This window comes from Chenopodium quinoa, unplaced genomic scaffold (genome assembly GCF_001683475.1).
Source record: "Chenopodium quinoa cultivar QQ74 unplaced genomic scaffold, ASM168347v1, whole genome shotgun sequence".
NCBI lineage: Eukaryota > Viridiplantae > Streptophyta > Magnoliopsida > Caryophyllales > Amaranthaceae > Chenopodium > Chenopodium quinoa.
Genome location: NW_018744367.1, coordinates 2435921 through 2507017, shown reverse-complemented (window position 1 = coordinate 2507017; position 71097 = coordinate 2435921). Strand labels below are relative to the sequence as shown.

At 40.8% G+C, this 71097-nt stretch overlaps 4 protein-coding genes and 1 long non-coding RNA gene across 10 annotated transcripts; 3 read left to right on the top strand and 2 right to left on the bottom strand.

Moving 5' to 3' along the window:
- The first annotated feature begins 7194 nt into the window (after positions 1 to 7194).
- LOC110696534 (SH3 domain-containing protein 2-like) lies at positions 7195 to 12103 on the top strand. 3 transcript variants are annotated; one of them, XM_021873855.1, is made up of 10 exons: positions 7195 to 7475; positions 8245 to 8358; positions 8534 to 8603; positions 8697 to 8827; positions 9039 to 9140; positions 9275 to 9475; positions 10605 to 10667; positions 10845 to 10964; positions 11480 to 11554; positions 11667 to 12103. In XM_021873855.1, exons 1-10 carry the CDS (start codon positions 7416 to 7418, stop codon positions 11784 to 11786), a joined length of 1056 nt encoding a protein of 351 aa, XP_021729547.1. In that variant the 5' UTR covers positions 7195 to 7415; the 3' UTR covers positions 11787 to 12103. The 3 variants fall into 3 exon arrangements, with proteins under 3 accessions (XP_021729547.1, XP_021729546.1, XP_021729548.1); XM_021873854.1 differs by having other exon boundaries at positions 7196 to 7475; positions 8679 to 8827; XM_021873856.1 differs by lacking the exon at positions 8534 to 8603 and having other exon boundaries at positions 7200 to 7475; positions 8707 to 8827.
- Positions 12104 to 26819: 14716 nt separating this feature from the next.
- On the top strand, positions 26820 to 27302 carry LOC110696766. Its single transcript, XR_002506385.1, has 3 exons — positions 26820 to 26848; positions 26969 to 27102; positions 27243 to 27302. It is a non-coding gene; the product is annotated as an uncharacterized LOC110696766 (long non-coding RNA).
- A 19698-nt stretch (positions 27303 to 47000) lies between these two features.
- LOC110696533 (phytochrome-interacting ankyrin-repeat protein 2-like) lies at positions 47001 to 51608 on the top strand. The gene is made up of 3 exons (XM_021873853.1): positions 47001 to 47926; positions 50787 to 50958; positions 51095 to 51608. The coding sequence occupies exons 1-3, from the start codon at positions 47783 to 47785 to the stop codon at positions 51304 to 51306; spliced, it is 528 nt and encodes a 175-aa protein (XP_021729545.1). The 5' UTR covers positions 47001 to 47782; the 3' UTR covers positions 51307 to 51608.
- Positions 51609 to 53740: 2132 nt separating this feature from the next.
- Positions 53741 to 54456, bottom strand: LOC110696445 (F-box/kelch-repeat protein SKIP25-like; the record flags this gene model as incomplete). Its single annotated transcript, XM_021873731.1, has 1 exon — positions 53741 to 54456. A coding segment is annotated over one exon (507 nt), but the record flags the coding sequence as incomplete, so codon positions are not given.
- Positions 54457 to 55333: 877 nt separating this feature from the next.
- LOC110696531 (UMP-CMP kinase 3-like) lies at positions 55334 to 62695 on the bottom strand. 4 transcript variants are annotated; one of them, XM_021873851.1, is made up of 10 exons: positions 62540 to 62695; positions 61730 to 61766; positions 61590 to 61626; positions 57903 to 58020; positions 56884 to 57040; positions 56708 to 56788; positions 56466 to 56573; positions 56293 to 56364; positions 56126 to 56189; positions 55334 to 55641 (listed from the first exon to the last, which is right to left on the bottom strand). In XM_021873851.1, the coding sequence occupies exons 2-9, from the start codon at positions 61757 to 61759 to the stop codon at positions 56139 to 56141; spliced, it is 654 nt and encodes a 217-aa protein (XP_021729543.1). In that variant the 5' UTR covers positions 61760 to 61766; positions 62540 to 62695; the 3' UTR covers positions 55334 to 55641; positions 56126 to 56138. The 4 variants fall into 4 exon arrangements, with proteins under 4 accessions (XP_021729543.1, XP_021729542.1, XP_021729541.1 ...); XM_021873850.1 differs by having other exon boundaries at positions 55586 to 55979; XM_021873849.1 differs by having other exon boundaries at positions 55586 to 56189.
- Between the last annotated feature and the right edge of the window lie 8402 nt (positions 62696 to 71097).

The following is a 71097-nucleotide window of genomic DNA, read 5'->3' as shown; positions in this document are numbered from 1 at the left end:
AATGGCATGGCTATTCAAAGAAGATGTGAAGGAATTTCTAAGTGGTGCAATGCTTAACATTTCCCTCATTCAAATATGCATCAGGTAATTCAACTAGTACTCAATTTATGTTATTCAGTTTAGTCGTGATTGTCGGTTGGTTTTCGATTAACATTCTATTATCATGCATGCAGAGCACTCCAGGAGCACTTATGGGAGCTTGGTTCTCCATGTCAAATTGGGTGGTTATGCCCTGAGAAGATCTCCACTGCTAGAATCTTAGGCAACCACGCTGACGTGTTGTACTATGTTGAACGGGGTATCAAGGAATCAGTGCGTGCGGGAGACATGTTTATATTTGCCCCATATTATGAGGATCGGAGTACGTCAGATTATGCTTGTCAAATTCATTTGTTTTCCCAGTTTATATGTTGTACTTGCCTAATTATTGATTTGTTTGTCTCGTGTGAATGTATGTACGTAGTTATCATTGGACCCTACTGGTGATTTGTGTTTCCAGTAACACAATCTTCTTCTTTGATTCCGCTCGGTTACCTCAACCAAGAAAGTGCCTCGTGAAGTCCATACTGCAAAAGTAAATATACATAGCTTCAATTCTTATTATTGATTATCATAACCTAACTCATATATATTAATTATACTAATCGAATTTGAACTTACTTTTCTATGTAGTGTTATGAAGAAGATAAATTCTCGAGCTCCTCGAGGTCCTACATGGAAATCACAGATAGTAATGCCACATGATATTGTGATTTTCGTAATATACAATGCGTAAGATGTTGCTAATTTGCTATGTATGTTTGATTCATGTACTTTGTTCCTCATGCTAGTGCGCACAACAAGATAACGGAGTTGATTGTGGCCTATACGTGATGAGATTCATGTTTGACATAGTGAGTCATTGTACAGACACACAACAGCTTGAAGAGGTATGCCAGTTTGGTTGAAATTGCGTTCCAAAACGCCTTAATTGCTCTTTTCTTGTAATTTCAAGCCTTAGTCACCAATAACTAAGTGATAAAGACATGTTATAACTAATTATGAGTTCACTAGACAAGAAATGTAGGAAATAGGCATGCTAGTAGTCAAAATGGCCTTACTCGGGCCATTTTGGTTGAAATTGCGTTCCAAAACCCCTTAATTGCACTTTCTTGTAATTTCAAGCCTTAGTCACCAATAACTAAGAGATAAAGACATGCTATGACTAATTATGAGTTCACTTGACAAGAAATGTAGGAAATAGGCATCCTAGTAGTCAAAATGGCCTTACTCGGACCATTTTGGTTGAAAAAGCGTTCTAAAACCCCTTAATTGCTATTTTCTTGTAATTTCAAGCCTTGGCAACCTATAAATAAGTGATAATGACATGTTATGACTATTTATGAGTTCACTTGACAAGAAATGTAGGAAATAGGCATCCTAGTAGTCAAAATGGCCTTACTCGGGCCATTTTGGTTGAAATTGCGTTCCAAAACGCCTTAATTGCTCTTTTCTTGTAATTTCAAGCTTTAGTCACCAATAAATAAGTGATAAAGACATGTTATGACTAATTATGAGTTCACTTGACAAGAAATGTAGGAAATAGGCATCCTAGTAGTCAAAATGGCCTTACTCGGGCCATTTTGGTTGAAATTGCGTTCCAAAACGCCTTAATTGCTCTTTTCTTGTAATTTCAAGCTTTAGTCACCAATAAATAAGTGATAAAGACATGTTATGACTAATTATGAGTTCACTTGACAAGAAATGTAGGAAATAGGCATCCTAGTAGTCAAAATGGCCTTACTCGGGCCATTTTGGTTGAAAAAGCGTTCTAAAATCCCTTAATTGCTATTTTCTTGTAATTTCAAGCCTTAGTCACCAATAACTAAGTGATAAAGACATTTTATGACTAATTATGAGTTCACTAGACAAGAAATGTAGGAAATAGGCATCCTAGTAGTCAAAATGGCCTTACTCGGACCATTTTGGTTGAAAAAGCGTTCTAAAACCCCTTAATTGCTATTTTCTTGTAATTTCAAGCCTTGGCCACCTATAAATAAGTGATAAAGACATGTTATGACTATTTATGAGTTCACTTGACAAGAAATGTAGGAAATAGGCATCCTAGTAGTCAAAATGGCCTTACTCGGGCCATTTTGGTTGAAAAAGCGTTCTAAAACCCCTTAATTGCTATTTTCTTGTAATTTCAAGCTTGGCCACCTATAAATAAGTGATAAAGACATGTTATGACTATTTATGAGTTCACTTGACAAGAAATGTAGGAAATAGGCATCCTAGTAGTCAAAATGGCCTTACTCGGGCCAATTTGGTTGAAAAAGCGTTCTAAAACCCCTTAATTGCTATTTTCTTGTAATTTCAAGCCTTGGCCACCTATAAATAAGTGATAATGACATGTTATGACTATTTATGAGTTCACTTGACAAGAAATGTAGGAAATAGACATCCTAGTAGTCAAAATGGCCTTACTCGGGCCAATTTGGTTGAAAAAGCGTTCTAAAACCCCTTAATTGCTATTTTCTTGTAATTTCAAGCCTTGGCCACCTATAAATAAGTGATAATGACATGTTATGACTATTTATGAGTTCACTTGACAAGAAATGTAGGAAATAGACATCTTAGTAGTCAAAATGGCCTTACTCGGGCCATTTTGGTTGAAAAAGCGTTCTAAAACCCCTTAATTGCTATTTTCTTGTAATTTCAAGCCTTGGCCACCTATAAATAAGTGATAAAGACATGTTATGACTATTTATGAGTTCACTCCTACTAACTTAAGTTTTGTGTATGTATTCTAAGTTTTGCAAGGGACAAACGGGAAATCCGTTCACGAGCGAGGAACTCAATGTAATTCGAGACATGTTGGCGGCCTACATCACATTTAATTTTTAAATATCTTTTGTTTATGTTTTAACTAGCTTAGTGTACTACATTATTACTAATTAATTATGTTTATTTGTAGTTATGACACATTTTTTCTAATTAATATCATATTTTGGAATTGTTATCAATATCTATGTCCTTGTTATTATTTTCAATTATTATTATTATTAATATATTAATAATAATAATTATTATTAATATTATAATAATAATAATTATTATGAATATTATAATAATAATAATTATTAGTAATATTAATACTATAATAATAATAATAATAATTATTATTAAAATTAATAATAATAATAATTATTATTATTAACATTAATAATAATAATAATAATAATTATTATTATTATTAATTATCGGTATTATGTACATGATCTCATTATTATTATATTTATTAGTATTAATATTAATATATATTATTGCCGAAAAAAAAAGTCAAAGGCACTGGTTCATGCTTAAAACCGGTGCCTATTACATTGAATTTAATAAAAATAAACTGGCGCCATTAAAGTTGGCACCGGTCATTTGGCACCGGTGCCAACTAAGGCAATTTGTATTATTAATATATTAGTTGGCACCGGTTAACCGGTGCCAAATTTATGAGGATTTGACATTCCTCAAATCCCCAACGGTTCAAAACTGGTGCCTTAGGGGGGGGTTTGAACCAGTGCCAAATTAGGATTTTCGTCTAGTGATACAAAGTGCCCATTAATGAAAGGAGGTGGGAATTAATTAATTCAGGGGTAGGTTAGTCTTTTTATGTAATGTGGTAAAAACTTGAACCATTTTGTTTTTGGTTAGCCCATTTAATGACAATTAGGCCACTGAAATCAATTATGTTAAACCACAATGTCACTACAGAGAGTCCAAAAAAAGTTCGTCTTCCATGTAGAATTTGATAGTGTTATACGACATATCAGTTTTGGGATTTAGGTGTATATATATAGATTAGAAAACTTAGGTTGAGTTGCTCTAGAATATTCAAAAGATAAGACCCAATTCAAATTGAGTTTGATGTAACTTCCTATCAAAAGGATCAGCTTCAATATATATATATTTTTTTTTTCAGTTTTCAAAATCAGTTTTTGTAAATTATCCAAATTCAGTTTTTTTTTAATAAATCCGAAAATAAAAATAATAATTATTAAAATTTTTACTATAACATATAAATTTGAAGATAATTATAAATTTAAAAGTTTATCCTAGAAAAATCATTGATTAAATATACTCAAAAATTTAGGGTACAGTATCACCCTTGGAAGTAGCTCGTACCTGTCTAAAACGGTTCTTTTGTCTATGGAAAAGAACGTTCGATTTCAGGGTCATATGGAATGTAACCTGATCTAAAACTCCTGGGCATAAACACAGAACTAAACAAACAAGTATGAGAAACTGTCCCAAAGAACTTGCGTTCTTTGAGACGAAAGAAAATAATCTAGACTACAGAAATAATCAGGAATAAAAATAAAATCATTTCCCTGGCAACGGCGCCAAAGTTTGATAGGCTAAAGTCGTATCACCTAATCAAAAGTAATTCTTAAAACCACTATTTAAATTAGATAGGGAAGTAGGGTCGAATCCATAGGGAAACAAGTCTTCCTATTCCTAAATAATTAATATAATCTAGATTATCAAGTATCAAGTAAGAATTGTGAGAATTATACTACAGACTATAATTAAACTAATGGAATAATCAATAACAAAAAGCCTAGGGTATAGGTTCACCAATAAATAGTATTCCAGGGTAAAACACAACAATTAATCATCAATGCATTAATTAATCAGATCATAAAGGGCTTTCGCTACGTATTACGATCACAGAATTAATCTACCGGTATTAAATCGCATATCTCGAATCTTGACTTAACCATTTATAAATTAACCTGCCTATTGAAACTAAGCCTAAACATCAATTCTCATCTCTCGAATCTCGAATCAATATTGCGTAACTCATACAATTAAACCAGCGCTAATCTAATTGCATAGCATTAAATCAATCAATAGGAAATCAACCAAAGCATTAACAATCAACAATAATAAATTACCCCTTCATATTATTTATAAATCCCCACAACCCTAGAAATAAACTACTCATGCATAATTAAAACTAAACTAACCAAAGCAATTAAACAAAGCATAATAGATCAAAGCAATTAAATTATCGAAAATAAAAGGGGAAGAAATCATTACCAAAGTAAACGGAAATAATGAATTGTGTAAAAAACCTCAAGGTGTAGAGAGAAAATAAGAGTATTAACTAGAGCCTAAAACTAAAAACTAAGAATAACTAACTGAGAAGAGGTATTCAATCCCGCTTAACAAAGCGTATTTATACTTAAGCTAGGAAACCTAAGCTAAAACAAAGATTAAAAATCGCTAAACAATCTCAGAAACACGCGCCCGATCAGGCAGAACTTCGCCCGGCCGGGCCCGCCTTCGGGCGAAGAAGTTCTCCTCTTCTATATGCCTCGCCCGGCCGGGCGCGCCTCAGGGCGAGGGCCAACCCGGTCGGGCGAGCTCTCGGGCATCATGGACCTCTCAATTGGGCTCTTAACTAGCCCAATCCTAATTTCCTCTTTGGGTCTTTAAGACTCGGTCCAATGTCTCGAACTCTTCTTCTTCTTCACCGAGCCCTTAATCACCGGTTTGATTGCTCCAACACGTTCTTGGGCTATGGAATATGGTCATAATAATACGATCCTACTCCAATGCTCGTAGTGGCTCAAATAAGTCCGGGAAAGTGTTTCAAATCTGCAATTTCCTATAAAACAATACCAAATCTACGAAAACACTAGAAAACACATATTAGTGATAAAAATAGCCCCACAGAGCTCAAATAATCACAAATATGACCAAGGGACGGGGGATAAAAATATATATAAAATAGACTCATCAATGAGCACCATCCGGAAGTCCTACGAGGCATGGAGATATAGAGTGCACATCCATCAAGCAAGAGTCGTCACCGGTAACATGATGAGAGGCGTCGGTGTCGACTATCCAAGACAAGGAAAAATACTCACCAGTACCATGTTAGGAATTAATTTTTCCGTAATTGTATTAGAATATGAATAGGTATATATCAACCTAAAAGAGATTAGGGCTCTATAACATTGGCCCACAAGTTATACATTATATGCGGACCTAACAGAGGAGAATTTTAGTTAATTAGGCTATTGTCTAATCGTGCTCTTGATAATTCTGACTCTCAAATTTTTGACATTTGGAGTCGAAAACTTTTGGGATATGGATTGCATCTCAGGGTCATTTAATGTAGTTTTGGAACCATATGTGATCGTTGGTCGGTTACATAAAGGCTTATGGTGGTCTTGAATTATTTAAGGGTGCATAAACGTCTAAATCGATAGTGTAAGGGCAAAAGAGATAGTTTCAACCACCCAAATGGACTTATGGGGTGTTGTGGGATCCATAGGAAGCACCTCGACATTTTTCCTTTACCAATCCAAAAAAAGTTGATAATTGTTGAAAATTATCTAAAATTGAAGGCTAATTCATGCTTTTAGACCAATTTCGAAGGTTTCCATATCTAGCATTGAAAACTTTTGTGATTGGGGGGATACATCTTGGGGTTACATGATATTGTTTTGAAATGAAACAATACATGACCAATAGTCAGTCACATAAACACTTTTGTGGCCTTGAGCTAATTAAGGGTGGCGTGTATTTAAACAACTAAATTGACGATTCAAAGGCTAGGAGATGATTCCAACTACCCAATATGGACTCTGGAAGTGTCGTGGGGTCCATGGAAAACACCTCAACATGTTTCATTTTCAAGTTCGAAAAAGTCAAAAATTGTCCTAAACTAAAGGCCTAATTCAAATTTTTGGACCAATTTAGAAAATATTGGGACCTATGTCAAAAACTTTTGGGATGATAAGAAATACATTTGAGGTTTGCAACTATATGTGACAACTAATTGATGCATAAAGGCTCGTGGAGGCTTTTATTTAATTACTAATTATGAAGACATGTATGTAAATGATTAAATTAAAAATTAAAAGATAAAATGAATTATTTTAACTACTCAAATGGCTCAAGATTAATAGAAAGCATTCAACTCGACGACCCTTTTATAATCGAATTGACACAATTAAAATTGTCACCCCTACCTATTGTGAGTCTTTTTAACTTCTCAGAAGAATAAACTCCTTTACAGTTGATTCAATAATAGTTCCAACATTCGAGAATTTAATTCCTTTTTTCCTTTTCTTTTATTCCTTTTTATTTTTAAAAAATTATTATTCCTGACCAATAATATTCTCAATAATAAATTCCAATACCACTCCACTCCCAATAATAATTCTTCACTTTTTTCAACCTTTTTCCACCGCAATCCCAATTCCCAACTTCTATAAAAAAATGTCTTATTCAAGTTCAAACCTTTTTCTAATTTTTAAGGAGAGAAGTCTTATGCTATGAATTTATCTCCACTTTAAATGATTTACACTTGAAATTAAAAGAGTATAAATCAAAAGGGTGTTTTTTTTTCTTTTTGGGAGAGATTGATGGAAGCCATTAAAAGGCAAGCTAACAAGCTCAAAGATCAAGTTTCTCAGCAACAACAGGTAATTTTTCTCAAAGATTTGATCTTTATTTCAACAATTTTTTACTATTCAACTGTTTTAACTTTATATAATTGTTTATGTATTTGCAATCATGATTTCTAACTACTTATGATGTGGGTAGCAAAATCTTGAATGATGTATTTAAATTGTACCGTACGGTTTACTTTATATGGGTGTCTAGCTTTTAGTTTTTGCACTTATTTTGGTGTATATCTAGCTACTGAGGACATGTTATGTAGACGGGATTCGATCGCGGGTTTTAGGTATTATGGAATTAACAACTAAACTTGGTGACACACACTTTAGTTTTCGGAATTTAAGGAAGTATTACAGTTGAAGGAATCATCTTACAATTGATTAGTTTCTTAAAATTTATAGGGTTTGTCTGGTAGAATGTGGTTTAAGAAGGGGAAAGAATTTACAAAGAGGGTACCAAAAAAAGGCTGGCAAAATGGTGTTTTCATTGTCCCTTTGATGACACAAGTTGAAAAGGTGATGCTAATATTGTGGCAGAGAAAATTTGTTAGCAAGAGAGTTAATACTCATAATTAGTCAAGTAATAGAGCACATTCGACTTTTTTTTTTTTTAACGAATTTAGACCATGAATCCATATATTATTGTATGAAGAACTAAATAAAATGATAATTTTATGAATTTATATTCACAGAAATGGAATTATAAGATTAATTTTAAGTTGAAAACTATTAAAAATATGACTTATACTGTGAACTCAATTTTAAGATTGAGGACTAATGGCATCTTCTACAGGCTCTTCTTAGACAGTTCGGGCACTTTGGTAACGAAGCTTTTGTAGTAGATGAAGCAGAGATTGCATGCCGTGACCAACTGCACAAGTTATATGCATCTACGCGAGAAGCCAAGGTATGTTATATTGGCCTCTTGCCCTTTTGGTGAATGGTGAAATGATCTGCCTTCTAATTATGAACCCTTTGGAATCTGTGCTAGAAAATTTTCCTACAAATTCATTTCCATTTCCATCAACAAAAGTAATTCTACATTTTTTATGATGTTGCTTATAATTTTGTTTTGTGGTTAGCATTTTGAAAAGAGCTTAGTGCATGGCATAGAAGGGATTACATCAGTTACTTCAAAGCAAATTGCAATAGGTGGGCTTAGTTATACCTCCGCAATTGTTGTTGTGTCTATGTGCAAGGTTTAAGATGGTATTATTTCTAATGCAGAAAGAAAATTTGCTCAAGACTGTTGCAGATATGGAGCAGAAAGCCATTGTAGCACATCTCCTTTGACAGAAGCTGCAGCGCGTGTTGGTACCTCTCACAGTTCAATGGTAGAAGAGAAGGAGACCATGCTAGCAATATTTGATGAAAAGGTATATAGGCATAGCTGTGTATATTTCCATTGTACAAAACATGTTATGTAATCCATCCTTCCGTTCTTATATGTTTATCTAGTGTGTGGTGTAGAAAATTAACATATTTGAGTTGGTTTTCTGATGGAATTAAGTGCAATGGAGTTATTTTTTCTGATTGATCTTTTCTGGACTTGAAATTTGAAGATTCTGTTTCATTTTGATTATCTAGGTCTGTAAGTCATTGCAAGCACTGGTAAGAAGTGCTGAGCTTGAGGATGCTCGGCTTCTTGTACGTCGATATGACAAGTTATGGCAGGAAGTGGAAGCTCAGGTTGTTATTTTTATCTTAGTTAATAACTTTTCATTAGTTGATTGGAAGTTAATTAAGTATCCGCTATCTCTCCTCTAATGATATAATTGCCAGTAGTCAACGTACATTCTGAATCTTATATGGCTTCTCAGTAGGCAGCTGATGTACTAAGACTGAGGTCAAAGTCCACTGAGGGAGCAAAATCTGAGGAAAACTCCATCAAACTTGAGAATGCAGAGGAAAAGTTGGATTATCTTAAATCTAGATTGATGGCACTTGGAAAGGAAGCAACATCTGCAATGCTGTCAGTCGAGGCACATCAGCAAAAGATGACTTTCCATCAGCTTGTTGTTACGGTATACTCTTTCTATTCCCCATCAACTGTTTCTAGCTGCATATTTTAACTCTGAATTCTATCTTTGTCAACTTCAAAAATTGTCAAAATTATTGAGTATAGTTTTATGCACAAGTAATCACATTAATTAGATATACCTTACATGACACTCCTTCCATTCCTCAATGCTTTACACATTTCCAAGATATTCCTTCCATCCTTGAATGTTTTACACATTGGGATTGAGCATGGAGTTTAAAAAATATAGCTAAATGTAAAATTATTTATTGGAAGTGCCGAAGTGGATAGAGAGAGACAAATGGTTAAGAGAAAATAATGGGATGGAAAGAGAAGAAATTGTCTGTACCTCAAAATAAAAGTGTGAAGAACTTTTTTGGACAACCTTTATGGGGAAGTGTAATAACATTGAAAAATAGAATGACTCGGGATCATGTTTTAAGAGAGAGTGTCAGAAAGAAGCCACAATTGCACGTGCAGGCGTGCTTGGTTTTTTGTATTTTAGTAGCTACTGGGAGTGTGACATTATATAATGCCTCTGCATCCTACTGATAAATAAAACATATGATCAGAATGCTTTTGAGGCAATGAGTGTATATTAGGTTAAATTCTAAGAATTAAGACTGAGGTCAATTGGTAATCTGTGACAGATGTGACCCCCCTAATTATGATCATGCACCTATCATCAGCTAAAGATTCTGATTTACTTCCGTCAGATAGCATGAAAGGACTCTAGTAAGACTTGTACATTTAGTCTGTCAGAAATTTATCAAGAATTTAAATTGGAACAGATTAATGCTTCACCCTTTTTGTTTATTCTTTCTTGTTCATCATGGGATATATCAATTGAAGAAGGTAGAGGCACTCAAAAACTGGATTCCCAGGCCTACATTTAGCCTTTGAGGCACTCTAAAAGATAATTATTTATTTATTTTTTTTGGTTTAATCTTTAATGTATTAGAAGATTCAGAGGATTCTCCAGCTTCTTTGGGTGGATTGAAATGGTTATTAGCCCCACCAGTCATGGGGAAGATTCATTTATTGAATTTACTGTTCCTTTCCTGATCTTTGTATCTTTCTAAGTTTCTTCATAAATGATTGCGGTAATGTATTATGGGTGTTGTAACTTGCAGCTGAATGCTGAAAGATCTTACCATCGCAATGTTCTTGCTATGTTGGAAAAGGTTCTTCCTGAGGTATGTAATATATCTCTTTTCTTATGCATTCAGTTGCTTAGTACTGTTGAGGGTAAAATGATATTGGAAACTTCTCTTGCTTAGTACGGTTGCTTGTTACCTTGCATTGATGCATGATGCTACATGCTTGTTAAAAATGTGTCTTGATCTTTGTTGTAAATTATTCTGGTATTTTAGATTATTCAACTGGAACAATTGTGCGAGTCATCACTGCCAGAAGATGCTACAGAGAGCCATTCAAATGGAAGCAAGGAGCATTACATAGAACAAGAAGATGATGCATGCTATGTTGCAAAAGTGAGATTTCTAAACTTGTCAGTATAGCTCTTCCCAACACCCTCCCCCTCCCCCCCACCCCTCCCCCCCCCCCCCCCCACCCCCTTCTCTTAATTCCCACTGAGAATGTTAATCTGCAATATAGATGTAGTTATGCAGAAGAAAGAGAAACTAACAGCGGTAACACTTAAGATTCTCTACAACTATAATTAATGGTTCTAACACATCCTCTGCAGGACAATACAGTACAGCTTCCTAAGCTACTTTTCATTTGGGGTTTAATTTCAAAATTTCAGCCAAGAATATCACAACTATCCTCACTATTTATTTGAATTTGACATCTCCACCAAAATTAGTTTTTATTTGGAATTCTTAATTGGTTTCAGTAAAGATAATGTGAGAAAGTTCAAAGTTTAACTTACCAGATTTATATATTCTGCTGTCAAAAACTATATATGTTCATTTTAAGCCATGTCTTCCCTAAGCTTTATTTTTTTTGTTAATGTCTTCTTTGTTTAATCTTATCTATTTCACAGGTTGTACACCCATTCGATGCTCAAGCTGAAGGGGAGTTAAGTCTACTAGCTGGTGATATTGTCGTGGTGCAGCAGGTATGTAGTTCAATTGGTGGAGGTTTAATTTCAGTGACTTCGTACATGCAGTCATGCATATTACTGTCATGATTATTAATTTGATTACAAGTGGTGCTTTGTTTGTATTAAGGTGATTCCCGGTGGCTGGTCCAAAGGTGAATGCAATGGTAAGACAGGATGGTTTCCTACCCCTTACGTACAAAGGTTGGATGAAGTTTCAGAAGGCAACGTATCCTGGGCAAACCTTTAGCAGCCATAGTTCCTAGTTACCACTTAATTTTTGCTGTAAAATAAGTTATATAGCTTATTGTTTTTTATACAATATTCACCATCTTTTATAGAAGGGATCACAATATTCAGAGAAGAAACTGTACAAATTCATGGGTTTTAAGTTTTGATGTTGTCTAAACATTGTGTAGCACACTCTATGTACCAAGAAACAAGTAATTGGAATGATGTATAGTACACACCGATGGTATATAATTATAAATTTAGGGGCCAACATTTGAAAGATGTACCAAAAATTAGATGTATTTAATCATACATATGAGTTTTTCGCTTGGTTGAGCTTACGGCGTGGTTTAAGTTCATTAATGTGTGTAAAGATAATTAATCAAATAGACTAGTACAAGTATATTGCTAATCACTAAGGGGCCGTTTGGTTTGCACAGGAGAATCGGAATTGCAGAAAGGGAATGAAGGAGAAAGGAAAGGAATTCCCCTAATTTGGCCTGCTTGTTTGGTCGTGTCTAGGAAACATAATGAACTGCTCATTGATTCACTTTGTTTTTGTTTGGTTCAGAAATCAGAAATTAGAATATCAAATCCCTCAAAAAAAAAAAATTAAAAAGATAAATTTTTGGTCAAATCTCATCTTCATCGGCCTCAAATCTCATCAAAGACCACTGCCTCAATGTCGCCGAAAACGGTCTTGTGCCGCCGCTTCCGACTCAATGCGCCGCCACCAATGTGCCGCTTCCAGAACCTCCGATGGTAACAATCTCGGTTGTTATGGAACCTTAGTCAGCGAATTGAAGTTGAAGAAGTTACGAATAAAGTATGGACGGCGAGGTTCATCTTCCTCGTGTTTTAGAACCTTGGTCGGCGAGGTTCATCATCTTCCTCGGCGAGGCTTCCAGAACACGAGATTCCAGAACCAGGGTTCTCTTTCTCACTCTTCGTTTCTGGTCGGCGAGTTTATGCCGTTCCGGTGAGTCGACTCGGCTTACCGGCCTGGTCGGAGAAGAGACGTTTATTGTCGGTGGTCAGAGGTCGACGCCGGCCTAGTTCTTCGAATCTTCACGTAAGGGTTTGAGAGGAGAGAGAATGGTGGGTAATGAAGAGGGGAAAGAGAATGGAAAAGGCTTGGGGGGGGGGGAATGAGAGTAGAACTAATTTGGGTAAACCCAAAAATAAAAAAAGGGGAAAGGGAATGAAAAAAATTAGCTAACAAACAACAACAAAGGGAATGATTCCCGTTGATTTCCTTTCCCTTTGATTAATCCCCCCAACCAAACAGCCCCTAAATCATTGCGTTTGACAAGTTGACATGAAGTCACTTTAGGGCCATGTTCTTCGAGCTTGCTCCCCCTACAAACCTTTACCAAAAATTGGTATTAAGGCCTGGTTTAGCTTGGGTTCATATGAATTACAAAGTACCCTGTATTATAGGAGGACTATGATATAGCAAAATTAGCAATGAATCCATGATTAGATGTTAGCTCATCTAACTTTGTAACTTCTAAAAAGTAAGTAAAAATAAGTCTCGTTTGGTTTAAAGTAGGAATTGCAAATTACTTGGAATTTTAATTTTCCATTATTTGAAATTCAAGGAAATGGTGAATAGTGTCTGGTTCATCGAGAAATTTTCTAAGAATTTTTACTTTCCATGAATTTGTAAACCCAACACCACAAAAAAAATTTGATTTCTAAAAATTTCAATTTTCTGTGTATTATTTTGTCAACCAAACAATACCTAAAACTCTATTCATTTATGAAAAATCTTCTTGATTGTAAGAAAATTTGTATTTTAAGTTGCCGAAATTGTTTATGTGCATTTTAAAAATAAATGAGAATTAGTTGGAAACTTAAAATCATATCATTAATATTTTTGGTGTTCCATCCCGTTGAACTGGTTCACCCTTTGAGTTAATTCGGATTCAATTTTGCATAATTAAGATTTAGCCCCCTCCCAATTATTGTCGGGATGGAACACGCAATCCTTTCTAAAGTTAACACCTAGTACCCTATCAGTGAGTGGTTTGTACTCCCTCCGTCCCTTTATTTTTGCGCTATTGTCGTTTTTAGGGTCAAACTTTGAAATTTTTGACCATAAATTACCGTCAATGTATTAAGATAATATAGTTTTGAGTGGTCTTGTTAGATTCGTCTCATGGTATATTTTAGTAATATCACGTTTTTATAATTTTTACATGTATGTAAATAAAGATATAAACATTTTAATACGTGTCTTTGAGACCGTGTATAGTCAAATGGGGAAAAAAATTAGGGATAGAGGGATTACGGTATATTCTTTTACCTCCATTCACTGTCCTTCAACTCGATAATTTGATTTCATTTCTCTTGCCCTTCAAAATTTAACCCCATGTTCAAGGATTTCAGTAGCAAACTATTAGTGGAAACTCCATTGTTAACTCTCTCTCATTTTAGAAGAGTTGAAGGTAATGCGTCGTTTTTTCCTCCTTTTCTTTTGTTGGATAGTTGATTTTATATGGAATAATTTTGAATTTAGATAAGCATTTCAGTTATTTAATTTATGTAATTTTAATTTCGGACAAAAAAAAAATATGTGATGTTTCGGGTGAAAACAATGGGACCTTGTCGAAGGTCCGATGAAGTGGAGAAGACTGGATTCGGTCCAAGTGATGTTGGGCCGAAGGTTTCCTGCACAGTAAACACACGTAAACTAGCCTCGGGGGTGTTGCCGAGGAAGGCCCCTCCGATGCTAAAGTCAGTACAGTGTGTAGAAAGAGAACACTACAAGAGAATTAATTGCTTGAGGCTTTTTTTTTTTGAATGAATGTACAAATGTAATATTGATGGCTTTTATACCTTTGCATATATAGAGAAGTTGGGCCTTAGCCCAATTGACTTGCCTTAAGGACTGATCTTTGACTTTAGCACAATTGGAGAGATGAACCTTGACCTTGGGCTTTTAATTGGATCATTTAATGCCTAGGCCCAATTGGACTAAATTGGACCCAAACAGCTTGCCCCCCAGACCCGATTTGGAAGGATGACGGGTCGGGTTTGATTTAATCAGAAAAGGAGGGAAGTGAATGATTTAATTAATCCAAAAATTTGAATTTAAACCGTAATTAAACCGTAATTAATGAGATAACAACAGTTAAGGCGGATAATTGTGGAAGTTGGACGGATAATGGGCAGTTTAATCGCAAGGTCGTGTGTTTAACGGTTACTTAGTGGGTATTTAAGAGAAATTGAAACGCGGACTCCCCGTATTCCCATTTCTGGAGATATAATTAGAGGCGCGTCATCTCTCCTCACTTATTTACCAACACAAACCCAGAATTCTCGAGAGAACCCAAGAACCCGCATCAAAACTTCGCAAATTCCCCGAGCATTAAGCTTAGAAACTGAGACTCGCCACTACCAATTCGTAAATCGGCAACTTTCGCTTCAGATTAAGGTAAATTCCTTTGATTTTAGTTTATTTTTCTTCGAATTTGAACTCCTTCCCTTTTTTCGACTTTTTTCTTCGAAATTATCAATGGCGAGAGGAGTTAGGGGTAGAGCCCGTGCTCCAAGAAGAGCAAGGCCAATTCCCGATCCCAGGAACAGGATTGGGACCTGGAATGGACAAAGAGCAGAGTCTGACCCTGCTGAAGGGATTAGGGCGACTCCAATTTCCTCGGCTCCTCCTCAGAGAACGGAGGGGTCGAGCGCTTCTGGGCGGGACGATGAAGTTCCCGCTGTCCTTTGGGATATCCTTCCCGGGTTTTCAGAGTGGGAGGATGCCGAAGTAGCTTCGGCCATGATAAAGAACCGCCCCTACTCATGGTGGGTGGAGAATGTCGAACAGTATCGGTTTGCCGAACAAATTGAGTTGCATTACGACATCCTTGAAGCTGATGGGTATTAGTGTCGAATGCCCGTGGCATCCGATAGAATCCATCGTCCACCCCCGGGGTATGTGGGGGTGTACACAAGACAACTTCAGTATGGGCTGAGGTTCCCTTTGGACGTATTCGTCCGAGACTTGCTGATCCATTACAATATTTCCCTATGTCAGCTAACTCCTATTAGCATCCGAAGGGTGATGACATACTTATGGGTCTGCAAGTTCTTCAGGTATGTGCCGAACCTGCACTGCTTCAAAAAGCTTCATCGGCTAGTGCCAAATATTCAAAGTGGGCACGGAAGTCATGGTTCTGGGTGGTACCGGATTGAGTCTCGGCCCCAGTACCTAACCATGTGGCCGAACGACTCTTCAGACAAGGACTGGAGAGGTCAATGGATTTGGGTTAGGGCACCCACGGACCCGGGCCACCCTTGCGTCTTCAGCGCTCCCCGGTACCTTGCTGAGCCTGATCCCGACATGGGAAGTTTAGGTCCCCCCGCAGATAACGGCCCAGATCCGAACCTTAATCAACAAAATATCTTCGGCAAGCTGCCGAACCGGGGGGGCAGCGGCCGAATGCAGCATATCCCGGAGACTTGGCTCCCCGATACGCATTATGTTTTCCAAGAGAACATGCTAGCAGCTGTCGGCCTCAGCCGAAAGTTTAAGGATGGTAAGCTTCTTCGGCTGGGGCCGAGGCCTTTTAATTATCTCTTTTTCTCCTCTTTCACTTCGCTTTTTTATGCTGTGCCAACCTAACTGAACTGACCTTTCCCCTTTTCTTTTTCAGAGCGGGACGAGACCAACGTCGGCATTAACTACGCTCGTCTTGGCGTCAACCGAGAACGAGTTGTAACTGATCGGGCCCCCTCTATCACTGAATCGAGGCATAGAGAAGTTCATCTAGACTCTTCCCACTTCCAAATTGAGGCTGTTGCTCTGTATCAGAGGCAGAAGCCTTGGTGGAAGAAGAGAGATCCCTGGTTTCAGCTGCTGGACGAAGAAGCTGAAGCTGCCCGTACGGCCGAAGAGGTTGCACGGGTTATTGAAGCTTGTGAAGGAGGAGAAGGGTCCTCCAGGGCTGTTGAAGAAGAAGCTGCAGCTAGGGCAGCTGAAGAAGACGAGGCTTTGCTGAAGACCTCGGTGAGCTTTCAGACTTAATTTTATCTGTTTCTGTTTGTTGTTTTGTTGTTTTTGTTTTTTTTTTTTTTTGTACTCACATTCTTCCTCCCCCTTTGTCTTTTACAGTCTGAAGAGAGTAATAGACACAGAGAAGGGAAAGCCCCTGTTCGTCCCGAAGACCAGATACAAGAAGAGTCCTCAGACTCAGACATGGACGAGCAGCCGCTTCAGAAAAGGCGCCGAAGAATGGCCATCATCGGCCCCCATGACTTTCAGCGGAGGCCGATGACCATCGGCGTCGAAATAAGGGAACCCGAGGAAGGCAATGGATCGCCGAGGGTTCCCCGGCCACCACCTCAATCACCTCCAAAGACCCCTCCGCCACCTCCCGAGATGGAGGTGGATCAGAAAACTCCCGAACCTAAGGGAGGGGTCCAAGAAGAAGTTCAAGAGAGTGCTGCTGAGCACAAGAATGAGGATGCCGTGATGCCCAGTGCTGAGGGTTTCACGGCAGACATTGCAAGAGAGGTTGAGGCCTTCGTCCTCACCCCTGAAGAAGAAGAAGTCATAATAATTGACTCTTCTGAGAAGAAGGAGGATGCTGAGCCATCCAAAGTTAAAGAAGCTCCATCGTCATCCTTTCCTTCCTTCCAGACTCTGCAATCTGGAGAAATGGGTTTCTCGGCCCCCCGAATTCCAATCCCAGATCACATCTGGGACCTCATATGGAGTCAGAACCGAGAAGGTGCTGCAGCCTACTTCGGCGATTTTGCTGGCATGTCCGAAGTAGATAGGGCAAGAATCTGGTCGCTGAAGGCCACTGCCGGGATGGGCGAATCCAGCAGATCAGTTCCTGACCCAGCCAGGTCTAACCAACTGCTGATGATGCAGGTGATTTTCCTTGCCTTTATCTCCTTTAAAATTCAGCTCTTTAATTATCATTATTATTATTTTTTATTTTAACTTGTGCTCCTGTTTTCAGTTTGTGCACAATCAGACTCTCACTGTAGAGCTGATAGATACCCTACAAGATAGGGTGGACGCTGCCGAGCACGAAAAAAGGTAGCCGAAGAGGAGTTAAAGCTTGCTAAGCTGAAGCAAGCAACAGCTGAAGAGAAGCAGCAGAAAGGTGAAGAATATGAGAAAAAAGCTGCTGAAGCCCTCAAAACCTTCTGCGATGCTATGGAGAAGGAAGTTTTTCCCCCACTGATGGAAGGGGAAAAATTCCTCCAAGAGCACATGGGAGTGGACATCTCCAAATTCAAGGCTACCATTGAGAGCCGAATCCAGGAAGGAGCTGCTGCACAAGCTGAAGTGCAGCAACAGCTAGAAGCTCTTGAAGCCAGCAGAATGGCTGCTGAAGAGATGCTCCAAGCCAGGGATGTCCAACTCTCAGAGGCTGCTGCTGCTGCTGAAGCTCAGAGAGCTAAGCTCCAAGAAGCTGAGGATCAGCTGATGGCCAAAAAGGAAGAAGTGGCCCAGGCTCAGACAGAGGCTTCCCAAGTTCAGCAGGAGCTGAATGAGCTGAAAGGTTCCTCCTCCAAGCTCGCTGATGAGCTGAAGAAATCCAAGGAAGACTTGGAGGAGACAAAGAAGAAGTTGGCTGATGCTGAGGCTCTACTCAAAGTCCGTGTCTATACCCAGGAAGAATATGAAATGGGTTTCAGAAACGGGTTTAGAGTGTGCCGAAGAGTCTGCCTTCATGCTGAGCCGAAGTTGGACTGGTCCAAATGTGCTGAATGGGTCCAGGATCCCGAAGACCCTCATATGAAGTATGCAACTCCAGTCGAAGCTGAAATCCTTAAGGCTGAGGAAGCCGAAGAAGAAGCTGAGAGAATGGAGTTGGAGGCTGAACAGAGGGAAAGGGAGGCTCGGCAGAGTGCAAAGCCTGCTTCTTCTGCTGCTGGGGCTGAGACCACCATGGGGCCCAACAATGCTGACCAGCCTGATCCTCGGGCTGAAGCATAGGAACTCGGGCAGTCGTCTTCAGAATCTTGCGGTTCATTATGTGCTCAACTTTAGACTTGCCGCTTTCTGAATTTTTGCCTTGTTTGTTTTTTGCTTCAGCTTGCCTTGTCGTACAAAACAGTTTATTTTTTTGCTTCTGTACGTATTTCGGCAGCTGTTATTTTCCGCTTGTGGGCGGCTGCCGATATAGTTTTTTAACTTATTTGAACTTGTAGCTCAATTTCTGAGCATGAATTATTAATTTGATGTTCTTTTCTTCAGCTGCTTTGTTTTTGAATGCTTTACTGTTTCTTCAATTCTGCTGAACATAAACTTGCACTGGTAGTGCTTCTTGCCCCCCCCCCCTCAGAAATTGAAGTATGGCTTCAGCTGAATAAACAATTTCTTTATTTCTTAAAAATGGGTATTCGAAACACAGGGCCAACTGAAGGCAATGCTTCGGATAATGGCTTTCTGGGATACAAGGCTCAGTTAAGGCAATATCCCAGAATTGTCCATGGACTCATGCCTTTGGAGAACAAATCTTACTGAAGCTTGACTTCAGCTGAAAGACTAGAGTTCTTTAAAAAGACGAGTTTGTCAGCAATCTGAAACCCAGTTACCCGAAGGCGAAGGTTTCAGACAAGGCTGAATAAACAATTTCCAACAGTTGATGTTATCCTTGATTTTCTGTCTATCATTGAAAAATGGATATCCGAAACACAGGGCCAACTGAAGGCAATGTTTCGGATAATGGCTTTCTGGGATACAAGGCTCAGTTAAGGCAATATCCCAGAATTGTCCATGGACTCATGTCTTTGGAGAACAAGTCTTACTAAAGTTTGACTTCAGCTGAAAGACCAGTGTTCTTTAAAAAGACGAGTTTTGTCAGAAATCTGAAACCCAGTTACCCGAAGGCGAAGGTTTCAGACGAGGCTGAATAAAAAACCCTTAAAGAGTAGATAGAACCGAGAAAACTTTGAAAGGATAAAAAGTTGCAAATATTTATATAAATGGCGGCTCCAAGGCCTTTCATTAGTTCAAAATGTACTTAAAAAGATTGTTCTGCCCCGAAGGGTTTACACATGATATTTTTTCAGTATATCAGCGTTCCAGTGATTTTTCAACTCAGTTCCATCCAACTGCCGAAGTCGGTATGTCCCTGGCTGAAGCTCATCACAGATTTCATAAGGCCCTTCCCATGCAGCTGAGAGTTTCCCATGGATTCGGCCTTTCTGAACTACAGCAGCATTCCGAAGGACAAGGTCTCCAATTTTAAGAGGTCTTGCATGGACCCTTCGGTTATAAAATTTGCTGATTCTCTGCTTATAAGCAGCCATTCTGTCTCGGGCTGAGTCTCTTACTTCGTCGAGGAAATCGAGAGATTCCCTCATCAGTCGCTCATTCTCAGCCGAGAAGTGGTGCACTCGTAGGCTCTCAGAGCCAATTTCCACTAGAAGAACGGCTTCGGCACCATACACCAGTTCAAAAGGTGAATAGCCCGTTGCCTCTTTTTCAGTTGTCCGAAGGGACCAAAGGGTTCCAGGGAGCTCCTCCAGCCACTTGAAATTTTGATCTTCCACCCTCTTTTTGAGGGCATTTAGGATCTGTTTATTTGCAGCTTCGGCTTGTCCGTTACTTTGCGGGTGGCATACCGCTGAATATGCCAGTTTGATGCCGAACTGATCTGTATACCGCTTCACTGGTAAGTTATCAAATTGCCTCCCATGATCGAAGACAAATATTCTCGGGATGCCAAAACGAGTGATGATATTCTGCCAGATAAATTTTCTGACAGTTTGTTCTGTAATGTTCGAGGCTGCTTCGGCCTCGATCCATTTACTGAAGTAGTCAACACCAACTATCAGCCATTTTTTCTGGTACACAGCCTCTGGAAATGGTCCTAGTATATCCAGTCCCCATTGGGCAAACAGGAGTGGATTAAGGATCGGCTGAAGATCCCTTGCTGGCTGGTGGATAACTGGAGCGTATTTTTGACATTTTTCGCATTTCCAGACCAGCTCCTTAGCATATGCGATCATGGTGGGCCAGTAATATCCATCCCTCAATGCCTTGTGGGCTAAGGTCCTTCCCCCAATGTGGTTCCCACAGATGCCGAGGTGAATCTCCCGTAGGATATAATCTGCATCTGTTGGTCCCACGCATTTCAGCAATGGGGCTGAGAAGGACTTTTTCAGAAGTTCCCCCCTGAAGACAATGAACCTTGAGCTGGTTCTCTTCATCTTGGAGGCCAAAGCTTTATCTTCGGGAGTTTCTCCCCGAAGTTTGAAAGCTAGGATGGGGTCCATCCAACTAGGCTCTGGGTCAGCGCAACACACTTCAAGTGCTTCGTCGACACTTCTCTCTCGACGCACTTCTATATATACAGATCTGTTCAGCTCGGTAAGAGTTGAACTGGCAAGTTTGGAGAGTGCATCGGCTTGAGTATTCTGACCCCTTGGGATCAGCTAAACCTCAAAAGTTTTCAGCTTTGCAATGACTGATTTGGTCTTGGCAAGATAAGCTATCATGGAGGGCTCTTTGGCCTCGTAGCTGCCGCTAATCTGATATGCAACTAGCTGAGAGTCTGTTTTCAGGCAGACATGATCGGCTTCCAGGGAGATGCACAATTCTAGGCCGGCGATTGCCGCCTCATATTCGGCTTCGTTGTTCGAGGCCTTAAAAGAAAATTTTAGTGCATACTCGAAGGATTTGCCTTCGGGAGAAGTTATCACTACTCCTGCCCCCGAACCGTTTTCGGTGGAAGATCCATCCGTAAACACGGTCCAGACTTTCTTTTCATTGTCTAGCGCTTCTTGGTATGAGCATTCGGCCAAGAAATCCGCTAGAGCTTGAGCCTTAATGGCAGCCCTCGGACGGTAGCTGATGCTGAATTCGGTGAGCTCAAAAGCCCACTTGGCTAGCCTACCATATTTTTCAACCTTGCCGAGAACTTTTTCCAACGGCTGATCAGTTAAGACCACTATCTGATGGCAATCAAAATAGGGCCTCAGCTTCCGAGCAGCTACTACTACCGCGAAAGCGACTTTCTCGAGTAGAGGGTAGCGAGTCTCGGCATCCGTCAGTGTATGACTGACAAAGTAGATCGGTTGCTGACTTTTGCTTTCTTCCTTCAGCAGTACTGCACTGATGGTGGCTGGGCTAACGGCCACATACATGTACAAAGTTTCTCCTTCTGCTGGGCTAGCCAGCATTGGGAGTTGAGCCAGATGCTCCCGAAGCTGTTTAAAGGCGTCTTTTTGCTCTTCCTCCCAAACGAGCTCTTTTGTTTTCGGGAGTTTCAGGGCTTTGAAGAAAGGTAACCCCTTATCCGAAGCTCTGGAAATGAACCTCGAGAGGGCTGCCATTCTTCCGGTGAGCCGCTGAACATCCCGCTTTGTTTTCGGCTCAGGAAGGTCGAGCGCTGCTTTGACTTTGGAGGGATTGGCATCAATCCCCCTCTTGCTGACTATGAACCCAAGGAATTTCCCTGACTTCACGCCGAAGACACACTTCTTCGGATTCAGCTTCATTTGATGCTTTCTTAAGGTGGCGAAAGTTTCAGCCAGGTCCTTAACATGGTCCTCAGATTTTTTGCTTTTGACGATCGAATCGTCGACATAGACTTCCATGTTTCGGCCCTTTTGATCGGCAAAAACTTGATCCACCAGCCTTTGATAGGTTTCCCCCGCATTTTTCAATCCGAAGGGCATCATTTTGTAATTGTACACCCCAGCGTTCGTGACGAATGCCGTCTTTGCTCGATTGTCGGGGTGCATGAAGATCTGATGATACCTCGAGAATGCGTCCATGAAACTAAGCAAGGCATGGCCACTTGTCGAATCGACTAGCTGATCGATCCTCGGCAAGGGATAGAAATCCTTCGGACAAGCCTTATTTAGGTCCGTGAAGTCAACGCACAACCTCCAGGTACCATTGGCCTTCTGAACCATCACCACATTTGCCAGCCATTCTGGATATTGGCAAGGCTCGATGAAGCCTGCCTCCAGCAATTTTTTGACCTCGGCTGCGATGTCTCGGTTCTTATTAGCGGAGTAATTCCGCTTCTTTTGCTTAATTGGTCGACACGTTGGGTCAACATTAAGCTTATGGGAGATGAGGTCTGGACTTATCCCGGGCATATCAGCTGCCGAGAAAGAAAACACATCTCTGTTGTCCCGAAGGAGCTGAATAAGTTCACAACGGGTGTTCGGATCAAGGTCCATCCCGATTGTTACACATTTCTCAACGTCTCCTTCGGCCAACTCAACAGTTTCAGTCTGTTGGTCCATGTCCATTGCTGATGGACTGGACTCTTCAGAATCTGGCCTACTGCCTATGTCAGCAGGTGTCCCAGTCTTTTTGTTCTTCGGCTGGCTCTCTGAGTCTTGCTGTTCAGCTGAAGAGCTAGCCTTTTCCCTTTCGGGCCCTTTACCTCTGGGTACAGATCCTTGGGCCGAAGCACTTAGGCCTTTCGGCTTTTTTGTGCTTGGCTCTCTTTCTTTTTCTTTCTCCTCCTCATCCTTGTCGTCATATGGGCGACTACTGGATGGCTTGAGGTAGTTGCACCTTCGGGCGTCCTTTTGGTTGCCTTGTATCCTTTCGGGGAAGCCAGCGTCTGAGACGTAAATCATCAGCTGATGATAAGTTGAGACGACCCCTTGGATCTCATGAATTATGGGTCTCCCCAAAATCACGTTGTACACTGAAGGAGCGTCAATGACCAAAAATTCAATCATGACGTTCCTGGTTGCCTCATCGCAGCCGATGGTGATAGGAAGTGTCACCTTCCCATCTGGATAAGTTGAAGCCCCGTTGAACCCGGATACCGGGTAGGGTACCGGCGTAAGGTGCTTGGGCTTCAGCTTGATTTGATTGTAGGCCTTTCGGAACAGAATGTTTGCTCCGCTGCCACCGTCAACAAGGACCTTACTGACGTCGTGGTTGGCCACCGTGGCGATGATCACCAACGGATCCTCGTGAGGGAACGTTACCCCCCGGCAGTCGGCGGCTGTGAACGTCATGTTCGGCACCGGTGATTGGGGAGACTGAATGTCAGCGTTGTTCACCTGGTGAGTCAAAGCCCTAAGGTGTCGCTTGTGCTCCCTCCGAGAGCATATTCCTCCCGAGATAACATTGATCGGAGAGAATTTCCCCTCTGGCTTTTTACTGTTCTTCCGGGGGAAGTCGAGGTCTTGCCGAGAGTCCTTTGCTGACTTCTCGGACTCTTTTTTCTCGCGGTGATCCGCGACATATTTTTTCAAGTATCCCTTCCGGACCATGTCCTCGATCTGGTCCTTCAGCTGGATACACTCCTCAGTGTTATGTCCCGGAGATTCGTGGAACTCGCACCACTGATTTTTATTTTTTCGCTGATACCACTCTGGGAGTGGTCTCGGCTTTCGGTAACTCTGCTCCTCCTTCGTCACGCTGTAAATTTTGGCGCGTGGAAGAGAGAGCGGAGTGTAGGACTTGTATCTGCCTGTGTATGAGGCAGATTTTTCCTTCTTTGGGTCGCTGGCCGAAGATTGCTCCGAGGCCTTTGACTTTCCCTTTGCCTTATGGCCTTGGCCTTTAGACAAGGGTATTTGTTTTTGTTTCCCTCCCCCGAATTGAGGTTGGGTTTTCGCTTTGTTCCATTCTTCGGCTCGGATGAACTTATCCGAGGCATTCAGAGCTTCCTCCAAGGTCTGCGGGGTATGCATGACCATGAAGTCTAGGAACTTGGGCTGAAGGCCATTCTGCATTGCAAAAACGGCTAGCCCCTGGTCCAGCTGAGAGACGCTGGAAGACTCGTTACTGAAACGGGTCAGATAGTCTCGGAGGCTTTCGGTTTCCCCCTGTTGCAGACTCATGAGTTCTGCAGTAGTCTTCTCTCGGCGGTTTGCCGTGGAAAACTTGCTCCTAAATTTGGAGGACAGATCATCCCACCCTGTTATGGAGCCTTGCTTTACTCCCTTGGAGATCCACGCTTGCGCGACCCCCTTGAGAGTGGTTGGGAAATATTTGCACCAAGTCGCTTCGGATCTGGGGCAAAGATGCATATGAGTCTCATACGAGGCCACGTGGTCTTTCGGATCCGAGGTCCCGTCATATGTGATGTGCGACGGTATTTTAACCGTGGGCACGTGCTCTTCCAGTATCCATTGCTCGAATGGCGAACTGGCGGGTAGCATAACGGCCTTGCCCTTGTTCCTGGCCGAAGGGACCGCGCTCCGCCCTCTTAGAGAGGTAGGAGTGGTTTTCGTCCCTGGCTGGGAAGTCTGGGCCTCGGCCGCAGGGAACGAGAGGCGACTGTGCACGCTCGGTTCCTTGCCGCCGAGTCGGTCGAGGACGCTTCGGCGAACAGTCTCAGGTTGTTCTCGGTGAGTAGATTCTGGCCGAGAAGCTGAGCTGCTGCTCTTATGCGTTTCTGGTCGGGAGGATGAGGATCCTTTGAAAAATTGAGGGTTCTTTTTCCTCTCTTTTTCAGTTTTCCAGGTATCCTCTTCCCACTCTTCCAGTTCCCGGAAGGAAGGAAGCTTCCCACCATCATGGTCTAGCTTCCTCCGTTGATGCCGGGTATGCGGAGGAGTTCGATCACGAGGTGGTGGCATATTTTGTGCCCTCATTGCCTCCATGAGCACTGCCAGCGCTCTTGCCACCTCCTCCGAGCTGGGCCCCGTCAAAGGGGTCCTCGGCCGAGTATGGGAATGAGAGCGCACAATCGATGGTTGGCTTTGGGGCACTGAATGTGTCATATGATCGGACTCACCCCTGCTAGACCGAGAGTGACTCGACCTATGATGAGAGTTATGAATTACGGGAGAAAGGGAATCCTCCTTGTATGATCCTCCCCCCGAGCTGGCACCCTTGGGAGAGTTCCGGTCCGGCGAGGGTGATGGTGTAGGGGTTTTAGGCTTTTCGCCTGCTCCTTGACAGAGGCCTTTGCTCTTGCGGTTCTTAGCCATTGCTACTAAGATAATTGCAAGATGATCTTGGTTAGAAATTTGGCTTAAAGATTTTTGAAAGTCCTCCCCACAGACGGCGCCAAATTGTTTCGGGTGAAAACAATGGGACCTTGTCGAAGGTCCGATGAAGTGGAGAAGACTGGATTCGGTCCAAGTGATGTTGGGCCGAAGGTTTCCTGCACAGTAAACACACGTAAACTAGCCTCGGGGGTGTTGTCGAGGAAGGCCCCTCCGATGCTAAAGTCAGTACAGTGTGTAGAAAGAGAACACTATGCAAGAGAATTAATTGCTTGAGGCTTTTTTTTTAATGAATGTACAAATGTAATATTGATGGCTTTTATACCTTTGCATATATGGAGAAGTTGGGCCTTAGCCCAATTGGCTTGCCTTGAGGACTGATCTTTGACTTTAGCACAATTGGAGAGATGAACCTTGACCTTGGGCTTTTAATTGGATCATTTAATGCCTAGGCCCAATTGGACTAAATTGGACCCAAACATGTGATTTTAATGCTTCAAACTAGTAGTTCATAAAAATGTGAAATCATGAGATGAAGTGTATAAATAAATTATGTTTGTTACCGAAAATAAAATGATATAGTGATTTCTGGGTTTTTATTTATTTATCATTACCAGAATTGAGGTTGAAGATAAAATGAAATAGTGAACTTGAACTTGTAATTTTTCTGGGTCTTTAATTGATTATTTTTTTTATATTATTGCAGAGGTTATTGTGAAAACTTGTGTTCTGAATATTGGGTTAAAGTGTGCATTGCAAATCTTGGATGAGTATCGAAGTTTTTGATGGCCTTATTCTCAAATTATGGCTGCATTGATAAGTTATTACCTGTGGGTTCAAGAATGAATTTAGTAAAGCCACCACTCAATTGTCTATATCCTGCATCTGCTTGCCGTCGGCCTACTATTGTGTTTCCTCACAAGAGTCTTAGCTTTCCTAGGATAAATGCTTCATCAAATCGGCAATTGGATGTGAGTTCGTCAGTGTCTACCTCTTCCAAGGAATGCCTGTGGTTCAAATTGCCTCGAGCATTTGTTAAGGCTTCTACCTCGTCCTTGATATTGGTCACGCTTGGCATCTTTACCTTTTCATTTTCTAGTAAGACATCTAATGCCCTTGCTGCTGTTGATCCTGCTACATGCCCACCAGTTCAAGAGGAAATCGTTGCTGAAGGTGCATTTTAATTCTTGGTGTTCTCCTTTAGTTTTTTTATTTCCATAGTTATTAATGTAAAGGTCAAAAGCGTGTAAAGGTGACATGGGTTTGTATCTTTGCATTCTGATAATGTTTCAGAAAGAGGTGTGCAAAATGTGGATAGTGAACAGCAGCGTGAAGAATTTGAAAAATGGAAATCCAAAACATATGCTTTGACTGTCCCTTTGAAAGTTGTTGCTCTACAAGGCTCTGTACCACCTGCCTGGATCAAGGTCTGTTGGTTTGTTTAGTAATCTGGCTGCACTGGCACCACCCAACCCCCCCCCCCCCCAAACACCCACGCATCCAGTTGACAACCAGCTGTGTACTATTTGGAACAGTAGATCGCTTACCATACAGTTTAAACTTGTAGGATTTCATTCAGTCTCAAGGAAAGAGATTAAAGCTAAGTGTGCAGTTCCGTGGAACCCTTTAAGATGTTTATTCTAAACTTTCAAGGTCCATACTTAAGGAAGAAGCTTCTCCAAAATCTACTATCACAGCTGATCTCATAACTGTTGGTGACTCCTGGCTTGATCTGTTGATCGACAAGTCTATAATTGAACCAATGCAAATGGCAGAGAATCATGATTGGTTTAAAGATCTCTCAGAAAAGTGGAAGGTAGAGGCATGCTTTTACTGGGAATTCTTTAGTTATGTTGTTTTTCCAGAAACCTTGAAATAGAATCCAAGTTGCCTTCATACATTTCTTCTAGTTGTTGATTGTTTGAGACTTTGAGTTAGGCTATTTTCTGATACTTTTGGCTTGTTGACTAGCATGACATAATATTGCACTTTTCTTTCAAGCTTATTGTGTTCCGTTCCTCTACAATTGCTTAGTATTATATTAGTCGAATAAAGAGGAAATGATAGATCAAATATATAGAGAGATGAACACACTTCTGAAACGATTCTCTTCTTTTTTTTTTTTTTTTCTTTTGAAATATGCAGCGATTCTCTTCTGAATTGTTGTTTAATTGTTGGTTGACTTTTACTATTTTGGATCATCGTGCTGCTTGACTTTTGTATGCATGATCATACCAGTACTTTTTAACAAATTAGGGTGTTTGGGTCCAATTTAGTCAAAATTGGGCCTGAGCACTAAATGATCCAATTAAAAGCCCAAGGTCAAGGTTCAACTCTCCAATTGCTCAAAAGTCAAAAGTCAGCCCACAAAGTAAGCCAATTGGGCTAAAGCCCAACCTCTCCAAGTATGATGAGGTATAAAAGCCCTCATATTAACACATTCAAGGGGAGATGACATACATTATCACATACATTATCACATACACTGATTATTCCAATTCATATGCTCATTCTTGCATTGAGAAATACTCCACAAAAGCCTCAAGCTACAAACTCTCTTGCATAGTGTCTTCCTTTTTACACATTGTACTGACTTTAGCATCGGAGGGGCCTTCCTCGGAAACACCCCCGAGGCTAGTTTACGTGTGTTCACTGTGCAGGAAACCTTCGGCCCAACACAGCTTGGATCGAATCCAGTCTTCTCCATTTCAGTGGACCTTCGGCAAGGTCCCATTGTTTTCAACCGAAACAATTTGGCGCCGTCTGTGGGGAAGACTTTCAAAAATCTTTAAGCCAAATTCCTAACCAAGATCATCTTGCAATTATCTTAGCAGCCATGGCTAAGAACCGCAAGAGCAAAAGCCTCCGTCAAGGAGCGGGCGAAAAGCCTAAAACCCCTACACCATCGCCCACGCCGGACCGGAACTCTCCCAAGGGTGCCGGCTCGGGGGGAGGATCACACAAGGAGGATTCCCTATCTCCTATAATGCATGACTCTCAATATAGGCCGGACCACTCTCGGTCTAGCAGGGGTCAGTCTGATCATAGGACATATTCAGTGTCCCGAAGCCAACCATCGGCTGCACGGCCTCATGCCCACACTCGGCCGGGGACCCCTTTGACGGGGCCCAGTTCGGAAGAGGTGGCAAGAGCGCTGGCAGTACTCATGGAGGCAATGAGGGCACAGAATATGCCACCGCCTCGTGATCGAACTCCTCCGCATACCCGGCATCAGCGGAGGAAGTTAGACCATGACGGTGGGAAGCTTCCTTCCTTCCGGGAACTGGAAGAGTGGGAGGAGGATTCTTGGAAAAATGAAAAACAGAGGAAGAAGAACTCTCAATTATTTAAAGGATCCTCATCCTCAAGACCAGCAGCGCATAAGAGCAGCAGCTCAGCTTCTCGGCCAGAATCTACTCGCCGGGAACCCGAGACTGCTCGCAGAAGCGTCCTTGACCGACTCGGCGGCCAGGAACCGAGCGTGCGTAGTCGCCTCTCGTTCCCTGCAGCCGAGGCCCAGACTTCCCAGCCAGGGACGAAAACCACTCCTACCTCTCTAAGAGGGCGGAGCGCGGTCCCTTCAGCCAGGAACAAGGGCAAGGCCATTATGCTTCCCGCTAGTTCACCATTCGAGCAATGGATACTGGAAGAGCGCGTACCCACGGTTAAAATACCGTCGCATATCACATATGACGGGACCACGGATCCGAAGGACCACGTGGCCTCGTATGAGACTCATATGCATCTTTGCCCCAGATCCGAGGCGACTTGGTGCAAATATTTCCCAACCACTCTCAAGGGGGTCGCGCAAGCGTGGATCTCCAAGGGAGTAAGGCAAGGCTCCATAACAGGTTGGGATGATCTGTCCTCCAAGTTCAGGAGCAAGTTTTCCACGGCAAACCGCCGAGAAAAGACTACCGCAGAGCTCATGGGTCTGCAACAGGGGGAAACCGAAAGCCTCCGAGACTACCTGACCCGTTTCAGTAACGAGTCATCAAGCGTCTCTCAGCTGGACCAGGGGCTAGCTGTTTTTGCAATGCAGAATGGCCTTCAGCCAGGAAAATTCCTAGACTTCATGGTCATGCATACCCCGCAGACCTTGGAGGAAGCTCTTAGTGCTTCGGATAAGTTCATCCGAGCCGAAGAATGGAATAAAGCAAAAACCCAACCTCAATCCGGGGGAGGGAAACAGAGGCAAATACCCTTGTCTGAAGGCCAAGGCCATAAGGCAAAGGGAAAATCAAAGGCCTCGGAGCCATCTTCGGCCAGCGACCTAAAGAAGGACAGGTTTGCCTCATACACAGGCAGATACGAGTCCTACACTCCGCTCTCTCTTCCACGCGCCAAAATTTACAGTGTGACGAAGGAGGAGCAGAGTTACCGAAAGCCGAGACCACTCCCAGAGTGGTATCAGCGAAAAAATAAAAATCAGTGGTGTGAGTTCCACGATTCCTCGGGCCACAACACTGAGGAGTGTATCCAGCTGAAGGACCAGATAGAAGACATGGTCCGGAAGGGATACTTGAAAAAATACATCGCGGATCACCGCGAGAAAAAAGAATCCGAGAGGCTAGCAAAGGACCCTCGGCAGGACCTTGATTTCCCCCGGAAAAACAGTAAAAAACCGGAGGGGAAATTCCCTCCGATCAATGTTATCTCGGGAGGAATATACTCTCGGAGGGAGCACAAGCGTCACCTTAGAGCTTTGACTCACCAGGTGAACAACGCTGACATTCAATCTCCCCAGTCGCCGGTGCCGAACATGACGTTCACAGCCGCCGACTGCCGGGGGATTACGTTCCCTCACGAGGATCCGTTGGTGATCATCGCCACGGTGGCCAACCACGACGTCAGTAAGGTCCTTGTTGACGGTGGCAGCGGAGCAAACATTCTGTTCCGAAAGGCCTACAACCAAATTAAGCTGAAGCCCAAGCACCTTACGCCGGTACCCTATCCGGTATCCGGGTTCAATGGGGCTTCAACTTATCCAGATGGGAAGGTGACACTTCCTGTCACCATCGGTTGCGATGAGGCAGCCCGGAACGTCATGATTGAGTTTTTGGTCATCGACGCTCCTTCAGTGTACAACGTGATTTTGGGGAGACCCATAATTCACGAGATCCAAGGGGTCGTCTCAACTTATCATCAGCTGATGATTTATGTCTCAGACGCCGGCTTCCCCGAAAGGATACAGGGCAACCAGAAGGACGCCCGAAGGTGCAACTACCTCAAGCCATCCAGTAGTCGCCCAGATAACGACAAGGATGAGGAGGAGAAAGAAAAAGAAAGAGAGCCAAGCACAAAAAAGCCGAAAGGCCTAAGTGCTTCGGCCCAAGGATCAGTGCCCAGAGAAAAAGGTCCCGAAAGGGAAAAGGTTGACTCTTCATCTGAGCCGAAAGACTCAGAGAGCCAGCCGAAGAACACAAAGACTGGGACACCTGCTGACATTGGCAGCAGACCAGATTCTGAAGAGTCCAGTCCATCGGCAATGGACATGGACCAACAGACTGAAACAGTTGAGTTGGCCGAAGGAGATGCTGAGAAATGTGTAACAATCGGGATGGACCTTGATCCTGACACCCGTTGTGAACTTATTCAGCTCCTTCGGGATAACAGAGATGTGTTTGCTTTCTCGGCAGCTGATATGCCCGGGATAAGTTCAGACCTCATCTCCCATAACCGAAGGGTCCATGCAAGGCCTCTCAAAATTGGGGATCTTGTCCTTCGGAATGCTGCTGCAGTTCAGAAAGGCCGAATCCATGGGAAGCTCTCAGCTACATGGGAGGGACCTTATGAAATTTATGATGAGCTTCAGCCAGGGACATACCGACTTCGGCAGTTGGATGGAACTGAGTTGAAGAATCACTGGAATGCTGATGTACTGAAAAAAATACCATGTGTAAACCCTTCGGGGCAGAACAATCTTTGTAAGTACATTTTGAACTAATGACAGGCCTTGGAGCCGCCATTTATATAAAATTTACAACTTTTTATCCTTTCAAAATTTTCTTTGTTCTATCTACTCTTTGAGGGTTTTTTATTCAGCCTCGTCTGAAGCCTTCGCCTTCGGGTAACTGGGTTTCAGATTGCTGACAAAACCTGTCTTTTTAAAGAACACTGGTCTTTCAGCTGAAGTCAAACTTCAGTAAGACTTGTTCTCCAAAGACATGAGTCCATGGACAATTCTGGGATATTGCCTTAACTGAGCCTTGTATCCCAGAGAGCCATTATCCGAAACATTGCCTTAAGTTGGCCCTGTGTTTCGGGTATCCATTTTTCAAAGATAGACAGAAAATCAAGGATAACAGCCTTTTTAAATCAGCCTCGTCTGAAACCTTCGCCTTCGGGTAACTGGGTTTCAGATGGGTTACAAAACTCAGTCTTTTTAAAGAACACTGGTCTTTCAGCTGAAATCAAACATCAGTAAGACCTGTTCTCCAAAGACATGAGTCCATGGACAATTCTGGGATATTGCCTTAACTGAGCCTTGTATCCCAGAGAGCCATTATCCGAAACATTGCCTTAAGTTGGCCCTGTGTTTCGGATATGCGTCTTCTTTAAGAACGCTGGTCTTTCAGCTGAAGTCAAATTTCAGTAAGACTTGTTCTAAAGAGGTTAGTCCCAGAAAGCTAATATCCCAAGCATTGCCTTCAGTTGGCCCTGTGTTTCGGATATCCAACTTTCAGACAGTCAATCTTCAGTAAGACTTGTATCCCAGAAGCATTGCCTTCAGTTGGCCCTGTGTTTCGGATATCCATTTTGAAGAAGTTCAGAAATTGCTTATTCAACTAAAGTCATACTTCAATTTCTGTGGGGGCAAGAAGCACGCAGTGCAGCTAGGTTCGGCAGAGTTGAAGAAAAGAAACAGTAAAGCATTCAAAAATAAAGCAACTGAAGAAAAAAAAAAATTGAGCTACAAGTTCAATAATTCAGTATCGGCAGCCGCCCACAAGCGGAAAATAACAGCTGCCGAAATACGTACATAAGCAAAAAAAATAAAACTGCTGTACGACAAGGCAAGCTGAAGCAAAAAACAAGGCAAAAAACTCAGAAAGCGGCAAGTCTAAAGTTAAGCACATGATGAACCGCAAGATTCTGAAGACGACTGCCCGAGTTCCTATGCTTCAGCCGGCGGATCAGACTGATCAGCGTTGAGTCCCATGGTGGCCTCAGCCCCAGCAGCAGAAAAGGCGGGCTTTGCACTTTGCCGAGCCTCCCTTTCCCTCTGCTCAGCTTCCAACTCCAGTCTTTCAGCTTCCTCTTCGGCTTCCTCAGCCTTAAGAATTTCAGCTTCAGCTGGAGTTGCATACTTCATGTGAGGGTCTTCGGGATTCTGGACCCACTCAGCACATTTAGACCAGTCCAGTTTCGGCTCAGCATGAAGGCAGACTCTTCGGCATACTCGGAATCCGTTTCTGAAACCCATCTCATATTCCTCTTGGGTATAAACATGGACCTTGAGTAAAGCCTCAGCATCAGCCAGCTTCTTCTGGGTCTCCTCCAAGTCTTCCTTGGATTTCTTCAGCTCATCAGCGACTTGGGAGGAGGAGCCTTTCAGCTCATTCAGCTCTTGCTGAATTTGGGAAGCCTTTGTCTGAGCCTGGGCCACTTCAACTTTCTGGATCAGCAGTTGATCCTCAGCCTTTTGAAATTTAGCTCTTTGAGCTTCAGCAGCAGCAGCAGCCTCTGAGAGTTGGACGTCTTTGGCCAGGAGCAACTCTTCAGCAGCCATTCGGCTGGCTTCAAGAGCCTCTAGACGCTGCTGCACTTCAGCTTGTGCAGCAGTTCCTTCTTGAATTCGGCTCTCAATGGCAGCCTTGAATTTGGAGACGTCCACTCCCATATGCTCCTGGAGGAATTTTTCCCCTTCCATCAGTGGGGGAAAAACCTCCATCTCCATAGCATCACAGAAGGTTTTCAGAGCTTCGGCAGCTTTTTTACCGTACTCCTCAACCTCCTGCTGCTTCTCTTCAGCTGCTGCTTGCTTCAGCTTAGCAAGCTTAACTTCCTCTTCAGCCACCTTCCTTTCGTGCACAGCAGCGTCTACCCTATCTTGTAGGGTATCAATCAGCTCTACAGTGAGAGTCTGATTGTGCACGAACTGAAAACAGGAAGACAAAAAAAAAAATATAAGTAATAAGAAAAAAAATAGAGCTGAATTTCGGAGGAAATGAAGGAAAATTACCTGCATCATCAGCAGTTGGTTAGACCTGGCTGGGTCAGGAACTGATCTACTGGATTCGCCCATCCCAGCAGTGGCCTTCAGCGACCAGATCCTTGCCCTGTCTACTTCGGACATGCCAGCAAAACTGCCGAAGTAGGCTTCAGCTCCTTCTCGGTTTTGACCCCATATGAGGTCCCAGATGTGATCTGGGATTGGAATTCGGGGGGCCGAGAAACCCATTTCTCCAGAATGCAGAGTCTGGAAAGAAGGGAAGGACGACGATGGAGCTTGATTAGCCTTGGTTGTCTCAGCATCGTCCTTCTCAGAGGAGTCAAGTACTATGACCTCCTCTTCTTCAGGGGTGAGGACGAAAGCCTCAACCTCTCTTGCGATATCTGCCGTGAAGCCTTCAGCACTTGACATCACGGCATCTTTATTTTCGTGCTCAGCAGCACTCTCCTTGATTTCTTCTTGGACCCCTCCCTTAGGTTCGGGAGTTCTCTGATCCACCTCCATCTCAGGAGGTGGCGGAGGGGTCTTTTGAGGAGATTGGGGTGTTGGCTGGGGAACCCTCGGCGATCCATTGCCTTCCTCAGTTTCCCTTATTGCGACGCCGATGGTCATCGGCCTCTGCTGAAAATCATGAGGGCCGATGATGGCCATCCTTCGGCGCCTTTTCAGAAGGGGCTGCTCGTCCATATCTGAGTCTGAAGACTCTTGTATTTGATCTTCGGGACGAACAGGAGCTTTGCCTTCTCTGTGTCTGTTACTCTCTTCAGACTGTAACAGACAGGGGGGAAGAAGAGTGTGAGTAAAAAAAAAAAAAAAAAAAAAAAAAAAAAAAAAAAAGTTGTCTGAAAGCTCACCGAGGTTTTCAGCAAAGCCTCGTCTTCTTCAGCTGCTCTAGCTGCAGCTTCGGCTTCAGCAGCTCTGGAGGACCCTTCTCCTCCTTCGCAAGCCTCAAGTACCCGTGCAACCTCTTCGGCTGTGCGGGCAGCTTCAGCTTCTTCGTTCAGCAGCTGAAACCAAGGGTCTCTCTTCTTCCACCAAGGCTTCTGCCTCTGATACAGAGCAACAGCCTCAATTTGGAAGTGGGAAGAGTCCAGATGAACTTCCCTATGCCTCGGCTCAGTGATAGACGGGGCCCGTTCAGTTACAACTCGCTCTCGGTTAACACCAAGACGAGTGTAGTTAATACCAACGTTGGTCTCGTCCCGCTCTGAAAAAAGGAAAGGGAAAAAGTTTAGCTCAGATATGTTGGCACAGCATAAAAAAGCAAAGCGAGAGAAGAAAAAGAGGTAGTTAAAAGCCTCGGCCCCAGCCGAAGAAGCTTACCATCCTTAAACTTTCGGCTGAGGCCAACAGCTGCTAGCATATTCTCTTGGAAAACGTAATGCGTATCGGGGAGCCAAGTCTCCGGGATATGCTGCATTCGACCACTCCCCCCGGGTTCGGCAGCTTGCCGAAGATATGTTGCTGATCCAGGTTCGGATCCGCCCCGTTATCTGCGGGGGGACCTAGACTTCCCATTTCGGGATCAGGCTCAGCTAAGTACCGGGGAGCGCTGAAGACGCAAGGGTGGCCCGGATCTATGGGTGCCCTAACCCAAATCCATTGACCTCTCCAGTCCTTGTCTGAAGAGTCATTTGGCCACATGGTCAAGTATTGGGGCCGGGACTCAATCCGATACCACCCAGAACCATGGCTTCCGTGCCCACTCTGAATATTTGGCACTAGCCGATGGAGCTTTCTGAAGCAGTGCAGGTTCGGCACGTATTTGAAGAACTTGCAGACCCATAAGTATGTCATCACCCTTCGGATGCTGGTGGGGGTTAGCTGACATAGGGAAATGTTGTAATGGATCAGCAAGTCTCGGACGAAAACGTCCAAAGGGAACCTCAGCCCATACTGAAGCTGTCTCGTGTACACCCCCACATACCCCGGGGGTGGACGATGGATTCTATCGGATGCTGAGGGCATTCGGCACCAATATCCATCAGCTTCAAAAATGCCGTAGTGCAACTCAATTTGCTCAGCAAATCGATATTGATCGGCGTTCTCTACCCACCATGAGTAGGGGCGGTTCTTTATCATGGCCGAAGCGACTTCGGCATTCTCCCACTCTGAAAACCCAGGGAGGATATCCCAAAGGACAGCGGGAATTTCATCGTCCCGTCCAGAAGCACTCGGCTCATCCGTTCTTTGAGGAGGAGCCGAGGAAAGGGGAGTCGCCCTAATCCCTTCAGCAGGGTCAGACTCCGGCCTTTGACCATTCCAGGTCCCAATCCTATTCCTAGGATCGGGAATCGGCCTTGCTCTTCTTGGAGCACGGGCTCTACCTCTAACTCCTCTTGCCATGGATTATTTCGAAGAGAAAAGTCGAAAGAAAAGGGGAAGGAGTTCGAATTCGAAGAAAAATAAACTGAAATCAAAGGAATTTACCTTAATCTGAAGCGAAAGTTGCCGATTTACGAGTTCGTAGTGGCAAGTCTCAGTTTCTAAGCTCAATGCTCGGGGGAATTTGCGAAGTTTTGATGCGGGTTCTTGGTTTCTCTCTCGAAGAATTCTGGGTTTGTGTTGGTGAATAAGTGAGGAGAATGACGCGCCTCTGTTTATATCTCCAGGTACGGGATACGAAGAGTCTGTGCTTTAATTTCTCTTAAGTACCCACTAAGTAACCATTAAACACATGTCTTGTGATTAAACCGCCCATTATCCGTCCAACTTCCGCAAATCATTAACCGTTGTTATCTCATTAATTACGGTTTAAATTCAAATTTTTGGATCAATTAAATCATTTACTTCCCTCCTTTTCTGAGTTAAATCAAACCCGACCCGTCATTCTTCCAAATCGGGTCTGGGGGGCAAGTTGTTTGGGTCCAATTTAGTCAAAATTGGGCCTGAGCACTAAATGATCCAATTAAAAGCCCAAGGTCAAGGTTCAACTCTCCAATTGCTCAAAAGTCAAAAGTCAGCCCACAAAGTAAGCCAATTGGGCTAAAGCCCAACCTCTCCAAGTATGATGAGGTATAAAAGCCCTCATATTAACACATTCAAGGGGAGATGACATACATTATCACATACATTATCACATACACTGATTATTCCAATTCATATGCTCATTCTTGCATTGAGAAATACTCCACAAAAGCCTCAAGCTACAAACTCTCTTGCATAGTGTCTTCCTTTTTACACATTGTACTGACTTTAGCATCGGAGGGGCCTTCCTCGGAAACACCCCCGAGGCTAGTTTACGTGTGTTCACTGTGCAGGAAACCTTCGGCCCAACACAGCTTGGATCGAATCCAGTCTTCTCCATTTCAGTGGACCTTCGGCAAGGTCCCATTGTTTTCAACCGAAACATAGGGTATATTCTTAAAGAGAGATAAATCACCTCTAGCCAACTAATGTGTAGACTGATAACTTTGTTGTTGATGCTGTTATTGAGAGGAAAATTAGCAAGGATTTAATTCCACCAAAGCAGTAATGCTTGGGTGAAAGAGTTCAAACTAATTCTAAAATCTAAACTACCACCGTATGGGCTGCAGTACAACAAAAGCATTAAAATGTATATAGATAGTTTACATGTTAGGTGATTTGAGGCTGATCTGAAGAATTTTCCTCTGAAATTTCTCCTTCTATTTTTCTAGCAGGATGTTTGTTGCATAGGATTGGAATTTTTTGTTTTAATAATACTATATCTGTGATTTATTTTTTGGTAAGGAAAAGGAAGACATTAGGAAGACAAGGGGAATTCCTAATATATTTTATATTTTCTGAGATTGGTAATACTACTTAATCAAGAAATCTTGTTGAAAAAATCTTGCCCAGATACTTGCATGAGTTGCATCTTTTTTCTGTACTGGTCAGTAGAGTGACTGATTGCATGCTCATCATTGCTTTGGAAAGTCCCAGTATTTATTTCGTCCCTAATTTTTATCAGGGGATGAATTTTTGTGCAGGCATAAGAGTATATGGCCTGCTCATATTGTCATTGCTTACATTTACTATGTAATGACTATTTGATGGTTAAACTGAAAAAAATCCTAGTGCTTCACAAGTTTGTGTTAGTGTGATCTCTTTACTGCTCTTGATCCCCCCTTGTTCAATTTTGGCTAAAGGAGCAATGGGTTTGGAGACCCTCTGGCAGTTCATTGCAAATCTCTCTTTTTGCCTCTTGTTTTTCATTGTACCTTTATCTGCTGTTTTGTTCCTACTCCTTAGCCGTCAACCCATCCTTCTTTTGGTGTTTTCCATAATCAATCCGTGGTTACCTTTTTTTTTTTTCCTTCTCCTGTGGGGTAGGCATTATTAGCTACTCATTGGCTTTAACAATGAATTTGATCTTGTGAGAACGTAAATGATGGACCTTTTTTTTTTTTTTTTTTTTCTTTTTCCCTATGATTTAGATGTTTTGATTTGTATGTTTTCTCTCATTCTTCACTAATTTTTGTTTACCATGGAAGTAAAAGTAGCTGATGCTCTAGCTTTCCATTCCATGTTATTCAGTGTGTGTGTTTGTTTCCGGCTTTTGCAGGCACTGCTAGCAAATGAAAGCTTGTTGATCACTATAGTTCAAAACATCCCAACGAAAAGCCACCAAGCAACTCAAGTTGACACAACAGCATAAACCAGTTTTTATGGTGTAGAAAATCCTCCATAATACTGGTTATTTGTCTAAAGTGTACCCGAATATATATGCTTCGAACTATATACAATTACTTTGTGGTTGTTGTTTCCTATTTAAAATAATTCAGGGACCTAGACTCAAACCAATTTCCTTGAAAATTATGCAACTAGATCTGTATATTTTATGCATGTTGTTCAGAAAGGCATTGCATATATGCATTTATGCTGATCAGTCTTCCTACAAAAACAGAATTAGTGGCTTATCGCCTTGACCAAGAGGTGTTGTGAGCGACTAATTTCGAAAATGATTCCTCCTAAAATTTTTAAGAAGCAAATTTTCATGTACAAAGTTACAAATCTGTTGAGATTTTTAAACATTGATGCTCTATCAATTAAGAATGGTAAACTATGAAGTAATATTCGTATGATTGTTGTTATTGTACTATTTTGACACATTAAATTGTAGGAATAATTGTCAAAAAATAAACATTTTGACATTCTGATAATAAAACGTCGGGGTATTGGCCTTAAACAAGTTAACAGACATGTAAGAATTTCAAGCTGGATGACCTCATTTTGGAAACCGACTGCAAACTCATTATTGACAAGCTTTTGAAGGGGGCAGGTTAGTCTCTGCTCATATATATTGATAAAGGAATTTGTTAAACATCGCCCACGAATTACTACATAAAGCCCACAAAATACTTGGTTTGACACTTTTGCCCATTTGTGAAATGTTACCAAAAACGAAAAATTATGACATCGAAAAATCAAATTACTCGGTTTGACATTTTTGGCCATTTGTGAAATCTTACCAAAAACGAAAAATTCTGACATCGAAAAATCTAATTGAAAAAGACACTTGGTTTGACACTTTTGCCCATTTGTGAAATCTTACCAAAAACGAAAAATTCTAACATCGAAAAATGTGGAGCCGTACTGAGTCCCCGCGGGAGACCGGAGAGCCGAGGGACGCCGAAGAGCCGTCGTCGTCATAGCAAAACGAGGTAAAACATCGTCGGCGGCGTGAGCATGGACCACCACCGTCATGGTCGGGGCGCCTGGCCAGGACGCCGGTGCCATGGTGGTGGCGCATGGCTAGGACGCCGGCACCGTGGAGGTGGCGCGGACGCCAGAATCGTGGTGGTGGCTTCTAGGCTAGGCGCCACTCTCACGGTGCCGGCGTCCTAGCCATGCGCCACCACCATGGCACCGGCGTCCTGGCCAGGCGCCACTAATTTTTTTGATTTTTTTTTTAATTTTTTTTTTTGTTTATAAATTTGATAAATTGAAATTGTAAAAAAAAAATATTTTATTTGAAACTATGTTTTAAATATCTGTTAATAAATTTATTTTATAATTTTGTATGTGGAAATTAGATTTTTAATTTTTTTGTTTAATTTTTTTTTTTTTATATAAATTTGATAAATTTAAATTGTAAAAAAAAAAATGTATAACTTGAAATTATGTTTTACATATTTGCTAATAAATTTATTTTATAATTTTGTATGTGGAAATTAGATTTGTGTTAATAATTTACAAAAAGATTAATTATGTTTTAATTTTGTTTGTGTATTGAATACTTTTACACATAATTATGTTTTAATTTTGTATGTGTATGAATACTTTTATAAATGATTGTGTTTTAATTTTGTATGTGTATGAATACTGTTATACATAATTATGTTTTTAATTTTGTGTTAATTTACGCTTTACATAATTATATTTATTTAAATATAATATCTAATTGATACAGGGTTATGGTGGAAACGGAAATGATTATAGTGGGATATTTGTACATGATGGTCCTTTCGAAGATGCTCAACAAGCGATTGATTGGGCTAAACAACTTGCAATTACTTCTGGTTTTTGCTTGGTAGTAACAAGTCATAAATCTCAACGGGATGGTAGAATGGATCGCATTTTGAGATGCGACTGTTATCGCAAAAGAGAAGAAAGAGATTTCAGTACAGCCACTCGGTTTGATATAAAGCGGAAAGGTTGTGGGTGTGAGTTCAGAGTAAAGGTTCGACAACTAGAGAGTCGTGAAGGTTGGGAAGTGAAGGGTTACTCCAAATGGGGGTATCACAACCATGAGATGATAGTATATAAAGTGGGTCATCGACAGTTGAGCGGCTTAAGTCCTGCTGCAAAACTGGTTGTTAAAGAAATGAGTGATGCTCAAGTGAAGCCTGCTAAAATATTAGCATCTGTGCTAGAGAAATTTCCTGAAGACAAGCCAAACCGAAGACACATCAACAACGTCAGACAGCAACTGAGGTTTGAACGGTCAGAGGGAAGGAACCCTATACAGCAGCTTCTACACCAGGCACAAGCACGTGGTTACCTGTTCTGGTATGATTCTGATGAAGATACAGCGGAGGTGACTCATCTATTCCTTGTGCATCCTGATTGTGCTGATATGATCAAGTCTTGGTCATCTGTGATTTTGATCGATTCAACGTACAAGACAAACAAGTACAGGTTCCCACTGGTTGAGATGATTGAGATGACTCCAACGAACCAGAACTTTCTGATTGGCCATGCAGTCATCAAGGATGAGACGGCTGCGAGTTATTATTGGGTCTTGGAGAAGCTGAGAAACTACATCGGCCCTAATGTTCAGCCATCAGCCATCGTTAGTGATTGTGAGGGAGGTCTCTTTGCCCCCATAGCAGAGCTGTTTCCAGAATCGAAGCACTTATTATGCACATGGCACATCAACAACTGCGTGAAAGTGAAAGCCTACAACCTTCTCAACAAGAATTTGGAAAGTGCAGAGAGATTGGTAAATGGTAAGTGGAGGAAGATCCTGCAAGCTACCACAGAGGCAGAGTACGATCGAGCCTTGGCTAACTTCAGGGATTCGTACCAATGGTGTCCGGCATTGATAAACTATGTAATGCAGCAGTGGGTACCTCACAGGGAAAAGTTTGTCAAATATTGGACAAACCAAGTACTTCATTTTGGAAACACTACAACATGTAGAGTTGAGAGTGCTGATAGAGCTACTAAGGACTGGACTAATTCTTCCACCGCCGCTTTGGATACACTGTTCGAGAGAATAAACAAGGCAATTGAAACTCAGAAGAACGTCATCAGGAACTCTCTGGAGGACTCTAGGCGGCGACATGGTACAATGTATAGCCATTTCATATTTAAGATTCTACATGGGCGTGTGTCACACTACTGCTTGGGGTTGATTCTGACCGAGCACAACAGGATGAGGGAGTTGGCGGATGAAGTTGATGTTCGGTGTGGATGTGCTATATCAGTAACTCATGGATTACCTTGCGCATGCACCATTCACCGCGTAATTACCCAAGATAGGACGTCGTTACACGTTGATCAGGTTCATCCATTCTGGCGGACGCTCGTTATTGGTGAGCATGCAGATACGCAGACGGTCAACCGCGAACAAGAGGAGTTGGAGCAGTTTCGTTCGATGTATGACCGAGTGTCCTCCAGTCATCCTTCCATTATTCGTGATGCTACTCACGTACTACATGACATGTTCAACACGTCCTGCTTAGATCACGAGGAATCTGAAGGGGTCGAGTGACCTAGAGGTTGCCAACGGCGGAACAGGAGTGCGTTTGAGTACATTTGTGGTCGTGGTAGTGGTCGTGGTCGTACATCGTCATCCAATCGTAGCCAGTCTTCTTCGTCTGTGAATATGCCCGGCACTGGTACAATAACTTACTTTAATTTACGTTTTATAATGGTTTTGAGTTTACTGCTGACTTGTTCACTGTGTTTAATGATATGTTCAACAAGAAGATTTGATATTGACCAGCTTCCATACAAGGATAGGATACCTAACATCATCATGTCATACTTGGACGACTGGAATGATGTAGTTGGAGATGGTAACTGCGGATTCCAGGTCGTGGCTGATGTGTTTCAGTTGGGCGAACACAAGTACGGTTTAGTGCGTCAGTTGATGTACAGTAAAATTGCCTCTAACCGAGATGTTTATCGTCATGTGTACCAGGACGGCTTGGATAGTGCTCTGCGGCGTATCCGATGGGGAGGAGGACCTTGCGGTCTAAATTACTATTTCGACGCGCCACTAGATCTCTTTGCCGTTGCAAACATTTACAAGTGCGCAGTAATGCATTTCGGGCTGGGATTGCATAGTCGAGCTTATTATCCTTGTACAACGGTTCTCCCTTGGTCTTCGCGTGAGACCGTCACTACACCGGTCAGAGAGTTAGCTATTACATTTCTTGGGTCGTCATACAAACATTTCATCCGACTGGACCTGTCATCCGATTTTCCTGTCCCACCGATCATACCTCGGTGGTACGACATTCGCACAGCAAGCATAGAGGGTTGGGATGCGCTGTATCATGACCGGATCCATCAATGGAACACCCTAGCAGCTTTTTAGTTTTTCATTGGTACACTATTTCTATGTAACCTTATTTTTGCATTGCTTATTATCCTCGTACTGTACTAAAACGATAATTTTAAATGTTAAAAACTAAAACGATAATTTTAAATGTTAAAAACTAAAACTATTGTATTAAACTCTGCAAACTACAAATATAATGTCCTATTTCACAAACTAATATGATAATGTAAAAAATGTTCAACAAACAAAATGCCAAAAAAAAAAATCAGTAATCCCTCTTTGCCGCCGACTCCCAATGCGCAAGGGTCTGTTCCAACTCATCAACAGCAACTCTCCCTGCTGCACTCATGCTGTCCTTCTCCAAGGAGAGTTTTTGTACGCCTTGAATTGTCTTTCCCATCCACTACACAAAAAAAAAAAACATGAAATTGAATAACGATATATAAAATTTAAAAAAACGCAACAATAAATTTTTGTTCATGCATACCGCATCTACGGTAGTTGGTGGTGGCATATCATGATCATCGGCGTTGTCGCCATGATTGAGGTCTCTAATCAACCTCGGGTGCGAATACCGGTTGTACCATTCCATGTAGTGCTGGTCACACATGGGAGGCACCCCAGTAGGCGGCCTCTGCAGCTCCGCAGTCCATAAGCGGGCAACCATCGGGAACAGCTCCCACGTGGCAATCATGCTATACGGCCATTGGACGACGTACTCCTTCGACGATGCAGATCAGACCGCCTTACTCGGCCATGCCGGTGGAGGAGGGACGACTTGGACGAATCCAAGCTGGCGAAGACAGTGCTGGGGCATGTACGCCTCCACGATCTCACGATACTGTATCCCGTGTAGAGGGTCCTGGGTACCCTATTACTAGGGTTCTGGCCGAAAGGCATCCAGTTCACCTGAACAAAATTTTTCAAATTAGTAAGATTCATATAATAAATGCATTACAGTACAAATTTAGAAATAATTTATACACTTTACCTCTAAGGGGGACATCCTGTCAAGTGATAACCGTATCGATCGGAGGCGGTCAACGGACTTCTTCTCCAACCGCGGACTCCACGCACAGGCACGGGGCATCCCATCACCAATAGGAACCAGGTCACGGTATGGTCGAAATACAGGAAAATACTCATATATCCAGGTCTGCAATCAAGTCAGACATCCAGTGATACCTGCCGCGTCAGCCGGACTCAAAAATCCTAGTTGGCGATACAGATACGCCAACTTAGCCGACCCCCAAGAAAACTGACCAACACTGTCGGGCTCACACGCATCAACTATGTCGCGTGGCCTGAGCTTGTTTCCGCTCTTATCCAGAAACAAGGTACACCCGAGGAGAAGAAAAACATAAGCAGCCAGCTGTGCATCGTGCGTCCTACGTGCACCGGGGTGCAAACAACGCTGCAAGACGGATGCGATCTTCACACCGCCATGGTCCCAAACACCAAGCGCCCCGGTGTACAGCGCAACCCTGTCCACCGCCAACAGCTCCGCCAACAAATCTGTCTGATCCGCATCAGTCACAACAGAAAGGCGTTTACCCTCTGCGCGAATCCCAAGAATGGTCTCGACGTCATGAAACATGATCGTCATCTCACCGAATGGAAGGTGGAAAGAGTTCGTATCCGGCTGCCATCGCTCAACGAAAGCCGTGATCAGCGTCCAATCAATCTTATCGTGCATGGTGGCAGGAAGGTGATTCACCCCAGTGCCCTGTAGTCGGTCGAACATCTCGCTCTCTACTGGCCAAGCCTCAGCCCATCTGCTCAAAATGCTACAAGTCTTTTCCCGGGTTTGGCATTTCAAAATGCCCGTCACCATACCCCTCTCCTGGTCCTCCCATATATGGGTAGCTATGTGTCCTAGAAAGCTAGGAATCACACTCCCGTCTACAGGTCCCCCAGGCACCGCACCCTTAACCACCCAAAAATCATTAACGGCGCTCAACCGTTTTCTGCTTGCCCCAGACACGGTGGACGCAGATGATGTGCCAGATCTACTCACAAACCTACCATCCCTACCCTTACGCACATCTACCCTATGCGTCTCGTACATGTCATCTAGCCTATGACTGAATGGACCGTAATCATCATATGGTCCACTCCCATCGTCCACATCCTCATATGCGTCCTCCTCCTCCTCCTCCTCCTCATCATCATCTTCATCCTCATCCCAATGGTGAACCCGTTCTCTACGAGCCGAGGCCGAAATACCACGGGATCTAAGATGTCTGGGTGCCCCAAGCTCTCCATCGAGTAGTTTCCACTTCTAATAAGGTCTAGATTCTTCCCCGCACCATGACGAAAATGCGACACCTTCAAAAAATTAAAAAATGTATACACATTAAAAAAATTATAAGAAAAATAACTACCAAAAACCAAATCAAATGAACTAAAAAAATACTAGCAAACTAACCTGAAAAAGAAATTAACATAACACTTAAAATAAATTACAGAATAAAATACACACAAATAAAGAAAAAAAAAACCAACACATACAAAATTTATATAAACATAAAAGAAAAATAAAAAAATTAACCTAAACGAAAATATATCAACTAAACAGAAAAACATACTAACAAATTGCAATAACAAATATAAAACAAAATTTATATAAACATAAAAGAAAAATAAAAGAAAAATAACCTAAACGAAAATATATCAACTAAACAGAAAAACATACTAACAAATTGCAATAACAAATATAAAAAAAAAATTGTACAAAACAAACATACAAAGAAATGTAAAGGAAGTATAAACGTAAAAAAAATACAACAAAATTGAAAAAAACATAAAACACAAACAAAATTTTAATTTCAAAAAAAAATTATTGAAAAAAACAAAAAACAAAAAACAAAAATATAAAAAACTTATGATTTTCAAAAAAAATAAACAAAATAAAAAAAAAACTGATTTTCAAAAAAAAAACCATAAAAAAACAAAAAACCAAAAAAAATTACTTAAAAAAACAAAAAACAAAAAAAATTCCGATTTTCAAAAAATAAATTCTGATTTTCAAAAAAAAATAAAAACAATAAAAAAAAAACTGATTTAAAAAAAAAAAATAAATAAATAAAACAGGGGCGCATGGCTGGGACGCCAGACCGGTGGTGGCGGCGCCTGGCTAGGACGCCACACCGGTGGTGGCGGAGCCATATCCAGACGCCATGGCCGTGGTTCCGGCGTTTGATTCTGGCGCCACCACCACCGCCGTGGCGTCCTCCCCATGCGCCCCGCCTTCCCACGACGGTTTTTTATTTTTTATTTTTTTTTAATGGAAAAAAACCTACCTTTCCACCGTGAGACCTCCTTTCCTCAGCCGCCGCCGCCGCCGCTAATTCCTTGCCTTGCCGCCTCGACATTGCCGGACTTTGAATTTTTTTTTTTAAAAAAAACGTAGAATGAAAGTGGGTGAGATTTTTTTTTTGGTGATGAGAGAGTGTTTCTTTTTTTTGGTCAAGGGCAATATTGTCAATTCAATGGAAATTTGTAGGCTTTAGTTGGTAATTTGTAGGCGATGTTTAGCAATCCACTTGATAAAGTGCTAGGGGATATCCTTCTCTTGGTTCCAGTTTCAAGTCTGTTCTTTGGTCTCAGGTAAAACGTGATGGCAATTGTGTGGCGCACGCTCTAGCTAAATTTATTCCGTATGGTTTTGAGCAAATATGGAAAAACTATTGTCCCCATGAAATTGCTTCATATGTACTTATGGATTGTTTATCCTCTAATTAATTTAAGCATAGTTTTTTTTTTTTTTTTTTTTTTTTTTTTTTTTTTTTTTTTTTTAACAAAAACAAAAACAAAAACAAAAACGAGAAGGAAAAAAAAAACTGATGTTTCTAATAAATAAATATTATACGGAATAGGAAAAAATCAGTTTAAATAAGATTAGTACTATAACTTGATAATAAATTCACTTTGAATAGCACACTTGTTATACAAGTTTGCCCATCAAATATAGAATTACTACTATATATTTAATAAAAATTGTACTTTGAATTAAAAATTAATATTAAAAACATAATTCATACTGAGTATATATCTAGACTAATCCAATAATATATTATTCTAATAATTTATACACAAGTATTATAAATTACAAAATTTATCGATTTCAACCCGTATTCAAATATCGCCGTCAATATATCCTAAAGCCAAATACCATCGAAAGAGTCATAAAAAAGAGAATTCTAGAATTACAAAATCTCTTCGAAAATCTATCAGTTTAAACTCCTTTCCAAATATCGTCATCATAATAACCTAAAACCAATTATCCACACAAGAGTAACAAAAGGGGTAGAATTCTAGAAATACAAAATTCTTTCCTCGTCCCAGAACCTCAACAAATCTTCTATCATTCAAACAATTCTTCTCCTCCGATTATAGCTGTGAACCCTAATCAATTCCTCCCCTCTTTCAAACAATCATTACACATGTTGTCGATTATCAATCGAGGTTTTGTTTGATTTTCGTTTGAAACCCTAACAATTTCTTTATCCTAGTTCCCCAGTTCATCGAATTTTCAAATTAGGGTTTTGCACAAATTATAATGTTCATAATCTCCTTGTTTAATCAGCTACCTTGGGTTACGGCTTCTTCAATCATCCTTGTTAACAATCTTCGTGTTCTTGGTCCTGGTTTGAATCCTTTTGCTCCTTACAACATGGCTAATTACTTAGCTCTCTCTCGCTAATTTCAATTTCGTTGCGTTTTTTCTCCCTCTTTCTACTTTAAGTATTCTGAAAGAAGTTTGATTTTGATTTGGGTAGTATTTTTTTCTGAAAAATCATGTAAAATAGTGAATATTTCCATCTGGGTTTATCGATTTTTCAATCTTTGAAAGGGGGTTTCTGAGTTTTAGGAGACAAGGGTTGTTTAGAGTTTCATAAGTTGGTGATTGATTTCGGTGGAAAGGGGTTTTGTGCTGTTGAGGGAAATAGTAATTATGCTAATTACTCCTCAAGCTGAGCAGTTGGGGATTTTCCGGCGAAGATTGTTGAGGAAGCGGTCGCATAGGTCGAGTTTCGATACCGATGATAGAGGTTGGACTCCGCTTCACATTGCTGCTCGGAAGGGCGACCTTAAGGAGGTATATTTTGTCTGTCTTGATTATATAATTTTATCACTTTTTTTTTCTTGCTTGTTGAAAATTGTAGTAGTGATGCGTATATGTGCGTCCTGTTTCTTTAGGATAGTGTTCTATGAAGTTTGGGAGTTGATTGTCTTCATTCCATTCCATGCTTAGATTTTCTTGGTTAAAATGGGTGTTAGTTTTGTCGAAGGCCATTGCCTTATTATTATCTGCTAACCAACTGGAGCCTTTCAGGTGTGATATCTTGAAGGGTTCTTTACTACGGAAAGATCACCCCTTTCGTCCATACAATTACTTGTTGTCATTGTTGGCTCGTTGCCATCCTATTACCCGCATATCATTTAATGTGCATACTATTCTGTGCTTTCATTTGAAATCTGAATGATTGACAGTAAAAGATTCTGAAGGTCATAAATTATATCTAAATCTGCCACAATTTTAATGGGCATTCGAACATGTTTCCTGTAACTTCTGGCTTGTGAGGCCGTGACCAACTTAAGCCCCTATGTTGGCAGCTTATCCCCCTTACAGCTCCCTGTTTTTCAAAACAACAACAACAACAAAGTCTTAGTCCCAAAAGCAACTGACAAGTCTAAAGTTTTCTAGTTGATAGAGTGATTGAGGAGGTATCAGAAGTAGATCGAATTGTAATTGTGGGTTTGTATGAATGTGATAGAGAGGGTGACGTGCTGGATAGAGGGGGCTGTGTCCCTCCCTTGAACAGTTGAACACTATTGCTTGAAGAAGGCTTCATGTTTCCACTCTTTTTTTCCTCTAGACCATAAATTATGTAGACTCTTCTTAGTCCTGTCAAAAAAATGGAACAGATAGATTGCCTCTGTTGGCCTTACAAGCAACGTATCAATCAGTGAATTATAGTTGATAGAATTTTGGACTATCCTTTATTTTTCTGGACATTGATTCATCATCTATGTTAGCTATTTTTAGTACTACATTTCCTTTCTTCTGTGATTTTTTATTTACTTTTAATGGAATAGTTGTGTGGAGTAGAAGTATCATAGTCCCAGATGTAGTCTGAAGTGACTGATAGACTGATTGTATAGTATAAACTTTTTACCTATTTCAGGGACAAGAAAAGGTGCAACTATAGAATAGCTGACCAAAGAAGAGAGGGGGGGGGGAGGGAAGTAGTTTTGACATGAAAGAAGGATCTGGTTAAAGCTGAATAATGAATGAAAGACAGAGGAATGGATGAAAAAAAATTCTGAGGTTGGGAAAGAGTGCACTTTGAGATGCTGACGTAGTGTGGACAAAGCTTTTTAGATTTAGAAATAGAGCTCTGGTCTTTTGGCTTTTGTTCTTAGGAACAAAGTAAGATTAGGGTTTATCTTCCTTTTTTTAAGGCATTTCTCTGATTAAGGTATTAATAGAAAATTAAGGTTTTTGTTTCCCTGTGGTATCCATATTTCTAATCTTGTCGAGTTGTTTTCCTTGGCATCATTATACTTTGGGTTATCTGTAAGTCTACACACAGCAGGCTAGATCTTATTCTAACCTATGCACGTGGTTGTAAAAATTTGGTTTCGTTGAAGTGTAGGGTGTGTATAACATAAGAGAGTTTATAGGATAGTAAGCAGCATTGATGGAGATTTTACTCCCATCTCAATACTCTACCATCTGCCATTAATAAAAAAAAAAAAAACAAAAGAGGAAAAGGAATGGGCAAGTGGGCATTTTGACTGTTTTTAAATGGTTTTTTTTTTTTTTTTTTTTTTTTTTTTTTTTTTTTACTGAACTTAAGTTCCTTACTAAGTCGATATTTGCTAAACTTACCTTATAATTGTTGCTAAATTGAACTTCTTTTTGATTTTGTAAGCGGGAAAGTATCAGCCTGAGCAATATTTAGATCCTGATGGCCCTAGCCCCTAGGATTATACAGTGTAATTCCTATAAGCAATGGGATAAACTACTATGTGAAAGTAGTCCATATGAATAGTTCCATGTCCAATATGTTCAGGCCTGAAATGCTGCTCAAGGTACTCCAGCTTGATGTGATTGCTGTGATATGCTACTTGATGTTCTTTGAGTTCATCCTCTGACTCATTATTATCTAGCCTTGAGTTTAGTATCTTTTGAACTGGTATGAAAGGGGTACCAATTTCAATTTTGTCTTTCTTTTGAGTTCAGGATTGGGTTATTCTTTGAGATCAAGAGCTCTTCTGGCTTCACTGTTCAGGCTTTAGGAAATAAGTGCTTGCTTTTAAGATATTCTGTGGTAGAATTGGAGTTGATTTATAATTACGGATGATATTTGCTTATATAGTTGGGCAATGGGTCAGACCTTGGAGTTCTTTTGGAAAGTAGTACTAATTAAGAACCCATGAGGTTTGATGAGTTAGGAATCTATTTCTAAGGTGCCTAAGAATATTCGAGGTATGAAATTTATATATATATGATGAGATGGTTTCTGCTTGGTGCTAGTTTGCTACCCTCAGACTTAGAATTTGTGTTACTCATGAGTCACATGTTGATGTAACCTACAGACTTTAGCTTGTGTGCCGCTTGGTGGTGCTTATTCGCAGACTTAGAGTTGGTATTGTACATATTATTGGTCTGACGGTAGGTTCATGAACCTTTCTTTGACTATGTGAAGCTGCCATATTTGAATGTCAACCATCTTTTCTAGAGTCGTAATTTCTAACTAAATTCTGTTTCATATCTGTTTTTTCATTGGAATGTATCCTGTTTATTATGCAGTGTTTTATGCTGCTTTTGTTTTCTAGTAGAAGAGAACTGTTTCTTCATTGCGGTATAGTACCTCTGCATAGTTGAATTGCATTTTCCTGATGGGCTTCAAACTTGATATTGAAGTTTTAAACTGTGGGCCTACATTCAGGTTAAACGAATGCTTAATGAGGGAATGGATGCAAATGTGGCTGCTTGGGGCGCCAAAATGCAAGGTGTCACGCCTCTTCACCTTGCTGCTGAAGGAGGCCATCTCAAAGTCATGGATGTGCTGCTTGAGCAGGGTGCTAATATTGAAGCCAGAACCAAGGGTCCTTGTCGTTGTAAGTAATACGGAGTTATGTATTATGCTTTATGGCCTTTAACCAAGCTTAATGTATCCGCTTTCATTTCTTTTAAATTCCTAGCTGGGAGCTATTTATCTTTAATCTTTACTTAACTTGAAGTCTGATATTACAGGGACACCGCTCCACTTAGCAGCTAAAGAAAGGAATAGGGATGCAGTCAGATTTCTGGTTGAGAATGGGGCCTTCTTGCCACCTGATATTAATGACAGCCGATTTAACCCACCATTACACTATTGCCCTGGCCTTGAATGGGCTTATGACGAGCTAAAGCGTTTGCAGGACAGTTCGTCTTCTGGTGAGATATCATACTGTTCTGATAATTGAAGCTGCCTTCAGTCACACATTTCACGTCCAACGTTTCTATTTAGCTTTTTAGCCACCTTTATCGAATGCCTATTATTTAGCTGCTGATGTTTATGATAGACAGTTACTATGCTCTGGTATGTGGTATGTAATGACTGACTGCTAAGCTCGACATTTGGTTGTGTTATATGATGATGTAGCTTTGGGGTTGCATCATAAGTAGTATATTAGGTAATATGGAATTGTCATCGTTGTATGATCTGTTTTGTCATGGATGGTTTGCATTAATGAAATAAAAGTAGACTTGGTTTACATTACTCTTCTGCAATGATTTAAATCTCTAGAATAGGGGAAAGTATCAAGTCATCAGAGGTTATGCCGATATGGATGATGGAAAGCCCTCCAGATGTAAGCTATCTTGTAATTTTGGATAAACCGAGTAGTCAATTATTAAGCTCCTTTTATTTATCGTTAAAAATATGATGTTGGCAAAATTAGCTAAACAATAAATTGTTTACTGTGCATCTTTTTGCATCTAACCAAAGGCCACTTCTTATTATGGATGTTTAGATCTTTTGTAACCTTGATTGACCGACATTAATTGGACATGATTACATGGTTTGGCTGAAGAACAACGCAAATTAAACTATTCTACCATAAAGTTGTCAACATAATGCTATGCAAGTACATCACTATCATTTGGACATTTGTTATCTTTGATACATAGAGTGTTGCTCTTGTGTAATTACATTGGTTTTGGTTGCTCACTAACCATGTTCTAATAACAAATAAGGATTTTCTAGTGGAAAATGTTTGTATCTCACAATTAAGAGGTTATGTGATCAAATTTCAATAACGAGCTCTTAAGGGGGGTTATTCTTACTGACCCATACTGAGTTGACTCGGGCAAAGTTAGAAAAAAATAAAAATAAAAAAACCAAATCCAACCAAACCAGGCCCCCTTGTTATAGTACTGTACAAGTTAATTTCGAAAAATACTTGTGTGATACTTGTACACAATATCTAATTGGAAAAATTAACATGAGTGGACAAACCTTTGCCCGATTCTCCCAAAATGGACCAAATAGGTCACCCAACCTGTTATCAGGTAAAAAGCCACTTGTCATTTTATCATTGGTCAAGTTTTTTTTTTTTTCCTTTCCTCCTGATCCCTTTTCCCTTTCCCTTTCCTTCCTCCCTCCATTAATTCCGACCAAGGGTTCGAGGGTAGGGTCGCCGACAGCCGATCTCTTTCTCTTTCTCATTTTTTCCCTTCCTCCCTTAAATCCGGCCACCCTGGCCTCCCCTTTCCCTCCCTTGAAATCGGCGTCAAGGTTGGTTGTAGTGAATTGGTGGTGAATTGAATGGGTGCGTTTCGCGTGACAAATTGGTGCTGCTTCTAAAGGTTTAGAGGTGGCGGTGATAGTAGCAACGGTTGGCCGCAGACGGTGAGAATTCATGGTTGCTGCTTGTGAGATTATGCGGCTGTAAATTGTTGTTGGCAAGAGATGGTGAACGTTGGGGCTGTTGTGAGGGAGATGGGGCTCACTGCTGATGGAGATTACGCAGGTTTAGCAATGGAGGTGGGGGTCGATCCAGTGGGGTGGGGCTGGGGTGCTGGTGGCGTTCGATTCAAAGAAAGGGCCACGGGTTTTGGGGTGGGTGAGGTTTCAGGGTGGGATTTCGGGGTGGAGGGGTTGGTCCGGTTGGGTGGGGCTGGGCTGTCGGGAAGAAGGTGTGGGTGGGTGGCTGGGTGGCTGGGGGAAAAAGGAGAGAGAAAGAAAAGCATCCGTGGGGGAGGTGGTCTGTGCTGCGGTGGCCGGAGTGGAAGTGGGAGTGGAGGATTGGCCTGTAGTGGTGGGTTGGGCTGCCGGAGTTTTTTTTTTAATTTTTTTTTTTTTTTATTAATGTTGACTTGAATAACCGGTTGCAGGTAAATTCAGTCCATTTTGGGAGAAAAAATGCAAACTTTTGTCCAAAATGGGAAGATTTAAAGGTCAGTCCATTTTTGGAGAATTGGGCAAAGGTTTGTCCATTCATGTTAATTTTTCCTATCTAATTTCCTCTTTATTTATATGTTCTTACACAAATGTATATGAATAGAATCCTTATTTTTCTTTAAATTACTCCATATCACTCTACCACTGAAGGTTCACTGTCTTTGGATGTGAAGTGTGAACGAGTCCGTTTTAAATTTTGTTTCCTCCTCAAAATAACCATTAATTTTCTTATGAATGAAACATTGTATAACTCCTAAAAATATACAAAATCTTTAGTTTGAAAAGTATAAACTTGACCTTAAAAATGTTTCTTTTGTTTTTATTATTTGTTGAATTGATTTACTACTTTTCCCTACCAAAAAAAATCAGCCGAGGTAGCAAAATGTAAAGCTGCTAATCCCATTTTTCTTTGACAATTTGATTGACAATACGACAATACTTAAATCTGTGGACAATTTTTACATGAACTAAAAAAGTTTTCATTTGACTTTGTCATCAAATCTTTCACACAGTATTTCTTTCCATTCTCATACTTTCATTAAAAATCCAAGATTTTCTTACAGCCAAAAAATAAAATAAATAGAAGACATCTTAAGATTTTTTTGATATATAACTAGCACTATTTTTTGTATGGTGTAGGACGTCAAAGAAAGTTCAAACTTGATTAGGTCCTACTCATTCTTGGCAAAACATGAACCGCAGCAACATTGAACCCTTGTGGTGGCTCAACCACCCACATTTGCGGCGGCGATGCCATCACATCCACCACAACTATCTCACTCCCATCTTTACAAACAACGCAAAGCCGCCCACCTCGAGCCGCCATCTGCTGCGCCCCTCGTAGCCTATCACTCTCTACCACATCCACCCACCCATCTGTCTCCTCGTTGTACTTCCTCACCACTCCCTTGGATTCATCCACCAAGTAGATCATTTCTTCGTCCATTGCGGCCGCTGGGCCCCGCCACCCGCTTAACATACCTTCCTTCATGTCACCCCATAAGTCTTGTTCTGCGCTGTAGATAGCTCCCTGCTTGGCAGTGTCACCTTTGACGTTGACCATGCAGAGGCGGCCGTGCCAGCCAATGGCATCAGTCGTCTCCCGGGAGAACCGCCCGACCCGGAGGGAGCTGACCTTCTCCCACTTGTCACAGCTAGGGGTGGTTATTGGGAGGGTCGGTGCGGGTCATTAGCGGGGCGGGTCGGTTGTGGGTCATGATGAATATTTAGCGGGTCAAGGTCGAGGTAAAAGTAAAACGGGCCATTAACGGGCTATTAATTTGCTTCTTCTTCCTTCATAATTTTTTCAAGTTTATCAAAATCAACATAATCAGAAAAACTACATGAATACCCAGCCCAGCCGGCGGCCACATCAGCAAACATAATTTACACCACAAGTCCACAAACGAAGCAAACAATAGGTAGTCCAAATTCCAAACTGACATAATAACATTACCAATTAATCAATTTAAAAATGTGTTACTACTTCATCTATTCTTATCATTAATAGAGCTAGGCTCCTATCAACAGCATCAACAACTTCGAAATTATACCTAATATCTTCAGTTTTGCGTTGGCTTCAACTGGAATATCTAGACACAATTCATCCTGAGCTCCCCTTTAATAGCATCAACAATGCTCTGCAGCTTTTTTTCTTTTTTTACTTTTACAATGGTGATATATACAAGTATATAAATTTTTTTTTTTTTTTTTTTTTTTGGAAGACTTTAAATGGGTGGGGGTGGGGTATATTTACCTACAGTATGGTGTACCGGTGCAGGCATTAGTAACTCAGGATAATATGTAATGGACCTGTTATTAAAAAATTAATATTTTAATGATTATTTTAGTTAGTTAATTATATGCAAATATTTTAGAAAATAAATACAAAGCGAATACATTAGACTCTAAGCTTTTATTAGCTACAACTATTTATTTTTTATTTTATCAACTAATATATATCACAATTTCAACATTTTTATTTCTATATTATCATTTGTAATAAAAAAAATTAATCAAAGTAATTATATCATAAATAAATAATTAGAAGATTAATTAGTGTTGGTGAAAATAAAACAAAAATTTTAGACCCATTAGCCCCTCAGGCAAGCTCAGCACGTTTAAAGGGTGTGTATTGTACAAATTGTCAAGCCCGCATAACAGGGCATGGGTTTGCTACATTTAGCCCATTGGACAAAAAAAAGTATAGGCTCAATCTGCTTCCTGTTCAAGCCCGCAAACGATCACCTCTAAGCTTGTCCTAGATAGACTTGGCAGCTTAGTTCAAATACAATTGCCAATGCTTATAAAACTTGAGGCATTAAGATCATCAAAAGAATCATCGTATATTAGAAAGCTGCACGAGACCAACATGCAATGCAGTTCATTCTATGAGCAAAGGCTTGCAGTACATTGCCAAAATTCCACAAGTCAACAAAAGGAAAAAGAGTGAATACATGAAGTAGAGTATTTTGCAACAAAATTGATCACATCCGTCAAAGAATTAAAAAGTACTAAAAACAAAAGTTTCAAAAAAAAAAGAAAAAAAAAAAAAAAAACTGTAGTCTGTATTACTGTTATACCATAGGCCCATAAAAAAGCACCCCAGGCAATTGTGATTTGTGATGTGAAAGTGTGCAGCTTGGTAAACTTAACAGGTACCAGCCAATTTCATCTTATAGCAATCATTTCCAGCTGACAGAAGTCCAAGCCCGGATAAATTTTTAATTGGAAAAGAATGAAGATACATCAACAAGAATTATGAGCACTCAAATTCTGAAGAAGAACACAACCAGGTTAAAATCAATAGAGAAGATCCGCAAAATTTGAAAGCGAATCACCTCAGTACTCTAGTTATGGCATCTTCGTATTTGATAATGTTAGGCAATCCTCAGAAGCAACGTGCTGCAAAAACATATAGCAAAATTAGAGGCGCTGAATTGGCAAAGATTAAGGATACAAAGAACTTCAAGGAACATAGAAATCTCATCGCTAAAAGAAAAACTACCTCCTCTGTCGTTGAATTAAATATAGCTTTGACATCCTCAAATACAGCCTCAGCTTGTTTAGCAGCATCAATCTTAATACACATGTATAAAAGCTTCCAATTCAGTTTGAAAAAAAAAAGACATACAAAAGGACCTGACCAAATGGGTTAGAAAAGCATGAACAGCGTCTGACCTTTCTAACTTTGTCCTTCAAACTGTAGTACGCAACAACTGGAAGACTAGACTCCATATATACCTTAAAACGCTTCTTGATAGTCTCCAGGTTATCATCTTCCCTACCCTTCATAAATGTAAGAGGTTGGTGTAGTACAAACCAAATATCAATCAATCAAAGCCTTAATACCATTAGTGGGGAAGGGTAGTACAAACCAAATAGGCCAGAAGAAAATGGAGATAGACAAATAAAGAATTAACCTGATTTCTAGTCAAAAGACGCTTCTCCATCTCCTCTTCTGGACAATCAAAGAAAAGAACAAACTCTGGTTCTATACCAGTCTGCACCACATAAGAAATTTGATAAAACAAAATGCACAGTTTTGACCTGAATTTTGATGATCTATGTATGAAACACATGGAAATTTAAGACTCACAACAGATTCAAAAGTTTCACGGTTCTCTTCATTGCGAGGGAAACCATCAATAAGAAACTTGTCATTTCCACTTTCCTGCATAGCTAGCTGGAGAAGCTTAACTGTAACCTCTGAAGGCACAATCTTTCCTTCTTTGATCATGCTCTGGATCATGGTTCTATATTTAACCACAGCCAAAAAGCCAATGTTATTATCAGAAGAATAATTCAAGGACAACTACCGATAAATCCTACTACTAAAATATCTAGTATAGCAAGACAGGCGGACTTATACACATCATTTATGGAGTTCAATATCCAACATAAGCAACCAGCCATCAAGCAACTCTTGCCTGAGCCCCACCAATACACTAATCAATACCTAAATATATTAATACTTTCCAAATGCAGCAAACCACAAGACAACAATCATCAAAATGGTTCCAACCCATTAGAGTGTCAATAGATGAGATTCCAGCAGCAGAATTACAATAGAAAAAATTTAAGCGAGAGAGAGAGCTAACAAAAAACTATCCACCATGGTGACCTATCCACACACACAATGTAAGGATGCAGTGGACACAAGATCAAGTGTAGCTGAAAATTTAGAATGTGGCACCAAGTGACATTTACTTGATGATCTCCTCTCATATTCTTCATTAAAAAAGTGGCTTTAGACCTCTTGAATGCAATTCAATAATCTTACCACCAAGAATGCAATATCAACTTATCAACAGATACAACAATTGCACAAGAGAACCATTTAGAAAGATTGTCAGGATGTAAGAAACTTTGGGGCCAGCTTTTATTATTGCATTTTATGGAATCAAAAGAAGCAGTAAAATAAAAACTTAACACTAAATTCATTACTCTAATTACGGATTGATCACCCTACAGCCAACAGATACAAAATATAAAGAGGACAGCCTTTTTTAAGTCAAGATGGCAAAAATAAGCATGCAGTGATGATAAAAACAACCTTAAATTACACGGGCCTGCTAAAAGCAATTATATAGTAGTTTCTGAGAAAACAGACAATACCCATTCTCAGAGCCAGATTTAATTTCTGCTCGTAGAAGATCACCAGCACTTAGGTGAGTGAATCCAAAGTTCTGAACAATATTGGCGCACTGTGTACCCTTCCCACTGCCAGGACCACCTGATACACGCAAAGCAGTAGCACCAAAGATTTAGACCTTGCATGGTTATAAGTAGCATTTATAATAATTCAAAGTTGCTAAGGCTAGAAAAGGTTGTGGTCTACATGGATAGATAATACACCAGCACAAACTACATGTAGGTTCATCATAGAGGCATTTATATAATATATCAACAGGTGGAAAGGATTACCAGACATGTCCAACCAAATTGCAATCAATGTCGATTTGCGTTAGGCTAGGCTAAGGCAAGACTGCAGATGATTACCCAGGCCTTCTACTTTGTATTCAAAATCTTAGCATTTAGGGGGTCGTTTGGGTAGATGTTTTGCAATGGGTTAATTGGGATTAGAATCCTTCAATCTATTATATTGTTTGGTTAAGCTTTTTAACTATGGAACCTCATACGGTCATACCAAAGGGATTTTCTAATTCTACCACATCTCCCTAGAATCTCATACCAACCTTACTCCTTAAGATTCACAATCCACTCCAGTAATGAAGTGTAGAAATCATTCCAACAATAAACTAAAAAACTTTAAACTAGTATGGGATTTTGAATTCATACCTCCCTATTATAAGATTCCATACCAATCCATTCTTATTTAACGAACCAAACACCCCCTAAAAGCATGCTATTACCAAGCTAGGTGTTTTAATGTTCTTCCAAAACTGACCTTATTTACACACAAAAACACAAAGGCTAAAAAATTTATTTTCAACTTTTATAGCTGCCTTCAATTATATAAGTTCTGCAATAAAAAGATGGAGCACAAACACAGATAAAGAAGGGCTCTAGGTTGTCCTCTCTGCTTTTACTATACTTTCTTACCGGTTTCATTTGGTCAAAGAAATTGGTCACTCTATCTTATTTTCCTGTATATATATTAAAATAATATTGATTTTGGAGGACGATATACAGGGGCTGCCCTAGAGGCGTGGCAAAATTAGTCTATTAGGACTTTCTGTCCATGCCCATATCTTTGATCTATTTCCCCAACCTCACTGTCTCTTGATTTTATCATAGGTAGGATGCTTTTAATTGTTAATTGATCCAATTTAATGTTTATTCCAACAAATAGCGGTTTCATTAACACAAATTTTCCGTTGAATAATGAATTCTAAGGAAGCAATCACCATCTTTAATTCATCAAAAGAACAACAATGGAAATGTGAGCAGAAGGAACTTCATGATCGGGTAAGTTAGATACACATTTTAAGAAGTTCGAGCATACGATAATGTATTTATGTGGCAGAACTTAATTTTGCCAATAGTTGTGCTTCGGTAGGACAAGAATGATAAAGTTTTGTCATCGAAATGTTCTTTGGTTACTTCAATGAAAGAGAGTGATGTATTTGTTATCTCTTTCGGTTCAAGGTCATGGCCACGGGTAGACATGTCGGTTGGATCAGGGTCGGTCAATCTGATTTTATGGTTTAAAACTGTAAATGGCTTATTAGAACTGCCTTTAATTGGTTTTCAAAGTTCTTGACTAAACTTTTGCAGGATTTTTCTGTTTGTAGGATCGAGTTATCTGCTTCAAATTCACCGGTTAAACAAAAAACTACTAACTTAGAGCTCGTTTGGTATCGCTGTGGTATCCTGTGTTTTGTTTTTCGAAATCATATGATATATGACATATAATGAATCATAAATTAGTCAAACTTATTAAAACCATGATAAGTTAAAAACTGACAACAAAAAAGTGAAAACTCCTTTTTCTTGTTTCTTATTTTTGTTTATTTTGTTTTCAAATAAATCAGAAAATTGAAAATAAAAAACAATGCCAAATAAGCCCTTAATTTTATTCTCATCATGGCAAATAATAGATAGATTTTTTTTACTCATATTAGGCCCATTTTTTTCTCTCCAATACTCTCTTTACCATCAAATATAGTAAATTCATACCCTATTTTTCAACATTTTCAGATTTCCTCTCTTCTTGCAAACTTTGTGTGTCGGAAGTAAATTTGTAATCCTTTGTGAAATGGAGAGTAACTATCAAGCTACGTTACTCGGCCTCTTCATTTCACATTAAGTACCCGTTCCGGACTCTTGACTTTGACATGGGTGTAACACTAGAACACTTTACTTTTAGTTTAAAATTATAGAATCTTTCACAAAATAGCTAAGTCGGACGTTGAACCCGTGTCAGACATGGGTACCCCACTCCAAGCAACATATATCATAAGTGCTATAAATAAGGAAGCATAGGGAAGAGATAAGAACTCTAAATATTGAGTTGTTCTCTTAGATTTGTTTAACCTATGGGAGTGAAACAAGCCACTCGAAAGCTTGTGTCTATCAATCATTTGTCTTGTATTTCAAATTACTAGTCATAATTAGCATCTTGTTCTAAATTTGGCCATGTTTATTCCCCATTGTGCTACTTCATAACAGCCCCCTCCATCTTCTATTTCAAGTTTAATCACTATTTTATCAAAAATGTACAATTCACAATGGTTCATAATATAAAATATATGAACAATATGTACGTTTATAATAAAATGTTTTAAATTTTATTAATATATACTTCCTCTAGTTCTAAATGCTTGTAACACTAATATTTTTGCACTAGCCGATGCATGATTTAACCATGTATAATTCTCCATTAATATAGACTATTAAAAGTTGAAAATGATTTTCCTTAAGTATAAATCATCATATATATATTCATAGCAAAATATATAAATAGTGTAAAAGTCAGTGTTGCAAGAACTACGAAATGAAAAGAGTATATGACCTTACTAATTGTGGAAAGTTGTGTACCACACATGGACAATAGTTTTTTTTTTTTTTTAAATATAATGTTGACCCACTTGCCCCACTTTTATACTTGTATCATAAAACTACTTCCATGACCCCTAGCTCTTGCAAAATTAGAGGCCAGGAAGGTGTTTAATTATTTAGTAACCAAATGAAAATATGGCCTATTAATCAAAGTTCAGCACATGGGTGCCTTCCTCTATTCTCATTGCTCTTTATTTGAATACATATTATTGTGGAAGATCAAATAAAGAACAGAGAAAGTAAACAACTTCCAAAGTTTTGTAGGGAGTTGACACAAAGCCAAAGTTCCATGGATGTTGGTCAATCTAAGAATCTTACTTCTACTTTCACTTCAAATTCCTAGGAGTATATAAACCCAAAGTAATAAGGTCAAAGTGTCCAAGCATGAACCCTAGAGGTAATACTTACATTAGCCATGATCATTATTATTGAGAATCAAAGAGATCAAATAGAGACAAAGAGCTCCATTCCACATTTAAATATTTAAATTTCACACATCAAATCCACCATCTTATTAGTGACAAATTAACAATATACAAATTTAAAATCATCAAATCTAACAATGTCTAAATCGGTCTATCATATGAGAAAGTTACTTAGTATTAATGTATATCTTCAGCTTGATACACAAACAAGAAATAAACTTGAGAGAAAAGCTGACAGCAAGTTATTCAAGAAGCATAAAAGAACCAAATATGCTCATTGCTGGCAAAGAACAATTTAATTGACCCATTAAGAATCAAAGGAAAAAATAATCATGCTAGGAATCAGCGAGTTCACCTAAAACAAAGATAACAGTCACCTTCCTGCCATTTTCCTGCAGTCAGAAACACCAATAAATAAAACAAACCAAACTAGCATTTTACAGTGATTAGAATCAAGCAGCATCGCATGAATAAAAAATAAGGTTAAGTATTTACCATGTTCTGAGTGTCAACAGCAGTTCCCATATATTTACTGCATCCACACAAACATTGGGGTATTATATTAGAAACGGAAAATACACAAATCAGACCTAAATGTAGTAAACAATTGATCATAACTATGATTAAATCAAAATATTTGGAAATCATTTCAGATTAGGGGTGTAAGTATAATCAGTATTCTCACTGGCATTAAGGGTGTAAGTGTATCCATGTATTCTCACTGGGATTAAGGGTGTAAGTGTATCCAAGTTGATCTTAGCAATTAAAATATCGAAATTTTCACATATAATGCTTCAAACCAAAGGCATAATCAGCCAAATATGACATGTCACATATGTATGGAGACGAAAGACGAAACATCAAATTAATATTTGAAACCTAAACTAAAAATACTCGATATAAGGCATGTCCTAAGCCTGGGCAAGAGAGGCAGCTGCACAGCCGCCGCCCTGACAAGAAAATATCAATTTTTATAGCTCTGTCCTTACATTTAAAGGTTATAAACAAAACCCTGCAACACATTTGCAACCAGTCTTATCTCAATCATCAAATTATGCTTGAAAAATCACATAATTTCTTCTTGCTTAAGAATTCCAACATGAATTGCACATAGCAACATTCAAGCAACAAAATCGCTCGTTATAATCTTTCATAACTTGAGTGATTATAACTTATAGTTCGTTAAATCACCATAGAAGAACCCTAAATTAATGATACTGAAAATTAAATCAACAACAGTGTGAAATTAAACCCTAGATTATGAAATTGATGTCCGATGATTTAAGAAAATAAGAAAATTCTGACCTGAGAAGCTGCTTTAACAGAGGAGAGAAAACTCAGAAGGCGCTTCAATGAAGAATTCAGAGTACGGTTCAATGGAAAAGAGCGAGAGTGGTGCAGCGTAAAAGTAGTGAAATGCTCCAAAGGGGAAAAAATAATGCAATAACGGAAAGAAGAATGACACGCATATAATATCGTACTATTAGATTAGTCCCATGCGATCACGGTTTTAACAAATAAAATTACACTGTAGCCAATTGATTACATTGGTATAAAAGTTAGCATATTCGTGACACATTGGTATAAAAGTTAACATATTCGTGACACATTGGTATAAAAGTTAACAAACTACGACAAATTGGTATAAAAATTAACAAGTTGTGACATTTTACCCTTCTTTTCTTGTTGAAGGAGGGGGTTTTTTTTAAAAAAAAATTTATTTTTTTGTTGCTAATTCTCATTTTACGCCAAAACATTCTCTCCTCCATGCTCATGCACCCAAAATTATCGACAAATAATAACAAAAAAAAAAAATATTGTGCGTTCAAACAAAGATCTCAAAAAATGAATGGAAAGAGAAATTCTTATGTATTTAATGTCTCAAAAGTTAAAATTGGCATGTAATAAGTTGTAATATTTAAGAAGTTGGAGCAAATATATTTATATAAAATTGAATATTGGAAAGAAAAAAAGAGCACCATGTAATCTTGAAAATATGTAATCAAAGCTTGATCTTGTAATTTTTCTTGATTAATTCTTATGCATTCTCTAAGCTATATTCTCAAATTTTCTCCCTTTCTACCTTTTTTATTTTTATTATACTTTTTTTTGGCTTTTAATAGTCCCCAAGAAATTTACAATAAATATTTGAAGTGAAAAAAAAAAAAAAATTAAGCTACAAGAATAAGAATAATCATTTGTACAATATACGTTTACTATTCTAACAAGAAAAAAAGGTTAAACGTCATCGCTAGCCAACTTTTATACCAACTAGTTTTATTCCCGGGCAATGCCCGGATTGTTGATAAAATTTTAGGATAAACTTTTTAGTTTGAATGTTAAATACAGTCATATAAACCCTTTTGATAATGCAAAATATTTAGACATAGATATCACATTGCTTATATAATTAATAGTTTACTTTTTGTAGTTTTATTTGTAAATAGAAATCTATGTTATTATTAACTTGAAATTTTTTTTTACCGAACTAAAATTATTTTTACTGATTCTCTATTATATAAATTAAATATATTATAAACGGATCTTATTTTAAAGAACTTTTTTCAATGATGGAAATATAACCGAGTTGTAGGATATTTATTTAAAGTTAGGATTAATTTTGTATATATGAAATATTAGAAGTATATCAATAATAAAACTCTATACAGCGTGTTTATCTTAAAAACCCTATCCAAAATTAGCTTACTTAGCATCATATGTGCTACAATAATACCTATTTGTTGTCTACGTGGCATAGCACTTGGTGGAAAACTGGAATGCCAAGTGACGATATCTCGTGGCCTAGCTGCAAGATTCGGAAAAAAAATTATTGAAATGCTTTTTAAGTGAAAAACCCATAAAGTTCTAAGACCTTGCTAATATTGATCTGAATTAACTTCAACATTCCCTTGTATTATATAGTTTCTGTTGTGTCCTAATTTTAGTAGTTTTTTACTTCTTTAATTTCATTAACAAAATCACAAACATACACAAAAATATTACAACCAAATATGAAGAATGCCTCATTCAAATGCTTTAATTTGATGGTAAATCAATGGTAGACTAAAAAAACTTAATGATACATGGCCATATTTATAATTATAATTACGTGGTTATTCGTATAGGAGTTAAATTTTATTGTTAATTGGATATTAATTATAATATGTGGTGTGTTGCTATAAGTAAAATTTTATTGTCAATAAAAAGATAATTTTTTTTCAAAAGAATTATAAATTATTTTATGTGTACGTACTTTTTTATCCTAAAAAAATTTATCTAATCTAATCTAACGGAACATCTAATATAATCACAATAATATTTATTTATCGCTTACGTGGCTCGACACTTGGTGAAAAACTGGAATGCCAAGTGTCGTTGTCTCATGACCTGGCTACGAGACCGGCTTTATTTATTAGTGATATGATAAGTTATCACATGTTAACTAGTTCCTATAAAACAGTCAATCAACGACGGAAAAAATCCGGCTAATATGTCTACCAATATGTCACAACTTGCTAACTTTTATACCAATCTGTCGCGAGCGGTAACTTTTATACCAATATGTCACAAGGGTGCTTACTTTTATACCAATATGGCTAATTGACCGTAGAACTCGCATATTGATGAGTCTAATATATATATATATATATATATATATATATATATTGGAGTCCCTCGGGAGAGTTACAATCCCTAGTATGAGCAGCCGACGTCTGTACCTGCAAAACAACGAAGACTCCGGTTGGTGGGAGCTCTGCCTCCGACGATCAAGTTAGTATACGTCCGGAGTAGTAAATTGTATGGAAATGGTTAATACTTCTCTCTGATTTAGAGAGAATTCTGCAATGAATATTGTTCGGTTTGTGTGTTTTGTATTTATGGGTGAATTTATGAATGCCCAATAAATGAGGTTTGGTCCACTATTTATAGTGGGGAGAACCTATCCCTTATCTAGGGTTCCATGGACACGTGTCACTAGGGGATTGGAGCCCTGTAGGCCTCTAAGAGGCTAACATGTGTCAAAGGGCCATTGGGCCACGTGTCTAGGGTAGTTTTTACCCTAAATATTTGCCCCTCACAGGTGTGACGTGGCTTAGCCACGTGTCACCTGTGACAGGTGTCAAGCTCTGGGGGAGTGACGGTTGGTCTACTTCCCGCCTTTCTCTCTTCTCTTCTCTTCTCTCTTGTTTTTTTTTTCAAATTTGAATTTGAATGTTGAGGCAGAAGGTGACGGTTCACCTTCTGGGTTTCTTTATAAATAGAGGCAACCCCCTCTCTCTTCCTCACTTTTACATATTTGCAAAAAAATTTCTTGAGAGCTTTGATACCGGCTGCTTTTGTTCACAAAAATCTTCCCTCTCATACATCCGGCTACTGTCTATGTGCTCTTCAAACCAAATCCTTAAAAACCGCCTGACCCTTCTTTGAACCTTTGCAATTTGCATTTGCTATACCCACAGCCGGCTTCTACTGTCTGTGTTGTTACTTAGCAACCTTTTCTTTCACCGCCTAAGGTATCTTTGCTTTCTCTTCAAAGCTTCCAACCGACCCTTAGTTGGTCAAAACCGCCTGGGGTACTTTCAATCCCATTTTCAGAAAAATGCCTGGGTCCTCAAAGAAGCGTAGCAGCTTTCAACAAAGGTACATCCGGAGTTCCGCCTAAGATATCTACAAGCAGATTGGAGAAGTTTCGGCTGCTGTTGCAACTATCCTTCATCTCAGTTTTTTACAATTTAAAAAAGGTACCGTCTCTACCCATTGCAACTATTTTGCGTTTTTCTGGTTGTGTAGTTTGTATAGAATAAATGGGCTCTCCCATAACACACACGGCACAACCTAAGACAGTGGTTAGCCGGTCACCTGGGACGGCTGATTCTAGGACTATGGATGCCGTCTGGGGGTGTTTGGACCACCCTTACTCTACTACGAATCCAACCGCCTATGTTCATGTGCAGGACAAAATGGCTCGGATCAGATTGACGACAATTGACCCTGACAACCAGTCCGATGATGCAGCCGTGGATCCAACTGCCTTTGTCAATAATAACCAGGCCGACGAACCGGCTGGGAATGTACCATGTGACACACCGGGTGTGCCTAGTACACCCAGTGACGGTATTCTTGATGAGTCTGACTTAGACCGTGAGGAGTCCGGTGAAGAGTCCGGCTCTGATGAGTCTTCATCCGAATTAGCCGTCCCAATTGAGGAGGACGCCTATAAGTGGCCGGCTGCTGGCAACGCCATTGAAGCAAGTATGACCGCCAGGGATGTGGTCACCTTAAATGCCACTTTTCCTGCGTTCTTGGAAAAGAAACCGGTTGGGGTAGGTTGGGAGATTAGGGTGCCGCCTGTAGAGGCCACTGTTGTCTAGGATAATGACTTGGAACATGGCGATGACTATTTCGGCTGTTAAGAGGCGGCATTCAAAGCCGGCCTCCGGTTCCCCCTCCATAGTTATATCAAAGCCATTTTAAGGGGGTATAACTTAGGCGTCTGGCAGCTGACTCCCAACTCTTGGGTCAACATACTAGGATACATAGCCGCCTGTGAGATGCAGGATATAAAGCCTAGCTGGGAGGCATTTGCACATATGCACTATCTCAGTCGGGCACCAGACGGCTAGAATGCGTGGTATACTTTGACCACGCATCCGGAATATATGATGACCTTGGACAAGCCGTCTAAGTGGAGTAGTTGGAAGAGAAAGTTCTACGCAGTCTCTTCACTGACTCCCCAATTAAACCGCCGGTTGCGCACCTACAATAAGAACCCGGCTCTTCTTGGGAAGAAGTGCGCTCTTCCAAAGGTGTCGGATGAGGCCTGGGACTAAATAATGGAGACGAGTCTCTTTAAGAAGACGACCCTCCCTCTTGATGATGGGAGTGTTGTTATAGTTCCCAAGTTTTGGGTACCTCACCTGGATTGTTTCAAAGACGAGGCGTTCCTCTCCGCCTGTCGTCTTAGTACTACGTTTACCAGACGTAGGTTATCTTTTCATCCGGTATATTTTGTTGTTTGCTTGCCTTGTTCGGGTCTTTACTTGCTCTTTTCTTTCCTTTTGTAGAAAAAGCTTTAGAGATGCTGCCTGCTTAGAAGACACTGGCTACATCAGCTGCTCAAATCAGGAAGGAGCATATAGAGAAAAAGAAGTCGCAGCTGGCGGCGAAGGACGGTGGGGTAAGTAGTATTCCTTTTTTTTATTGCCGGCTGTACTACTTTGGTGTGAGTTTGTGTTTAACCGGTTGACTTTCCTTATTTGAGGCCGGGAACCAAAAGGTTCCACGCTCCCTGTCCAAGATGCTGAAGAGGACGGCTGGGGAGATAACCCAGCCAGCTGTAAAGGCACTAAGGGTGCCGGCTCCTGCCCCTACCGCTGCCCCATCTTCTGTGAAGCCGTCTGTAGGGGACAGGCCAACCTCTGTAGGCAAGAGCCTGAGAGGTCTCATCCCGGCCACTGAGGCGGTGGTCGAGGTAGGAAGGGAGCCAGGTACTCCGGCCGGTCAGGGCCAAACCACAACTGGCTCAAATGCGGTTGGGGGGGAGCTAACCCCTCAATAGGAAAAAGGTATGGCTTTCGCCTTCGATCCCCCCTGGCCGCTTGGGCCTATGAGAGTTAAGTCCCAAGTCAGCCAATCCGGGGATTCCTCAGGCAGCCGTCAGAATATAGGCGCCGCTTATGCCCAGAACTTGACCCATAACTCTATTGTTGCAAATGCTACCTCAAGGTGGCCTAACCTCCAGCAATACGCGAAGAGGATACTCCGGACCCTCACCCGGTCTGAAAAGGAGGTGGGGCCGGGTGTACACCAGGGTCAACCTTGACCGTATCAATTCTCTCCTGGCGGAGGTAATAAACTGGCTGTGTTTTTTGTAAGTTCTTTCTTTTACCGGATATGTTGTTTGAATGGGACTAACTATTTTGCCGGCTGGTGTTGCAGGTGATGTTGAGGGTGGACAGTCTGCGGGTGCCCTTGCGTAAAAAGCAAGAGGAGGTAAGGGATGCCCAGAAATAGGCATCTGACCTTATTGATGTTTCTCAGTTCAACGCCATTAGATACGACCTGGAAACTAAACGCCGGGAGATGAAACAGGAGGAGCTTCTCAGGGAAGCTACTGTGGCTGCTGAGGCGGCAAAAAAGAAGGCGGCTGACTTCGAGCTCCAGGTCAAGAACCTCCAAGCCGATCTCAAGGCATTGGGGGAAGCCGACAAGGAGAACACCGGGCTACGCTCGGAAGTCAGCCGGCTGAAAAATGAGCTTGCCCTGAGCCAGTCGGCTCATAAAGAACAACTAGCAGCCGAACAGCGACGTCTGGTTGCTGAAAACGAAGCCGACTACGAGGAGCGCATCAAGCTGGCTTGGGGGCTGATCCATCCGGAGGTCGAGTATGACTTCTTCGACCTTAGGTACAAGTATGCCACTGAGGTATACGATGCCAAGGTCCTTGGCCTAGACCCGTCGGCTCCATTTGAAGAGTGGGCTGGTATAGGCGAGGAGGGCGACCAAACGGAAGCTCGGGATCAGCAGGCAGAGGTTCAAGACCAGCCAGCTCAAGACCAGCAGCAGCAACAGTAGACCTGCGAGCCGTGTATTTTCTATGTATTTCCCCGGTCAAGGGACCGGCTGACATTTGATTTTCAATATATATTTCCGACCCAGTCGGTTTTCTCTATTCTTTAGCTTTTGCAATTTTATTTATTCGCAATTTGATTTTTGATTTTTACAAGTAATATGACTCATACGGTTTACCGGGTGTGTTGGCTGTACGTTCCCCTGGACGGTTGTCTGCTGACTTTCCAAGTAATAAGTAGACAGCCGTCCATATAAACACCCGGTTGCCCGTTTTCAAATATTGGTTATGCGGCTGGATAAGCAGACGTTGCCTGCTAACTAGTGTTCCTTTGAGCCGGCTGGGGTGTACTCTTTGAGCATCCCATTTTATGCCGTTAGTTTGTATGCGGCCGATTTTTTGACCGGGTATTGGCATTTCAATCATTGGATTCTAAGTGCTAAGGTTTAGACCTTGCTAGGTTCGATAGCATAACCGTTTGGGGTGCTTTTGGGCAAAAGCTGGTTATGGCATGACCAAGATTTCATGTGCCGTCTGCACCGTCTGGTAGTACGGGCGGCTGTACTTTTCTGTTTGGGGGTACCGGCTGTATTACTTTAAAGTAAAGCCTGGGGGTACCGCTTTGCAGAAAAGACCGATTGTACTGTTTTGCAGTGAAGACCGGTTGTATCTTGGTTACAATGGATCATTCAAACAACCATGAGTTATCTTTAACCTTAGCTGGTTAAAGCCGTTTGATTTATGATCTCTAGAACAATTTACCACCCGAAAGGAAGATGTTCTCTTCGACGAATTCACTCTAAATGGGCGTCGCCGGATGTCTGTTCATTTGGAACAGACGGTTTAAAAATTTTTAGCTAGCCAGTTGGCCTTTCATTTTTAGCGGTAGGTGCCGCCTCTAATTTCTTCAAGAATCCGATAGGGACCTTCCCAATTGGAGGTCAATTTCCCTTGTTCATTGGCCCTACCGGTGGCCTCCATTTTTCGTACCATAAAGTCCCCTACTTTCAAGGGTCGTTTGTGTACTCTTTTGTTGTAGGCTCTCATCATTCTCAGACTGTAAATCTCATGACGTAAGGCGGCATTGCCCCTGTGCTCCGGGAGTGAGTCCAATGCAAGACGCATGGCCTCCCAATTAGCCTCTTCATCGTAGAGCATGACTCGGAGTGTTGGCTCATAAAGTTCAATAGGCAGGATGGCTTCAGTGTCGTATGTCATGAGAAACGGGGTTTCACCGGTTGCCCCTTTTTCAGTTGTTCTGATGGCCCAAAGGACATGAGGTAACTCATCCGCCCAAAGACCGCCAGCTCTTTCAATTTTCTTTTTTATGCCATCTGAGATAAGCTTGTTGAAGGCTTAAACTTGATCGTTTGCTTGGTGGCGGCCAACGGATGCAAATCATTGTGAGATCCCTTGATCCAATTTTCTTTGCTAGAGTTCTGCCGCCTATATGTGAAGCACAAAAGCCCGCGTGCAGATCCTCTAGAACCTCTTTTCCCCGCTCGGGGGTGACACACTTCAGCAACGGCTGGAGGTAACCCTTTCTGAAGAGCTCCCCCTTGTACATTTCGAAGCTTAGGGCCCGCTTCTTCAATGATGCTGCTTCTGAAGGGGCATCCGGCAGAGTGCTGTCTACCAAATAATCCCGGATGGGGTCCGTCCAGATAGAGCTTCGGTCAAGAACTCCAATGGGATCATGTTCAATGCTTCTTTTTTCCATGACTTCCCAAAAGACTGACCTAGGCGTGTCACAAGTGGCGGATGAGGCCAATTTGGACAACGCATCCGCCTGATTGTTCTCTGAACAGGGCACCTGACTTAGATGAAATTCATCAAGTTTCCCAGCTTCATCTTGACCGCCTGCAGATACTTGATCATTGCCGGATGGGTGGCTTCATAGTCACCGTTGAATTGGCTAACGATCAGTTGAGAATCTGAGCATGCGTCAACTTTTCTTGCCCCTGCCGCCTTACACATGTGTATACCGGCTAGCAAGGCCTCATACTCAACTTCATATTTTGAAGCTTGAAACTTGAACCGCAGTGCATATTCATATGTATCCCCTTCCGGAGATTTGCAAATTACGCCTACACCACAGCCGTTCATTGTAGAGCTCCCGTCTACACATAACTTCCAAACCTGATCAATATTTTTTGGTTGAGCTGGCCTTGTCATTTCGACAATGAAGTCGGCGAACGCCTGACCTTTCACTGCCCGCCTAGGTTCGAAAGTTATCTCCAGGCTTTGTATTTCAATACCCCACTTGATCATTCTGCCGGATGACTCTATAATA

Bases quoted from the DNA above. Each gene is read 5' to 3' on its own strand.
- LOC110696534 (XM_021873854.1), top strand. From the start codon at position 7,416: ATGGAAGCCATTAAAAGGCAAGCTAACAAGCTCAAAGATCAAGTTTCT. The intron at 8,359-8,533 runs GTATGTTATATT...TTTTGTGGTTAG, and splicing joins CATCTACGCGAGAAGCCAAG to CATTTTGAAAAGAGCTTAGT. The intron at 11,555-11,666 runs GTATGTAGTTCA...GTTTGTATTAAG, and splicing joins ATATTGTCGTGGTGCAGCAG to GTGATTCCCGGTGGCTGGTC.
- LOC110696533 (XM_021873853.1), top strand. From the start codon at position 47,783: ATGCTAATTACTCCTCAAGCTGAGCAGTTGGGGATTTTCCGGCGAAGA. The intron at 47,927-50,786 runs GTATATTTTGTC...GCCTACATTCAG, and splicing joins GGAAGGGCGACCTTAAGGAG to GTTAAACGAATGCTTAATGA. The intron at 50,959-51,094 runs GTAAGTAATACG...CTGATATTACAG, and splicing joins AACCAAGGGTCCTTGTCGTT to GGACACCGCTCCACTTAGCA.
- LOC110696531 (XM_021873851.1), bottom strand. From the start codon at position 61,759: ATGGGAACTGCTGTTGACACTCAGAACATG. The intron at 57,041-57,902 runs GTATTGTCTGTT...GGTTAAATATAG, and splicing joins AAATCTGGCTCTGAGAATGG to AACCATGATCCAGAGCATGA. The intron at 56,574-56,707 runs GTTAATTCTTTA...ACATTTATGAAG, and splicing joins GTCTTTTGACTAGAAATCAG to GGTAGGGAAGATGATAACCT.